At 41.2% G+C, this 72,089-nt stretch overlaps 2 long non-coding RNA genes across 2 annotated transcripts; one reads left to right on the top strand and one right to left on the bottom strand.

Annotated features, from left to right (window-relative positions):
• Positions 1-12,153: 12,153 nt before the first annotated feature.
• Positions 12,154-12,462, bottom strand: LOC136308516 (uncharacterized). Its single transcript, XR_010726119.1, has 2 exons — positions 12,349-12,462; positions 12,154-12,285 (listed from the first exon to the last, which is right to left on the bottom strand). It is a non-coding gene; the product is annotated as an uncharacterized lncRNA (long non-coding RNA).
• A 2,609-nt stretch (positions 12,463-15,071) lies between these two features.
• Positions 15,072-59,887, top strand: LOC136308515 (uncharacterized). Its single transcript, XR_010726118.1, has 6 exons — positions 15,072-15,191; positions 18,694-18,858; positions 20,494-20,708; positions 45,544-45,665; positions 48,528-48,656; positions 59,370-59,887. It is a non-coding gene; the product is annotated as an uncharacterized lncRNA (long non-coding RNA).
• The last annotated feature ends 12,202 nt before the right edge of the window (positions 59,888-72,089 follow it).

The following is a 72,089-nucleotide window of genomic DNA, read 5'->3' as shown; positions in this document are numbered from 1 at the left end:
TCATGTCTATGACCCCAGCTCAAGCTGGTGAGCCCGCATTCAAGCCAGTGACATCCGGATTTCAAATCTGGGTCCTCAGTGTTCCAGGCTGACGCTCTATCCACTGCTCCACCACCTGGTCGGGCTGGTCTAGTTACCTTTAACGCCAGGGAGGAACTGCTCCACTTGGCTTTCAGCACTGAAGAAACTGTGAAGGGCCAGTCAGTCCCCATCTTAGATGTTCTTTGTCAGCTTGAAATGCTCCTCATCAGCTGCTCACTGTGACCCAGGGTCCGAAGTCATTACCCAGAATCATGTTCCATCTTCATAAACAAACAAACAAACAAAAAAACCTTAAAATCTTTCTTGAGGAGTCAACAACCTGGGCTCAGGAACCTGGGTCTCAATAAAAATGAGGTCCCCAAAGGAACCCTGCCTGTGTGGCATTTAGCCTCCCATCATCATTTGAGTGTTGTATTTTATTCTTGCTAAAAACTTGGATGGTTCCCTATTTGCACGTTGAAAGGCAGAAATAAACATGATCTCCCTGTCTGGATCGTGCAGAGAGGTATTCATAGCAGTAACTCCCTTTGTTGTGCTCAGCTAATTGCTAATTATGCAGTGATGGATGCAAATTGCACAGTTGGCATTTCAGGCTCACAGGCTTCCTATTCATTCCTTCCACTTAAAGGAGAAAGGCCGAAATATTAAGAGATTACCAACCATATATTTATCCACGAAAATAACACCTAAATGGATCAAATAAGCCTGTGGAAGAGCAGAAGAGGATTTAGGGCGGAGGACGCTGGAGGTGGGTTCTGTCCAGACTCTGCTCTGCCCTGATTTTACAGCAGAGGGTTATTAGGAAAGTGTTCTGTGTATCTCAGTTAACATGTAAGGAAGAATGGATGGTCTTACTTTCAGGGGAAGCAATGTCTCTGATCTCAGACTGTTGCAGGAGAAGAGTAAGAAGTCGTGATAGTAAAGCCATGCCTTTGAAAGGCATGTTGGAATTTTAAGCCTTTCTTACATACTACCTCCTTGCATAGCCTAATAACCCAATTATTGAATGTGTCACGTTGTTAACTGCATTTGGTAAAGGATGAAATGAAAAATCCAGGAAAAACTAGTGATAGTTCAATTTATGACTTTCCTCCTTTTTCTCTATTTGTATCCTTGATGCCGAGAAAGTAAAAATTAGCTCCGATTAAGAAAGCGAAATATCTGCTCTGCTATGTATCTTTCTGGAATAACAAATAACAAATAGAGCCAGCTGCTACACAGCCCTGCTCAGTGTTCAGCCTGTCAAAACGGTGCTTCATTTCACAGTGAGATACCACTTCAGACCTACTAGGATGGCTATAATAAAAGACGTGCAAGATAACACATGTTGATGAGGATGTGGAGAAACTGTAGCCCTCATACACTACTGGTAGGAATGTAAAATGGCACAGTTGGGTGGTTCTTCATAAAGCTAACCACAGAATTGCCACATGGCCCAGCACTTTCACTTCTGAACACATGTCCGAAACCACTGAAAGCAGCCACTCAAACAGACTGTTTGTACATCAATGTTTATAGAAACATTACTCCAATGGCCAAAATGTCGAAACAACCCATGTGTCCATCGACAGATGAATGGAAAACCCAAACATGATATATACATAAAATAGAATATCATTCAGCCTTAAAAAGGAAGAAAAGTCTGAAACACACTACAGTGTAGATGATCCTTGAGGACATTATGCTAAATGAAACAAGGCGATCACAAAAGCAGAGATAGAGTATGATTCTGCTTATAAGATACGTGGTCAAATCCATAGACTGAAAGTAGGAGTTGCCAGGGGTTAGGGAAAGAGAAAATGAACAGTCCCTGTTTAAGGGGTACAGAGTTTTAGTTGTGCAAAATATAAACAGTTCTGTGGATGAATGATGGTGGTGGTAGCACAATGAAATGAATGTCAGGTCACAGAGCTGACACTTCAGACTGTTTAAGATAGCCAAAACCAAACAAACAAACAAACAAATAAAAACCCTCATTATTTAAATTTCACCTGAACTCTACTTTTCCCTGAATCCCATGGTAACTCTATTTTTCCCTTTGTTTGAGAGAGACCCACAGTTTCTCTGAGGTGCTATCTGCCTCATAGCAATGAGCTAACAAACTGGACTTTGTTGGACTACAATTTTGTCCCTGGTGAACTTTGGTTGATTGGACTAAGAAAGTGTTCACTATTGTCTAACTAACCAGATCTTATTGTAATGGAATCTGAGGACTACTGGCAATGTAGTGACCTTGGGGAGATATTGCAAATTGATTCACTAAGTCAAGAGATAAACTTAAGCCAGTCCCCAGTTGAAGACTGGTTTGCTCTCCCCTCTCTCAGGGCCCTAAGTTTTCATAAAGCCATGGCTCCAGCGGGAGGTAAGCAACATTTGTGTTCCACATCCTTTCAAAAACAGAGAACGGCCCCCAGCCCACCCCCAACCTTAGGCTCTTCATCCATGTCTCCAGGGTCATCTAGGGGGAAGCACTGTTTATCCTGGTCATTTAAAAGTGGTGACTCTACAGGTACCACTGCTGGCTCCTGACCTACATCCCAGCTGAGCTCCAGCCTCTGTCTTGTTCACCATTCTGAGGTCCTGTTCTGCTTCCGGTCCACGGAGATACTTAGCTTGTTTTTTATTTTTTCACTGATTCTGCCATTTGATTATCTACCATTGCTGTTGGTTTTGCTCAGGGATTGAGGGTGAAGGACAGGTATGCAGCAAAGCATGAAGACACCATACCATCTTGACCAAAAGTTCTTGTTTAAAAACTTTAGTGGCACTGGCTCAAAATATATTATAGAGCATCTCAGCCATATGAATGTGTAAATCTATCTAACAATGTCTGATTTTCTTCAATGAAGACCACTTTGATTTAAAAATATATATATCAACTCTCAAATTCTTTCCATTTTTTTTTTTTTGGCTGTCTCTGCTTTGCTAGTTTCCCAACCATTTATATAATTATATATAGCGTGGCTACTAAGTAAACCAACACTTCACCACTACAAGTGAGTAAGTATGTATAGATCTTGTGAAATAACCTAGTCTTGAAAGTGTTGAGATGATCAGATTAAGTAATAGTAATTTTGGCCAGAAAAACAATAAATAGTGTTAATTTTTGGATTTTAGCCTGTATGGACTGTCAACTAAAGTACAATCAATAACATGATTAAAAATTGCACATGATGTCTGAACAACTCTTCCCAGGCCAAGCTTTAATTCCAGCCTACTTTGATCAGCTCAGAAGCTGACAGAAAACAAACAAACAAACAAGCAAACTCAATTGTTTTTAACACAGCCCATCTAGGCAAAACTGTGAAGTCAATAAGGTTACTTGTGTTTTTCCTTTTTCTTTCTGGTGACTCACACAATTCTTGTTTCTTGCTCCAGGAATCTCTCCCATGTCCATTCTTGTAGAGCCTTGGGAAAAAACCAAGGCAAAGTATAGGGCAGGGGTACTCAATCTTTTTATACCTACCGCCCACTTTTGTATCTCTGTTAGTAGTAAAATTTTCTAACCGCCCACCAGTTCCACAGTAATGGTGATTTATAAAGTAGGGAAGTAACTTTACTTTATAAAAGTTATAAAGCAGAGTTATAGCAAGTTAAAGCATATAATAATAATTACTTACTTTATGTTGGATTTTCGCTAAGTTTGGCAGAATAAATCTTTATAAAACAACTTACTATAGTTAAATCTATCTTTTTATTTATACTTTGGTTGCTCTGCTACCGCCCACCATGAAAGCTGGAACGCCCACTAGTGGGCGGTAGGGACCAGGTCGACTACCACTGGTATAGGGAAAGGGCACTCCACTGGGAACTAAAAACATTGAGTTTAGTTCCAGTTCAGCTAACGGTTAGATTTGTGACTTTGGATAACATCTCTGGGTCTCAATTTACTGATCTACAAACTTGGAGAAAAAGGAAGAGTTGCGTGAATGAGATCTCTTTTGTCTCCTGATTTCAACAGTTTTGGATGCATCATTCCTACTGGTCTATTAATTAAGGAAGTCATTCCCCCCCCCTCTGAGATTTAATAGGAAAATCTTGGAAATCAAAAGTGTTAAATTCTTAAATTTTTAATGATGACAATTTCAGGAACTGTGGCATGTTGATGGAGAAATATTTTTTTTCCATAGAAATCTTCTAAGAGACTTTAAATCACAAAATATGGTTGAATTACTTACTTGTAAATTTGAAGTGGAGAAAAACAGGGAAATGTGATTTTTAATTTGTTAGCTTAATTACTTTCACCAATTTGAAATTTTGACTGTGTATCAAGCACCACTGGGAGGGTCTTGTGATATCCCTTCTCTTTCAATAAAGCACATTCCGTGTAACATCTCATTTTCCCTCCATTCTACTCTGTTGTTTATGACTTTCATGCTATGCATTGCTTGTGGTTAAATTTGTGTTGCTAAATAATACTGTTGTAAATTAGGTACTGCTATTTTCTGGTCTTGTCTAGATCTCATCAGTGGAGTTCTATTAACTCTGAGATATTTTGTCACAGATAAATTGCTTTGTTCAATTTGCATTTCAGTAATTTTCTGATTTCAACATGGGCTTGGTAATGGGCATAATAATTCTGGAAGAGTAGATTGAAAGCAGAGACTCTTCTCCAAGGCTTGCCTCTTTAGCAACATTTCCAAATTGTCACTGTTTTCCAGTGTGCAGTATCTTCTTACATCTGAGTAAATAAAAGTTAATTATCTTTATACAGCAGTGTTGGAAATGTTATCAGCTATTTTCTTCCCTTTGTATATGCTGCTGTCAATTGGAATTCAAATTGGCTTGGTAAAGAGTTTTGCCCCAGGGGTTCATTTTAATAGAAGCATTTCTGATTTGTCATAATTTACAGGAGTATACAAACTATTAAAATCGCGATTTCAAAGGCCGACTCTGGGAAGAAATGCATCAATTCGTTGGTTATGGGGCTTGATTTCTGCTTGTGGCCTCTCAAGTCTTCATTCTTCCAGTAAGCCTTTTCTGACATTTTTCTTTGTGTTTGTACTATTTTTCTCACCTTTTCAAAAACTGTGAGCATTTTGAAAGAGAGACTTAGTTTGTTTACTTATAGGACTTAACCCAGCGCTGGACAATTAGTAGGTATTTAGAAGTTTAAATAGACTTACTTATCTAAATTCTGAAATATAGTACTCCTTGTCTTAAAGAAACACAGACATAGAACTTAGAAGTGGTTTACTGATTGGTTGCTTTGTCTTCAAAATGTCAAACAAATGGTCCAAATGGTATTTTTTTCTTGGTTGAATTTATGTATGTGTATGTACGAGGTGAGGAACAATCAACTATCCTGACAGGTTGTTTTTGCCTCCTGAAAACAGCTTTTAAACAAACAAAAACCTGGAACCATTAACTGACATGAAATTGCTTTAACTCCATATACCGCATAAAACGTGATATGTGTGTGTAAATATATATATTCACATACACAAAATACAGTGTGTCCGTAAAGTCATGGTGCACTTTTGACCAGTCATAGGAAAGCAATAAGACAATAGAAATGTGAAATCTGCACCAAATAAAAGGAAAACTCTCCCAGTTTCATACCTATTCAGTGCAGTTCGATGTGGGCTCACGCACAGATTTCTTAGAGCTCTTTAGGTAGCTATCCCATATACTGTCTCTACAGACTCGTCACTGACTGATGGCCTACCAGAACGGGGTTTCTCCACCAAACTGCCGGTTTCCTTCAACTGCTTATCCCACCGAGTAATGTGACTCCTATGTGGTGGCACTTTGTTATAAATGTGCCGAGGCCCTGGCCGGTTGGCTCAGTGGTAGAGCGTCGGCCTGGCGTGCAGAAGTCCAGGGTTCGATTCCCGGCCAGGGCACACAGGAGAAGCGCCCATCTGCTTCTCCACCCCCTTCCCCCTCTCCTTCCTCTCTGTCTCTCTCTTCCCCTCCCGCAGCGAGGCTCCATTGGAGCAAAGATGGCCCAGGTGCTGGGGATGGCTCTGTGGCCTCCGCCCCAGGCGCTAGAGTGGCTCTGGTCACGACAGAGTGACACCCCGGATGGGCAGAGCATCGCCCCCTGGTGGGCGTGCTGGGTGGATCCCAGTTGGGCGCAAGCGGGAGTCTGTCTGATTGCCTCCCCGTTTCCAGCTTCAGAAAAATACAAAAAAAAAAACCCCCCCAAAAAAAACGTGCCGATATTCACGTTGCACTTTGGTCATGGATTCAAATTTAGCGAGCCACAGAACACACTGAACTTTCCTCTGTGCCGTCCACATCTCGACTGGCATTGCCGTGGGCTGCTCTGCTGTATACACGGTGTTATGTCATCATCTGAGCATGTGCACATGCTGCCACATCATCCTACAGAAACTGGCAGGGTTTTCCTTTTATTTGGTGCAGATTTCACATTTCTATTGCCTTTTGTTGCTTTCCTGTGACCAGTCAAAAGTGCGCCATGACTTTACAGACACACTGTATTGAAATTATACAGGAAAAAGGAACCTGATCATTGCCTTTTTACGTGGTTCTCTCTTTTGAAAAAAAAAAATTTGGACTATATTTGGAGATAGGGTCTATTAAGAGGTACTTAAATTTACATGAGGTCAAATGAATAGACCAATAAGACTGCTGCCTTTATAAGAAAAAGAAGAAACACCATAGACAGGTGAGCACAGAGGAAAAGACGTGTGGAGACACAGTGAGGAAGGTGGCCATACGCAAGCCAAGCGGAGAGGTTTCAGATGAAACCAACCTTGCTAGTACCTTGATCTTTTGGACGTCCAGCCCACAAAACTGTGAGAAAATAAAGTTCTGTTGTTTAAGCCACCTGTCTGTGATATTTTGTTATAGCAGCCATAGTAAACTAATACATCTGGGGAAAGTCCCAGCTTTAATTAACTCCTTTGTTTTTCTAACTCCCCATATGTAGCTGTGCAGTTGAATTTTGCTGCGACAACATAAACCACTCAAACATACTGACAGGTCTCACATTAAACTCAAAACTAATGATGTGAAGTGAGTCCTTGGTATCTCAGGCCATCATTCTACATGTCTGTAGTCCATTTGCTCCCCCATCTCAGCCACATCAATCGTGTACCTTCCCCTCTGTCCTCAGACCACGAGCATCTTCTCCCTGACCCTTGCCTTCAATAAATGATGTCGCTTCCTATCTTGCTGAGAGAATAGACATAATCAGAAAAGACCTAGATGCCTGACCAGGCGGTGGCGCAGTGAATAGAGCGTCGGACTGGGATGCCGAGGACCCAGGTTCGAGACCCCGAGCTCACCAGCTTGAGTGCGAGCTCATCTGGCTTGAGCAAAAGCTCACCAGCTTGAGCCCAAGGTCGCTGGCTTGAGCAAGGGGTTACTCGGTCTGCTGAAGGCCCGCAGTCAAGGCACGTATGAGAAAGCAGTCAACGAACAACTAAGGTGTCGCAATGCACAACGAAAAACTAATGATTGATGCTTCTCATCTCTCTCTGTTCCTGTCTATCCCTCTCTCTGACTCTCTCTGTTTCTGTAAAAAAAAAAAAAAAAAAAAGGAAAAGAAAAGACCTAGACATAATCAGTAAAGACCGTTCTCTCCTCACTTAGCCTACTTATAATTGTTATTTACCTTGTTTATTTTTGTCTCTTCCTGCTAAATACAAGTTACATGGGAGCAAGATTTTATCTATTTATTCATTGTACCATCTCTGATGTTTGCAACATAATAGCCACTCAACAAATATTTTTTGAATAATCAACAAATGAATATGACAGTGGACCAAATTTCTTATTATACACAAGACTGCCTCCAAGTTAACAGGGAAAGAATATTATAAATGGACAAAAAGTATGAATTGAAAGTTCATAGACAAAAGAAATATAAAAAGTGTGTTCAGCATTGTTTGTAATTGAAGAAAGACAACTCAAAGCAATGAGACTATAAATTTCATTTATCAGATTGACAAAAATTTTACATCTTGTTAAAACTCAGTGTTGGTGAGGATGCAAGAAAACAGACATTTTTACATACTATTGGTAGAAGTGTGAATTGGCATTCTGTGTTGACACTATCCATCAAAATCTACAACAAACATATTTTATGTAAGTGTGCCAACATATATGTGTAACAGGATGTTTATTCACAGTTTTGTTTTAATAGAAAATATGCGATTTAAATTTTTATGAATGTAAAAAATTGATACATTTATAAAAGGGAATACTCTGCAGCCATTAAAATGAAAGCAATAGATTTTCATTTGGTGCTATGAAAAGATGTTCATTGTTGCCAACATTCAAGCAATGAACAAAATGGTATAGTGTGTGTGTTTCCATTAAACATTTCTGAAAGGTTATATAAGAAGCAGTCAATAATTCCCCTGGGCAAGCCTGTTAGGAAGCACTGTATTCAGGGATAGCCAGGTTGTGTTATAATTACAGTGAGAGATTGATGGGAATGCTCAGAGAAGAAGTCAAGCATATAAGAGATTTGCTTGAGTGACAGCACAGTGGAACAGTGTTACGAATTAAGGATAGAAGATGTAGGGTCAGAAAGGGAAGGTATGGGCCAAATGTGAGTGAGCGTCCAGACAAGAAGGGAAATCTGGGCTTTGTGAGGTGATAGAAAAACAAGAATAAAGGTCAAGATAAAGATCAGTGTCAATGATCTCAAAGAGGTTAATGGTGGGTGGTGAGCTATGTGGGTGAGGGTAGTGGGGCTAGAGTTGGTGGAAGAGGGGGCTTTGCCATGAGCCTAAAGGATTGTAGGGCAGTTTTTAACTCCTGCCAATAGAGGTGTGGAGGCCAGGTGAGGGGTGGTCATATATGTTGCAAATGCTTTCTTACTTAAATTGTTTTCTTTTTTTTTTGTATTTTTCTGAAGCTGGAAACGGGGAGGCAGTCAGACAGACTCCCGCATGCGCCCGACCGGGATCCACCCGGCATGCCCACCAGGGGGTGATGCTCTGCCCATCCGGGGCGTCGCTCTGTCGTGACCAGAGCCATTCTAGAGCCTGGGGCAGAGGCCAAGGAGCCATCCCCAGCGCCCGGGCCATCTTTGCTCCAATGGAGCCTCGGCTGTGGGAGGGGAAGAGAGAGACAGAGAGGAAGGAGAGGGGGAGGGATGGAGAAGCAGATGGGCGCCTCTCCTGTGTGCCCTGGCTGGGAATCGAACCCGGGACTTTCGCACGCCAGGCCAACACTCTACTACTGAACCAACCGGCCAGGGCCTTAAATTGTTTTCTTTATTAATATATATTTATATTATATATTAATATACACTTATAATAAAACTTTTTACTTGTTATATTGTCAAATTTATCCATCTTTTTACTTAAGACTTTTTGGTATATTTATGCTTAAGGAATTTCTTCCTTATTCCAAAATCATAACAACTATATTTTTTAGAAGAACATTTAAAAATGTTTTCTTTTAATATTTTTATTTTTTATTTGGAATATTTTGGATCAATGTTATGTAAGAATCTGGATTTTTATTTTTTTTTATATAACCAGTTTAAGGTTCCAACATCATTCATCAAATGGTTACCATTTTTCTATGTTTTGAAATATCCTAAATTGCATTTTAAATATTTATTTATCATGTATTTACATCCTCTCTCTGTTCCTAATCAAGTCTTGGACTAAAATTTTCAGTGCTCTTAGCATTTTTTGTCTTGGTTTATAATAAAAATTTGAAAACGAAGGTCTTCTACCTTTAAAATCCAGACGTATCCTTAGACATTAAGCATCTCAGTGAGTTTGGTTGCTCCTGCTGCTGTGACATTCGTGCTAATCCTGCCATTTGTGTCTGAGGAACAAAGTTGGTAAAGTAACTACTGAATAAAACACTTATCACACAATATTCTCTTGTCCAATGACTTGGTTTTGACTAATATACTTTCTCCAGAAGAACAGTAGCATGCAGAGCGTTGGGAAAATGAAAATATGATATTCACAGTTTATTTATAGAGTGGCAACTCCAGTAACTGTTTAGATTTCAAAGTCTCATTGAAGGTCTGTTTAGAGTAAGGCAGAAGACCATCCAGCTCAGATAACATCATGGTGCTGTGAACCTTGTAGCAGCTCCCTTTGTCTTTTGTTGGTTCCTTATAATTTAGAATTTTCTCACTTCTCAAATTCTGAAGCACTGCCTTAAACTTATAAGACTTTTGATTTTGAAAAAAGAGAATAAACAACAAAACGGCATCGCCTGAGAGAAATGAGTAACAGGCCCGCGTCATGGACACTAGCAATCCCTCTGTCAGACCAGAGCCCTACTTTCTCCCCACACTCTTGTTCATCCCGTCTGTTCTGGAGAGTTCAATGATCTTCATGCCTCCAGCTCTGTCTTCCAATTCATGGTCCAGATGGGCTCCCCGGTTCTCTTTCCAATATGCAAATGAGAACACATGGCTCCCGGTGCTCAGGAAGTACTCCTGATTCTCTGCTGCTTAAAGAAGGAAGCCCAACCTCTGGAGCTTGGCTCGCCGAGTCTTCATCCTCTGGCTGACGCACAGCTCCAGCTGGATCTCCTGCCATCCCCTCTAAACACCCCACAATGGACCTACATATTGTGTCATCCCTAGTTTTGTTTAGAGAGTTCCCCAGGCCTGCAATACAACACCTCACATCTCTTCTCCCCCAAACCAGGATGATATCACAGATCTCGTAAGGCTCAGCTCAAACATCAACCCCTCCAAGGAACCTTCCCTCTTCCCTCAGGCAGAATCCATCACTTCCTCATTATTATCCTTATAAAAGTTATTTTATACCATTATTAATCCGTGCTCACTGGTAGTTAGATGGGTGATTACAACACTGGCCCTCCCACTGAATTGGGGCCACTCCATCTGTAGAAACTTATTTAAGCATGTGGCGCTGGCATAGTTGCTCTGTGTTGAGCACAAGCATTATCTTTTTTTATCTTCCAAACAATCCTGTTAGGCAGGCAGTTTTATTACCTTTACTTTCGGATAAGAACATTGAGCCTTAAAGAGATTAAGTAACTAACTTGCAGGCAGATTGCTTATTCACTCTGAGTATGCTGTGACTGGAACTCAGTCCTTTTATGTGATCCCAGAGCCCCTGAATGAAGGAAAGAAGCAGCCCTCGTGCTGTGTGTGACTTGCCTTCTCTTGAAGAAGCATCTCCTCGTGTGGGGTCCATATGGCGCTGAGAGCTTCTTGCAGTCTGTGTGACCTTGGGCTAGCTACCAAATATTGCTGGGTCTCTGGACTTAACATCTGTAAGACTACAATAATGAACTTAACTACCTCCCAGGGCTTTCCATAGGATTAAGTGAAATTCTGTATGCAAAACACATAAAAGGTGGCAGAATAAATTAGTAATAGATAACTTTTCTTCCCTTTTCCCTCACTGCTTTTCCCACAAAGACAACAGACTGGCTTATCTGGCTTCCCTGACCAGAGAGAAAACCAAACGAGGGCTAGAGAGATAGAGATAAGTACCCAGAGGATGACAGGTTTAGACGGAATTATCTATAGATAGAACCATGCCACTTCCGTGAGGATCTTAAATGAATAATGATTTAAATGTACTATACCATTGCCTTTCTCTCCTGTATTTATTTGGGGGAAGAAATGGCCTCACAGAGCATTACAGAGAGGGGGAAGCCATGGGGAATTATCTCTTGTCCTAACAGGACTATCATTTCTTTCTTTTTCTTTCTTTTTTTTTTAAGGACTATCATTTCTTGTCATAAGATCTCCGAGTTTGGACACTGGCTTTCTGTCAGGCAGATAAAATATATTATGCTCTCTTTGTTAAAGATGGAGCTGCTCACATGGAAGCCTGTAGCCCAGGTGATAATATTAATTGCCCTTCTTACTTGGGATGTGTGTGATTATATTAATGTGTGTTGGGGGCGGGCTGTGGGCAGGCAGGATTCTCGTATCCTGGGGCCTGGTTTTAGGACTAAGCCTTTCCCACCCTTTTTGATGTGGAGTGGTGCACTGTCATGAGGAATCCCATATGCCTCAGATAAGTGACTTTGTATCAGAAACTTCCTTGTTTGTATATGGGATTAAAGGTTTTGAATCTACACTATAAAATGATGGGCAGACCAGGAGCTTGCTCTCTCTCTGGTTCCTGGGATTAGTGTTACATCCTAGCGAGATAGGCCACAGCAGACGCAAAGTAAATTTTATAAGTTTTATTGCAGACCTGCACAGGGACTGCAGGCAACCCATGCAAGGGAACACTGCAGCCCCCTAAACCTGTGCAGGGACTGCAGGTAACCCACACAGGGGAACACTGCAGCCCCCTAAACCTGCGCAGGGACTGCAGGCAACCCACGCCTCCGAAGAGACTGGAGCACTGCAGCCCCCCAAACCTGCGCAGGGACTGCAGGCCCCCAAACCTGCACAGGGACTGCAGCTCCGAGCTTCTAAAATGGCTCCTTTTTATAGGGTGGCTGTCTAGGATGAGCAAGCATCATACAGAAGCTGATGTGGCTGTTAGTCATTGGCTAGGGAGGTCGTGCGCAGTTACGGGGGGGGGGGGTATTGCTCAGTGGAGAATTTCAAACATAAACTTCTGATAAGGGTCTCTGACTCAATGCAGGATGTTGCTGAACTCTTTGTTCTCAGCGTCACAGGGACCTTGTACACTCTTGACAGCCCCAGCATGTTAGTACTCCCTGAATCTAACATTCCCCCATCTCTTTTGGGCATAAATCAAATCCTTGATTCTTCATCAGTGGGGAGAATGGTATAAGGCTGGGGCTCATGAGAATTTTCTACTTTAGCTGTAGCTATAAGCTAATTAGGTCAGGGGTCCTCCCTAGTATGTGCTGGCACGCTGATAGTGCGCCCTTAGTACTACAAGCTTTACAGACTAATTTCTTTCTGCCTTGCATTTTTCTTCTCTGTACTAACTTCTTACAACTTGCACAAACCTTCTGCAACTTACATAAACCTTCAACTTTTATGCACTTTCTTATCCAGGAATAACTGGCCTTCATAACAACTTGCTTTTCCTTTCCTTTCTAAAAGTACCTACACTTTATACCTTCTATTATCAAAACTATACAATTCCTTTCTAATTTATCAGAATTCTTAATTCCTAAAAACCTTAACCTTCAGCAAAGACTAAGTTAGTACTAAGTAATCCTCTTTTAAAGATTGCTTTTTGGAGGTGTCCTTTTCATAAGTAGCCTATTGGACACATGACCAATATTCACAGATTATTCTATAGTGGTAGCTATGAGCACATACATAACTTTCATTTACCTTAGTTTCCCTCCCTCCCCAAAGTCTCCATGCGTGGACCAGTTAACTTCTGGTTTGTGGCTGAAGCAGGGCATGCTGTCCTTCTCAGGGTCAGCTTACAAGGGTTGGCGAGGTCAGTCTTCGCTGTCCACAAAGGTGTCTCTGCTGGGACTGCAAGCTTCAGCCGGCTGCGGTGGACCCAGGCGGGTATGCCTTCTACCTTGGCAGTAGTGGGGGTGCTCAGGATCATGGTGTGTGGACCCGTCTATGTGGGAGTCAGTCCTTGGGTGGTGTACTGCTAGAAGTGCCTCTTGGACAGTCTTTGAACAGTTTGCTGAGTAACCTATAAAACCTGTAAGTACTTAGGGAAAGGGTGTTACATTTCTACACATTGCAGTTAGAGTTTAAGTCCTAGTGACTACTGCTTCTAGCTGGAATTAGCAGCAGGTCCCAGCCTATAATAGGCATGGGGCATTGAGATAGGAGGATCAAAGGAGATACTAAACATAAAGCAATAAAACCAGACTGTCAATACCCACAGTAGAGATCTTTGAGGGATAAATAAAACTTAAATATTCAAGCAAGGCATAGTAGATAGCCCTTGTGTTATTAGCTTATCTGCTACTTGGAAGAAATACCTTAGGCTCCTGAACGATGTCCTTAGGCCTTCAGTGGCAATTCCCAGCACGCTGGGCAAGGTCAGGTCACAGGTAGCTGGAGCAGGACTAGAAGAGACTGAACCCTCCCTCCATGGAGCAAGGGGGCAGCTTACCTTCTTATGTCCCTCTTTCCACAGCACAGGTGTGTCAACCGGTGGGGCCTGGAAGCCTGGCAGGCTTCAGTTCAATGACCTTTCTTTCCACTCTGCAGCAGGGCCTTGATGAAAGCTATGAAGCCCCTTAGGGCGCTGGAGCCAAAAGTTGGTATTTCCTGACTTCTTTTGGGCCTTATTTGCCTTTTCTGTTACTTCCTTGGTCATTATAGACCTTAAAAGCCATGCTCAGAAGATCTCACTGAGGGGCTTGACAAACAGTCTCAAGACTCCAAATGTTTCAAATCAGCCAAATTCTGTTTCCAAATGGCAACTGCCGGAGGCTGGCCAGCTACCAACGTCTGCTGCAGCCCACTCTGTGAGGAGGGGTCTTACATGGCCAATCTCACTGGGGGCCTCCATCTGTTACATCCTAGCGAGATAGGCCACAGCAGACGCAAAGTAAATTTTATAAGTTTTATTGCAGACCTGCACAGGGACTGCAGGCAACCCATGCAAGGGAACACTGCAGCCCCCTAAACCTGTGCAGGGACTGCAGGTAACCCACACAGGAGAACACTGCAGCCCCCTAAGCCTGCGCAGGGACTGCAGGCAACCCATGCAAGGGAACACTGCAGCCCCCTAAACCTGTGCAGGGACTGCAGGTAACCCACACAGGGGAACACTGCAGCCCCCTAAACCTGCGCAGGGACTGCAGGCAACCCACGCCTCCGAAGAGACTGGAGCACTGCAGCCCCCCAAACCTGCGCAGGGACTGCAGGCCCCCAAACCTGCACAGGGACTGCAGCTCCGAGCTTCTAAAATGGCTCCTTTTTATAGGGTGGCTGTCTAGGATGAGCAAGCATCATACAGAAGCTGATGTGGCTGTTAGTCATTGGCTAGGGAGGTCGTGCGCAGTTACGGGGGGGGGGGTATTACTCAGTGGAGAATTTCAAACATAAACTTCTGATAAGGGTCTCTGACTCAATGCAGGATGTTGCTGAACTCTTTGTTCTCAGCGTCACAGGGACCTTGTACACTCTTGGCAGCCCCAGCATGTTAGTACTCCCTGAATCTAACAATTAGCATTAGAGAGGAGAGCAGAGAAAGGCCACTAGAGGAGGCCAGGAGAAGCAGCCAAGATGTGGAGTGCTGAGTGAGAAGCCAGTTTGTGCAGAGTTTGTGCAGGGAGAAGGAAGGAGATGGGGAACGTAGGTGAGTAAGTCTGGTGAGCTAGAAACCTTTGATTCTAGGAAACTCGGAGAAGTCAGTAGCTTTGTGAGCACTGAATTTGAGTGGGTTTTGGAGCCCACTGAGTGTATTTACTTGCCCACAGGGTGCAAGTTAAGATTAAAGATGATGGCCCACCAGTTCTTGGCTCCATTGTTTCATTACCATCTGTTTGAATCTAATGCAAACCTGCATGGGCCAGGCTGATAGTGGTCGTGGATACTGGCTTTACACTTTCAAATTCAGGAGAAAAACAACCCCTTAGAGATTCTTTTGATGTGCTCTCTGGCACGGTTAACACCATTATCAAATGACTTCAAAGTTCTCTGCTCCAGTGATAAGAGTGCAGCTCTCATGGCTGGTGAGAAGTTGGAGAAGGAAAATTGTTCTTACACTTTTGGGATGTGGTTTTATACAACTTTTTGTCTGTTTACTTAATTTAACTTTTGGATAGTAAGTATGTATTTAACACTTTATGACGTGCAGAATTAGAACGTTAGAATGAGAGGCAGAGGTGAACAGGTAAAATATGGCAACTAATTTGAATTGGTGGTGGTTTGAAACAGGTAAACACGGGGTGTCAGGAGAATTCAAGAAGAGAAGCCTAGCCCACTTGGGAGTCAGCAAGTAGGTTGGTAGTGGTCAGGACCTGCCGTGGAAGGTTCCCTCGGTCAGAATCTTGGAAGATGGGTAAGAAGGAAGAAATGGTCTTTTTTATCCTAAGTCTCAAACCAGCTATGGGAAATTAAAATGAATCTTCACTGAGTATTATATCCTGCTATGAGTTACACAGACAGTGTTTGGTTTAATCTGCATACTAACCTTGTGAGATATGTACAATATTTTAGAAATGAGGAAATATAAAGCTTTTGAACAACCTAAGGTTCCACTGCTAGTCAACAGAGAGGTTGGGATTGAAATCCAAGTCAGACTCTAAAATATTTGGTCTTTTCATTGTGCCAAGCTAATTTTACAGTTCTCAGTAATATCTGCATTCACCATAGACAATTAGATTGATAATAGTGACATCATAGGATTTTAAAACTGGATTGATTCGATTCCCAGCCAGGGCACATAGGAGAAGCGCCCATTTGCTTCTCCACCGCTCCGCCGCGCCTTCCTCTCTGTCTCTCTCTTCCCCTCCCACAGCCAAGGCTCCATTGGAGCAAAGATGGCCCGGGCGCTGGGGATGGCTCCTTGGCCTCTGCCCCAGGCGCTAGAGTGGCTCTGGTCGCAACATGGCGACGCCCAGAATGGGCAGAGCACTGCCCCCTGGTGGGCAGAGCGTCGCCCCATGGTGGGCGTGCCGGGTGGATCCCGGTCGGGCGCATGCGGGAGTCTGTCTGACTGTCTCTCCCTGTTTCCAGCTTCAGAAAAAACAAAAACAAAAACAAAAAAAACTGGATTGAGATACAATTTCTGTATATATGTATGCTTTTTAGAGGATGAGAAAGGAATATTTTTTTGTGTGGGTAAAGGTTACAGCAATATAAATGGCATTTATGAGAATATGTTTATTTTGGCAAAAGCATGTAAGAATTAGTTCTTTTAAAGTAATGCAGAGCACATGTCATTATCAGAATTGACTTTGTGTTATTCCAGTTCTGTACTCGATGCTAATAATCTGAAACCAGGTAAGCCTATTATTGTGAATGTGCCTTTAAAATTTCAAGTAAAATATAAAAAAATGGATTAAGATCTTGTAAGGTCAGGGGCCGCCATCCGCCATCGTGGCCCTTCACATGCAGGTTTTCATTAGATGGTAAAGAAACAGTGGAGCCAAAAAGTGCTGAGGCAGTCATTTATTCTAGCCTTACACTGGCGGGTGAGTAAACACACACAGGGCTCCAAAACCCTGACACACTCTCTGGTTTTTCCTGGAATCAAAGGCCCCCAGCAGTCTCAGTGACCTCTGGTTCCCCGTCTGCACGCCTTCTCCCTTCTCCTCTCTGCACAGACCGGCTTCTCCTTCAGCACCCTGCCATCTTGGCTTCCTTCTCCTTCCTGACTCTGCAAAAAAATGGCTTCCTTCCTTTTTTAACTTCTTTGGTGCCAAAAACCTCTCCTCCAGCAACATTAACATAACAGTGGCCCTTCCTAAGCAGGAAGGTAATTAGCAATTTCACAGACCAGTGCCATTTTTAACAATAAAAGTGAACAAACTCAAAAATCATATTTTACAAACCCATTTGCTTAACAGATCTATATGAACATCTTTTTTCCCCCTATCAAATTGCTCACACATCATAATATCCTTGTGAATCCCCCTCTTACCTGTTGATAAGACAGGTTTCATCTTCATTTTACAGATGACTCAAAATCTTAGCTGAGGGAAGTGGCAAAGTTATTATTCAAATGCAGGACTTTCAGAAGCAGAAGGAAATTTATGTGCCAGGCACTGTGCTTGGAATTTTCACATGTTTTTACATATAATTTCTATAATAACCCTAGAATGTAAGTGTCCTCCCCAACTTTTAGAAATGAGAAATTGAAGCTCAGAGACAGAATCTGATCAAGTTAAGGAGCTAAAAAGTGACTGAGTTGAAATTTGAACTTACTTGTCGAAGCCACATGCTTTCGCATTTCTGCAAGACACCTATATTTTTCAGCTGCCATCCAACATGGAGCATAGTGCCTGTCACATTGTGGGTACTCGTTGGTGTCCATTTTGGTGGAGTGACTAAGTAAGAAATAAAATGTGTGATAAATAGAATGTGTGTGAAATATATACTACCTGATAATCTCTTATTTGACAAAAAGAAGTAGGGAAAGTATTACTGAAAATATTTTTGGGTCTTCTCCTCAGGGTCCATAAGCATGGCATTGTATAAAGTGATTTCTGGGCCCCTAACTACCTTGTTTATGGAAGCACTCTGACTTTGGCTGTACCCCGAACATCCTTATACGAAACACTCTGGCCCTTTGTCGGACCCTGAAGGGCACGAGGGCTCTCCAGTTAATACTTGACTAGAGCCCAAATGCAAAATACTTTTCCTTATTTATAAAGGATGCTATTTTTATAAATTACCATCTGTTAATAAATAACATTGACTTTGAATTGGATTCTCAGTTATTCAGCAAATATTGATTAAGTAGCTGTTGTGCACTAGGAGGACATTATTGATTCTCCATTACTTGACAGAGAAAACCTGTTGTCTTGTGACATTCTGCAGACTCAGAACTCTAGTCCTGGGTTCTGGGATTGCCTTTACCACAAATTACTGTAGAATGTGGGCTAGTGAGCATCTTACTTTGGACATCTGTAAATTTAACATATTCACTGAATCTCAGTCTATGGCCTAACTGTGTCCTTTAAGGGGTATTTGGGAATGTGTGGGAGTGTATGGGGATCATCAAAATGATTGAAGGGTGCTACTGGCATTTAGTAGTCAGAAACCAGGATTGACAAATGCCATGCAAGGTGGGGGGTGAGTCCCTCAGCACAAGAAAACATATTCTGACCAAGACTGTAACCATTTCTCCACAGTGAAACAGCAGTTGAAATCCTTCTGAGTTCTAACGTTCTCTAAGATAGTGACTGAGAGGCAAATTGCAGTTCCATTAACTTTGGCAAAGTCAACAAGTGCTGATGTTAAATATAGATAAGCTACTGGTAAATTGCCTTCCAAGGAGCAGAAATTTTTTTTAAAAAGTGAGTATTAAATACTAGTGTTCTTTCCAATGCATGCTGGCAAAGAAATTACTGAAATACCATTCATTATTGTAGCACATTTTCTATTAATTATCTTAGATAATTTGTAAAGCAATAGCTTAAATGTCACATGGAACATTAATTCTGCTAATGAATTTAGTGACTGTACTTTTCCTTGCTTATCACTATAATCTTAGCGCAAGGCACTTTTGTTTCTATGAAAGGGCCCTAGACTTGGTGTACTTGCCTTTATATATACCACTGACTTTCTTTTATAACAGTAACAGAAGAACTATATGCTCCAGACTTACTGTTGTCTATTTTATTTTGCCATTAAAGCTAATTGTCAGTAAGCATAATGAAAATGACTCTCAAACATTTTAGTAATTTGAAACACCATAAGCCCCTTGGTAGCATGAGGCTGGCTGGCATCATCATCCTAGGCCAGCTCTGCAGCTGTTCAGAATGCACCCCCTCTGGCACAAACCCATTTGTAGTTCTCTCTGCCTTGTGAGATTATAGGGTTCCAAAGCTTTTTGCAAACAAGAGAATCTATTTTTAAAATACAGGCATACATTGCCTGACCTGTGGTGGCACAGTGGATAAAACGTTGACCTGGAACGCTGAGGTTGCAGGTTTAAAACCCCGGGCTTACCAGTTCAAGGCATGTATGAGAAGCAACTATGTATGAGTTGAAGCTTCCCAGTACCCCTCACTCTGAATTTCTGTCTCTCTCTCTCTCTTTCTCTCTCTCTCTCCCCCCTCTGTAAAATCAATAAATAAAAATCTTTAAAAAATATATGGGCATATGCACAAATGTTCTTATTGACCAAATCAAAGTTTTGAACTCTTTCTTCCGTTCTACTGGATTCAAGAATATAGATAAAGCAACCTGCTCATCCTCTGCTTGGGACTGGGGGCTAAGAGTGTGAGTGGCAGTTTCTTCTCCCCCATCTTTTAAGGCTATTTGATCTCATTTCCTCTGGACAGGAGAACCCATTAACATCACCACATAACTTTTGATTCATGCATGGCTGACCCATTACCACAACCAAGCCTAGGTTTTGTTTGGCATGAGTCCAGCTTCAGGTGAATGACAAGCTTATTCCCCAATTTCTTTAATTTCTTCCTTTCTTTCAGAAAGAGTTGCCAAGTTTACTAGCTCTGGTGAATAAAATCTTGAGACCTAAGGGGAACTCTTTTGTTAAGATTTCTAAGAAAGTTTCTTTTTATCTGAAACAAACAAACAAACAGAAGGAAGGGACAGATGATGTTTTGCCATTTTCCCTTGACAGTGACATTATTCCTGGAGATGCAGCAGTCATCTTGTGACCAGGAACCTGGTTGCTTGGTGGTATCTCTCAGAGCTTGTCTAGACCTGCCTGCCCAACTCAGGACTTCTTGAATGGAAAACAAACAAACCTCCACAAACCTTAATTTGCCTACGTCATTGTAGTAGAATTTTCTGTTATTTACAGTCAAATACAAACCTTACTAATATATCATGTTTTATTCTCAACTGAAGACATAACTCTGGGGTCTTGGAAATTGGGCTATGAGAATATTACTGGCAGCAGTGACTTTAACATTAATGTTTCAAAGCTACTGTATGTGAAACATTCCTTTCTTTTCCAGCTGCTGGAGATTTGAGTACGTCAAACATGTTTGGATAAAGTGGGTGCTGCCACTGCCCCAAATGTGCCTCAAAAACCAAAGTGTCATATGACAAGAATGTAAAAACATCAGACCGGACATCTTTAAGGGTATCACTTTCCATATGAATTGCTAGAACTGGGAGAAAAGAAGACAAATGTTTGCTGAATTGAATTGAATTGACTTGAATTGAACAGGTGGGAATACATTTGTGAGTTGAATTGTATACATGTCATATTAGTCAAGTGACTGGAGAGGGTTATAATGGCAATGAACCTACATCAACACTTCTGATCAGTGTCCTTATAAGAAGAGACAACAGAGAATTCTCTCTCTCTGCTTCTGTTACTTATACTTTTGGTGCCATATTGAGGAAATCATTGCCAGCACCAATAATTTCAACCTTATGTTTCCTTTTAGGAATTTTATAGTTTTAGGTCTTATAAGCCTTTAACCCATTTTGAGTTGATTTTTGGTTGATATCAGGTAAGTGTTCAATTACACTCCTTTGCATGTGCATAGTCAGTTTCCCCAAAGCCATTTGTTGAAGAAACTATCTTTTCCTCATCATATGTGTACCTTGGTCAAAGATAATTTAATCATATATGTCTGGATTTATCTCTGGGCTTTCTATTCTATTCCATTGGTTTATGTCTATCTGTATGTTAGTACCACATTGTTTTGATTGCTATAGCTTTGTAATATGTTTAAAAGTCAGGAAGTATAGGGTTTCCAGCTTTGTCTTTTCTTTTAAAGATTGTTTGGGCTATTTGAGTTTTTTTATGATTCCATGATTTTAGGACTTAAAGAATTTCTGCAGATATCTTTCCATTTATGGGTGTCTTATTTAATGTTTTTCAGTATTCAGTGTATGTCTATCACCTCTTTGGTTAAGTTAAGCCTTAGTATTTTATTCTTTTTGATGCTATTGTAAATGAGATTTTTTTCTTAATTTACTTTTTGAATTGTTTATTGTTAGCACGTAGAAACGCAACTGATTTTGTACCCTGTAACTTTGCTGACTTTATAGTTCTACCAGCTTTTTGTGGAATCTTTAAGGTTTTCTATGTATAAGGTTATGTCATCTGCAGAAGTACTTTTACTTATTCCTTTTTGATTTAGGTGACTTTTACATCTTTTTCTTGCCTAATTGCTCTTGGAGAACTTATAGCAGTATATTGAATAAAAGTAGTTGAAAGCAGGCATCCATGCCTTGTTTATGATCTTAAGAAAAACCTTTAGTTCCTTTTCTCTCTTTCTTTCTCTCTCCCTTTTTTAACCATTGAATATAATATTAGTTTTGGAGTTTATACATGTGGCCTTTATTATATTGAAGCAATATTTTTTATTCCTGCTTTGTTAAGTGTTTTTATTATGAAAGGGTGTTGAATTTTTCCAAATATCTTCATTGCATTTATTTAGTTGATTATGTAATTTTATTTTGTTTTGTTAATATGGTATCTCTTTGGGTTGGCAAGAAAGTGTTTTAGGTTGTTACACATGGAGAGCGTTTTAATTGTTTTTGAAAGACTTCTGTCAGTGTTATGGTTTTTTCCTTTTGACATTTGATATCAGTCACATTTAGGTTAGTTTAAAAGCAAGTTGTGTGTAATTTGGTTTGTAGCTGTTAGTTTAGGATCAATTTTTAACATGGAGTGCAGAAACAAACATTTTTGGCATATTTTACCTTTTTATTACTGTAAAGGAAAGAAAGCTGCTGAAACTCACAAAAAGATATGTGAAGTTTATGATGTTGATTGCATAACAGAACACACATGTCAGAATTGGTTTAAAAAATCCTGTTCTGGAGATTTTTCACTCAAAGATGACCAATGTTCTGGTTGACCTACTGAAGCTGATGATGAATGACCAAATCAAAGCCATAATTGAAGAGAATTGTCATATAACTGTTCAAGAGATTGCAGAGAGGTTAACTCAGTGGTTCTCAAAGTATGTGCCAGGGCACACTGGTGCGCCCGAGAAGATTTCCAGGTGTGCCCTATGGTATTCCAGAGAAATATGTGCCTGTTGGGAACCAAAAACCAATAAGAATTTTTGGAGTTTAGATTTTTGGGGGATAGAAGTGTGGGGAATTGGCGGTAAGCTGACAGTTTGCCTAACCCCCCACCTCACTTTCCTGATTAGGTTGCAAAAGGCTGTTAAGCTGTGGTGCTGGATTGTTTACACTACCCCCCATGTTCCCCGGAAAGACTGGAGGCAAGTTTCTTCTATCCTTTGTTTGGTGTAAAGTTAAGATGATATGTATGGTGGGGGTTTTCTGCACTCAACACAAGTAAGAGTAAAAAGAGAGGAATTCTTCAATGTATTGACGAGGAAATGAGAGTTTGCCTTTCAAATATATGCCCAAACATTGAAGAAATCACCAGGACACATCAAGCTTATGTTTCTCATAAACACAAGAATGAAAAAACTTAACACATTTGTGCCAGGAACTGCCAAATTTACTAAATCTTACTAATAATGTATCTATCTATCTATATCTATATCTATCTATATCTATATCTATATCTATATAACTTTTTTGTTGTTTTTTATTTTTAAATACTTTTTATGAATTCTGAAGAGCATAACTCAAAAAAAATGTAACATAAAAATGTTTTTTAATGTCAGAATAAATTCTGTTGTATTTATTTCATTTAATTACCATAAAAGCACTCTTGGACTTTGTATATATTTTCTTTAATATTTGACTTAATTATTATAACATATTTCTCAGAAATTTGTATGTGATGTGCCTACAATTTGTAGGACTTTAAATGCGCCCCAAATTCAAAAAGTTTGAGAACCACTGGGTTAAATGTACTGCATACAACAATTGAAAATCACTTAAAATGTCTTGGACTCACTGAGAAGCTCGATATTTGGGTTCTGCAAGAATTGAAAGAGATTCACTTAACATAATGAATCAATATTTGCAATATGCACCACAAGCGCAATGAAACCGACCCCTTTTTGAAAAAAATCATCACTGATGATGAAAAATGGGTCATCTACAGTAACATCATTCAAAAACGATCGTGGTTCAAGCGTAATGAACCAGCACAAACCACATCTAAAGCTGAGTTGCATCAAAAAAAGGTCCTGCTGTCAAGTTGGTGGGACTACAAAGGTATTGTGTATTTTGAGCTGCTTCCAAGAAACCAGACAATCAATTCAGATGTTTACTATCAACAACTAATGAAACTGGTTGAAACAATCAAAGAAAAATGGCCAGAATTGGCAAATCGCCAAGGAATTGTGTTCCACCATGATAATGCAAAGCCTCACATATCTCTAGTAACTCGTGGGAAATTATTAGAGCTTGGTTGGGAAGTGATGTCACATCCCCCATACAACCTTGACTAGGCACCATCTGATTACCTTTTATTTCAAAGTTTGCAAAACTCTTTGAATGGTAAAACTTTCACAAATGATGATGACCTTAAATTGCACTTGATCCAGTTTTATGCTAATAAGGACAAAAATTTCTGTGAGCGCGGATGAAACTGCAAGAAAGATGGCAAAAGGTCATTGAACAAAATGGAAAATATATAATTGATTAAAGTTTAGTCTTTGTATTAAAAAAATGAGTTTTATTTCATACTACATTGACTGGCATACGTTGAACCATCCTTGGATCCTACAGATAAAGCTCACTGGTCATGGTATAATCCATAAATTATGCTCTATATTAGATTTGCTAGTATTTTGTTGAGGAGATTTTGCATCTAATTCATCAGAGATATTGGCTCGTAATTTCCTTTTCTTATAGTGTGTTTGCTGGGTTTGGTATCAGAGTAATGCAGGCCTCATAAAATGAGTTTGGAAGTGTTTCTTCTTCAATTTTTTGGACAGTTTGAGAAGGATTGATATTAATTTTTCTTTAATGTTTGGAAGAATCTTCCAGTGACATTATCGAGGCCCTCATGTTTCTTTTTTTGGGAGGATTGTGATTACTGATTCCATCTTCTTACTCATTATGAATCTATTTCAAGCTTTCTACTTTTCATCACTCAGTATCAGTAGGTTGTATGTTCTAGGAATTTACCCATTTCTTTTATGTTATCCAACTTGTTGAAATGCAGGAGCCTCTTAAGTATTTTCTGGGTTTCTTAAAAGAGAATTGATCCATATGTAGCTGTTGAATGAGTGTCTCTGTGGGCAAAGGAGGGTTTGGCTTCCTGTTACACTATTTTGCTTACTCTGTGTATATTGTTAAATTTTAAAGTAACAACATTAAAAAGTTGATTCTAAAAAACGTTCTAGCAGCCACTCATAAAAAGAAACTAGATTAATTTTAACAGTATATTTTTTAACCCAGTATATCCAAAATGTTATTATTTCAACATGTAATCAATAGAAAATTATTAATAAGATATTTTACATTCTTTATTTTGTACTTTTTTGAAAGTCTAATTTATACTTTGATCACATCTCAATTTAGACTAACCGCAATTCAGGTGTTCAATAGTCTCAGTGGCTTGTAATAACTGTATTGGACAGCATAGAACAATACATAGAAATTACTTCTAACACATAAAAAAGAAGATAACCATAATAATAATAATTTGGGGCTATTCATAGAAGACAAAATCTAAATGACCATTGATGTATAGATGTTTTACTTCATGGATAGAGAAATACAAATTAGAACAATAAAATACTATTTTTAATTTATAAGCTTATTAAGGAGTTGAAGAAGGAAAAACTATTATGAAACATTTATATAGTATTTTTTGTGTAGCTGCCTTTTTTAAACAAAATGAAACATTCCTTTCCTTTTCTGACCTGACAATGAGTTAATTTGCATTTATATCTTTATTTTAAAGTAATAAGATGCTTATGTTAGTTTATTTCTTGTGCTCACAGACAAGCCTCTGATTTAATCATTTGATAAATCAAATTTCACTAGAACCTAGTTTTTGAAAACAAAAATATGGTTTAAATTTTTGTATATAAAGTGTTATTTTGGCATAGACTTTTATTATAATCCAAAGATTTGTGTACATTTCTGAGATATTCATATTTTATTATTCTGAAAAATTGATTTAAAATTCTCTTCAAATGAATTTTCTTCTTCAATGAATTTTCCACTAATTTTTAATTATAGCGAATGATCAATCTGTAAGCATTTACCTGCAGGAACCAATCTTGGAAGGATTTTTTTGTAAGAAATCCTTTTAAATGCTATTGTAATCTGGTGAAAAGTTCAGGTGTCTGTGTAGTAAGTATTTTTACACAGGGGTTCATCTACAATGGGCAAAACGTTTCAAGCCACCAGCTTTAAGATCTGTTCATACATTCACCTGCGGTGAGTCTTTGTCAAGCAGGGCCATTGATGAACAAGAATTTCTTTCTCTGGTTAAATAAAAGGATGAGGGAAATTGCCCCTAGAGTAAAGACAAAAAGAAAAAAGACAAAAGTAACGTCTTATCCCCTGTGTATTGTCGTCATTGGACAAGAGACCAGGACACAACAGCCAGGCCAAAGAATGGATGTCACTGAAACAAGAAACTGGGCCAGAAGGAATTGTGGAAATCCGATGCTTCTGAGTATAACTTAAAAGGGCTCCACCAGACACACACACCTTAAAATGATGTTCCTAATTGTTCTTTTTCTTTGACAAATCACAAAGAAAAAGAAGGTAAAAGCCCAGTGGGAAGAGTCCGCTGCTAAGCCTGTTAGAAGAAGAAAGAGCATGGATATATGTTAATTTTGCTTCATTATCTCACACTCTACAAACTGGCAATCAGGTAAACACCCTGCCCAGAGAATCCAGGGAGTTTTGATCAGCAACAGCAGTATGTCTGGTGTGGCCATATTATCTGAAAGTCTCTGTGAACAAGGGTAGGAGAAAGAAACAAAAGCCTATATGATTTCCATCGATTCTCCAAGGTTATAATAGCTCGCCAGTAGATTGGGGAAGATAACAAGCTCTGCTCTCCTCAACTGGAGACATTCAGCTTGCATAGCACCAGCACATGAAAGAGAAACTGAAATGCGTACTGTGATTATTTCTGGGGAAGAAAACAAGCTTTGAGCCGTACCCACATCAATACATCAATATCCGTAGCATAGGAAGCCTTTGCACAAGCTATTAAGCTATTGTTCTCTCTCTCTCAAACATGCGCGCGCGCACACACACACACACACACACACATGTGCACGCTTCAGCACCAAAAACACCCCAAGGACCCCAATCTCGATTGTTCCATGCACAGTGATCCTGACCTGCCACTCATGAAATGCAAATATTGGCTGTGAGAGAGAGCCAGGGAATGAGAATGCCATTTACAGCAAGAGGCAGAGTCCTTTTTTTCTGAGAACCTCGGGAGACTGAATGAGCAGTCAGTATTTTTCCCTTCTGTTTGTCTGTTTGTTTGTTTGTTTGTTTGTTTTCCAGATGGGACTGCTCAGACCACAGGTCTGGCTTAACCAGCTGGCTTTGGAGCTAATTTTGTGTTTGACTGAAAAGCATGCTAGGCATGCCAACATTTCTTCATTTTGTTTCAGACAGTACATACATGTTACCACCACCCCTCAGCTGAGACAATCACTTCATCCCCAAAGGTTAAAAGTCACTTCAGGCAGTTTCAGTAGCTCCTGCTCGACAATGCACCTTGGTGCTCTGTTCTTGCAATTTCCTCTCACCAGCAAACTCACTGGCCTGCGGAAGACAGATGGTGTTAGCCCCCGCCTCTGCCAGCTCTAGCTAAGACTATTCACTTGACTCCACTCATGAGTCAGTCTCAATGGTGGTAGAAGAGTCCCTTGCAGAGAGGGCAGCTCATTTGTGGGGTCCAGAATTAGAACTGCTGCTATAAACACTCACTGTCCTGAATCCGAGGTGTGACCCAGGGGCACCTGCGTACTTGTTGGGCTGAGGATGTTTCTTGATCACTGAGCTACACAACCATCAGAATCATTTATGTCACTTTTTATAATGCAGATGCCTGGATCTTATTCCAAGTTTATCGCGTAAAGACAGGCCTAAAAAAACCCTGTATTTTCATACAAAATAGTTTATAAGAAGAAGCATAATGCAATGATTAAACACATAAGCTCTATTTTTGTGATCTTGGGGAAAATCACTTAACCTTATTGTTAAATGGTGATATAAACTTAATACCTACTTTATAGAGAGGATTAAATGAGTAAACTCATTTAAAGTGCCTAAAACAGTGTCAGGCACATAATAAGACTTAATACATGCTGGTTATTACTGACATTGTGTAACAAACACCCCGATTATCATGTTTGAGATTGATAAGTCCAGTGTGTTCATCTTGGATTCTAAACCTACTTTTTGCTGATCCCTGCTGAGTCCTCCTGAGTCCGAGCTCTGTTGTTGTTCCTCCAACCTGTCTTCCTCAACATAGACCTTCTTGCCTGTCTTATAAGTCTCTCTAGTCCTTCTTTGGGGTGCCTGGAACAGGTACCGTATTGATTCCCCATGTATAAGATGCACTGTTTCTTGAAAAGTTTGAGGTCCAAAAACTGGGTGCGTCTTATACAGTGGTTGTAGAATTTTTACTTGCATTTCCCGCTTTTTTGCACTTGTTTCTGCGCTCATTGTTGAAGATGGTGATTCGCCATCAGACACAGATGAGGACAAGCTAATGGATGGGAGTTTTTATAGTGATGAGGAATTGTATGAATTTGATGATGAATAAAACTTGAGTTCAATAACTTTATGTAATACATTTTTTCCCCCAAATTTTAGACCTCCAAATTAAGGTGTGTCTTATACATGGGGAAATACGGTATTTTTTATCGAGTTACTGCTTGTCCTTCATTCAAAGTGGGTTGGCCTGCGGAAGAATCCTCGGTGTGACCCAGGGGCACCTGCGTACTTGTTGGTCTGAGGATGTTTCTTGACCACTGAGCTACACAGCCATCAGAATCATTTGGATGAGCCATCAGAATCATCCACTGGGAACAAGGATGTTGTAATTGGCTTATGGAATAGCCACTCTCCAAATAGGGAGAAAAGAATGATCTGTAATTGGCTTCAACTCTAAAACTGAAAGTCCTTAATCACTCTCAATACAATTTAGATAACTGTTCAAGCCTAGACAAAGCTACTAGGTTATTTTGGACACAGTACATTAGAAAAGGGGCCCTTTCCTTAGGGACTTGTCCTCTGGTGATCAACTGTGCCAGTCTTCTTGGACTGTCTTGGTTCTTGCATTGAAAGTCCCAGGTTTCAGGAAACCCCACAGTTCAGGGGCAAGCAGGATGGTCAGTCCCCCTGTGCCCTACAGTTACTGGGTTGAGTCTCCAGTAGACTAGGTATGTCCAATTGGATTCTTAGTTACAAAGCAGGGGCTTAACTGGAGCTTGGACTCAGCTGTACTAACCTTCAGAGGTACGAAGCTCAGACCTAGAGAGCTCCCCCTCCCCGTTGGGTTGCTTTAGGACACTCAGGTCTGAAAAGTGTCTTCGCACTTTCTATCTGCCAAGCCGATGTGGAACAGACACTTACTGACTGCCTCATATTTTCTGTACCTTAATAGGGAATCAGAGGATTTCCACAATATATGGTGCTTCCTATAAGGCACTCAGAACTCATATCTTCCTTCCCGGTCTGTCACGTTTCTTATGTGAACAATAACGAGAGCTATAAATAGCCATTCTTCCCTGGGTCTGAAGCTTTATATGCTAATTGCAGTTCAGCTGGAAACCAGCAGAAGAGCTTTCTTCCCTATTTTCCCCAAAGTAGAGATTTGGGAGGGAGAAGATGAGGATCTAGATTTTATGGGGCTGTAGGAATTGCAAATGTTGCCAAGTTAGTTAATCAACATCTAAAGACAGCATCAAGCACTTCTTGTGCCTGCCTGCAGTCAATGCCTCTAACCCCAGTAGGCGTGAGTAATAGTATGGAAATGAAGAAAATTACCTGAAGGAAACGGCCTGAAATGGGACTGTTAGAAGATGAGGGTAGGGCTTACTTAATTAAAGTTCAGCTTAATTATTGCTGTAACTTAGGGTAATGGCATGCCATGCAATAATATGGGAGTATGAGAGGTTTGGGCTTTGTCGGATAACAATTAATTTCAAATAGTTTGTGGGGGAAGGCATGATTAAATACAGGAACAGACTGATAAATGAATCATTAGGGAAGCACATTTTAAACTAATGGAAATGAGTCTAAAAAGAATGGGGAAATATCATTATAATTATCATTGTGTGGTCTTATTATGCAGAAGAGGGAACATGGTCTCTGGGTCAGAATAAGAGCCAAAAGGCTGAGAACGTCAGGGAACTCCTGACGTTCCCAGATACAGTGCAGGAAGTGGTAAGCTCGTGACAGCAGCAGGGCTGCTCATAAAAACCTGAGCCTCCTGCATCCTTGGGTTTGCATCATACTTGAAGCCACCACAAAGTCCCTGTGGCCTCCAGGAAGCCACGGAGTCTGCAAAATCCACGTAGTCCTGCCCTCTCCCCCGCATCGTTCCCGGCACGGGCGGTCTCTTCTTCACAAGTCCAGTTTCCTTTTCTTCATTTGTCAACTTGGAAGAAAATCTCTGCCATCTTACCGATCTCAGGATAAAACAATAAGATAACATGACGGCGTCTGTGAGAGAAGAGATTTATTTAGTCAAGAGAAAGCTGAGAATAAGAATATAAAATATGGTCTTTCATGTGAGGGAATTGTCCACAGTGAATGAGAAAAAGAAGGAATGGGAAAAGCTCTCAGTTTATGCAGAGCTTTATAGATATTGTACAATATACCGTATTTCCCCATGTATAAGATACTCCCATGTATAAGACACACCTTAATTTGGAGGTCCAAAATTTGAAAAACAAAATGTATTACATAAAGTTATTGAACTCAAGTTTTACTCATCATAAAATTCATACAACTCCTCATCAAGCATGAAAAAGCGGGAAATGTGAGTTAAAAAAATCTACAACCACTGTATGAGACGCACCCAGTTTTTAGACTCCAAATTTTTTGACAAAGCGTTCGTGTTACACATGGGGGAATACGGTAAATGTTATATACCTGTATGAATAAATCTATAACTTTAATTAAATTTTTATTTTTATTATATATAAAAATATATAAAACTTTAAGTAAGCCTTGCCCTCCTCTTGTAAGTTACCTAAAATCATGAGTTTGTAACGATACCTTCAATTCCATTCGAAGCCCAGAACATTCTTCCTTGCCTTTTTCCATTCTGCATTTCCATATCTCCTTCCGCAGTGAAAATCCAGGCTCTCCAAAATCTGATTGCTTATATTCTTTTTCTCAATCTTACAATACACATAAATAGTTAAAGAACTTCTATTTATACGTAACTAAAGAAAACAAAAACAGGAATATCTCTAACTTCAACCTTTGTTAGTTTCCCCCACCCCCCCAGACTGAGGACATACTTTGGTAAGTTACTAAAGAATTGAAAAATTAATATTGATGTTTTAAAGTCAGGTTTCCTGTCCTCTCCTTTCTGTAGAGAGTGAAAGTAAAGGGATGTGGGAGTTTCCTGGCTTGCAGAGACATACTGTGTAGGAAACCCCTTTTTACCAGGGGTTTACCTTTAAAAGGGCATTTTATAATTTAGGCTAGGCATACAGAGAGATTTTATAAATATGATTTTTATACTTGTGTGTGATTTGCACCAACTCAGGATAGACAACAGTATTGTATTGTAAAGAGATTTTGTGCTAGGGAGACTTAGTTTTCCCCTCCCTCCACCTCTGTGAGAAACGGGGTAAACACCTAGCCAGGTGTGGGGAGGGAAGGGAGATAAGGCAAGCCACTTTCCTTTCTCTTTCTTTCCTCTTTGACGGGCCATCCACATGCTTATTCCCAGGCGCCATGTGGGCTTCCCGCCCCACCCTGAAAGCGTATAGTTAATGCATACATCTCTAGACAAAGGAATAGTAGTAAGTAAACTGAAAAATTTGGAAATTTTTGATATATAGGAATATTTTTTGTAAATCCTATAGACGAATGTTATAAGCTTGCTAATGAATTGTGTCATCATTGCCCTTCCCCCTTTTCCCACCAACCTGTGTGTGATCAAAGGTATACAACCTGCCTAGGGGCTGTGCGTGGGGCACATGATTTGGGTCAGCTATGCCCTGTGTTAGCCATATGCGGCTGGCATATTAAATTTTCTCCTTTTAATAAAATTCCTTAAAAATTCATTTGGACTTGGTGTCTCTACATAAACCTGGCAAAATGGTACTTTACAACAATATAACCAAAGTAGTGTGTTCAAACGTGCCCTCATTAATTCATATTTTGTCCCTACAGTGTGGTTCTGTTCTTCATCTGTAATAGTTTGGGGATTATTTATTCTTATTTGCATGAAGTTTTAGATTTTCCCCCTACCTTGTTGATTTAACTTTTTAAAAATTGTTGACATGCCTTCAAAAGTCACACCTGTACTGAAGAATCTGCTTGTTCGTGTTTCGTTCCTCCTGTTAGCCTTTCTCCTCCTCAGCACAGTCTGCCGTTCTCTGGCTTCTCCTTGTTTCTTACATGAAAAGGCATGGTACTTCATAAACTCTCTTGCAGTTTGCTCTTTTCATTTAACAGTATATCCTGGAAATTACTTCATGTAAGGTTATATAGGTTGTCCCTATGTTTTCCCATTGTGTGCATGTTCTGTAGTATTCACCAATCTTCTATGCTTGGGCATTTACGTATTGCCAATAATTTGCCATTACAAACAACAACAAACCTTATGCTTGCATAGCTCTGTATTGTAAGCATATCTTTAGGTGGGTCTGCAGACCAAAAATGAGCTGTTTGTTTGGAGACTTTATAAGATCCTGGGCACAGGCAGTGCCACCCTGGGACCCAGCATGGATTATAAAGTACAGACCTGGGAAGAGGGGTGTCACATGTTTCCACGCTACAAATTAATGGTTCTAGGGATAAAGAGGTGACTCGAGGGAACTTCATGCCATTTGTCACCTTGAGATGCCAGAGAGAAGCTTTACAACTCCCAGAGACCGCCTCTAGACAGCAGAAGTCTCATGCGTTGCTGCAATACCAAATACAGTGGCGGTGGCGAAGGCCAGGCTATTGTGAAAGTGACCTGTGGGCGGCCAACATTTAATGAGTCCGAAGGAGAGGACTGTGAGCACAGACAACGTCCCCCCAGAGGACTCCAGACCTAGGGGCTGTGTTTAATGAGAACATAACCTAATCCATACTGTCTGATGGGCTTAGGAAAGCTCAGGTTATAAACAAATAATGACTTACGGTTTTGCATAGAAGACAGGAGTAAAACATAAAAAATCACATGCTCATTAGAATGATGATGTGATTAAGTGCTTTTGTAGGTATGTTAAAGCATTGACTAGGTAGCTCAGAGTAGGGACAGACTTCCCATTTCCTGTTTATTACCATGGAAACAATCATTTGAGTGGGCATTGAATATGGAGTGTTCATTTTGAAAGATTAAAGTCCAGGAGAGAAATGTGTTCGATCAGAGAGCAAACTTTTGGCTGTCCCCATGTGGATACTTCAAAGGGGCATTTACCTTGGCGATTTCACCACAGCCCAAGGTCTGGCCCTGAGTTTTTCAGGTTCAAAAACTGAGAAAATTGGATTTTTCAGCACACTGACGTAAGTAAGATCAGTCGATTGGGCCCTCAGTCATACTGACCAAGTTCACAAGACAGATGTATAAACCAAAATGCCACTTCATTAATTTACAATGACAAGTAAAATGGGCCATGAGATCGGACAGGCGTTCTGTTTCAGGCATCTTCTCTCCCTGTGGTGAAATCTGTGTGCGAAGTCAACTTATTATCAGAAGACAGCCAGGCAAGCCTTGGATCAGAGCGAGAAGAGGGAGCTGATTGGAATGTTAAACAAAGTCGGATGCTCCACCCTCCACCGAAGGATTTACCTAGAGAATCGCTGGATTCTGGGGACAGATCACCTGCTCCATGACAGACCTGGGCGTTCACAGCTCCTTCTTCGTCTTGAACGCTGCTTTGTCCCTCACTGACCATACCTGTGTGCTGACATGTTTCTTCTCCTGCTGTGTCTATTCCATTGACTCGGTTACAGCCCAGGGAGCCCTCTTTTTTGCCCTTGCCTTTGCCTTCACCCCTGCCTACCAAGTGAGGCTGAGAAATAGTCAGTTGTCCCAAAGCGGCCCTAACCTAGGCTTGGCAGTGCCTGTTGTGTTCTGCTGAGGTTAGGAAGCCTCATAGAATCGTGAGTGATACTGTGTAAACCAAACAATTCCTCCAGGCTTTGTCTGTCAAGCTTTAGGCAAGGTTCAGTGGGGTGGAGGAAGCTAATGATTTGTTAATGATGGGTGATCAATGCCTTTATCTCAGTACAGACTTCTCTGCAAATGGTTTACTGCCTCCAAGCCCAGAGCAAGCTGCCGTTGGGGACTGAGCTGATGGCAAAGGGCTGTGGCAGTCCCAGAGTTACAGGCACGCTCTGCCTTGGCATCCACACATGGTGCTTGAAATGCTCAGAGTGTTAGCTGGCACCTTTATGAAAGTAAAGGAATAGTCTAAAGGTAGCAGCTCTGGTTTGGTTTGTGGGGAAAGAGACATCATAGCATCCGTGGCTCTGAGTGCTGGCCTTCCATTGAATGTGTCTGACTCCCACCCCCATTCCTTCTGTGGGTGCCTCTCTTATAAACAGAATGATCTGTGTGAGCCTTCACTTGACTTAGATCAACAGATGACAGTTATTGAGAGCTTGTCATTTGCCAGACTCTGCTCTGAGCCCTTTAAATATAAATTTATTTAATCTTCACCATAATCTTGTGGAGTTTTCATGTTATAGATGAAGAAATGAGACTGAAAAGTTAAGCATCTTGCCCAAGGTCACTAGCTAGTAAGTGGCAGAACCAGAATCCAAACCTGTCAGATTCCTGAGCCTGTCCTGTTACCTGCAATGTTAAATGGAGCTAAAATGTTTCTTTAAATGTCTTCAATTCTCCCTAGAGAATTGTTTAAATTTCAGCTGATCATTTGAGCTCTCATGGCTGAGAAACGGTCAGTGAGTTTCTAAGTTTCTGAGTATCTGAGTTTCTAAGAATCTGCTTAAATATTGGATTAGTTTGAAAACAAATATTTGAGTCTAGCGGTTATACATCCTTACATGTTATTTATTTCTCTGGAACTAAGTGTGTGTGTGTGTGTGTGTGTGTGTGTGTGTGTGGTGTGTGACAGAGACAGATAGAGGGACAGATAGGGACAGACAGATAGGAAGGGAGAGAGATGAGAAGCATCAACTCTTCGTTGTGGCTCCTTAGTTGTTCATTGATTGCTTTCTCATATGTGCCTTGACTGTAGGGGCTATAGTAGAGCAATTGACCCTTTGCTCAAATCAGTGACCTTGGGTTCAAGCCAGTGACCTTGGACTTCAAGCCAGCAACCTTTGGGCTCAAGTCAACAGCCATGGGGTTATGTCTATGATCTCACACTCAAGCCAGCGACCCTGTGCTCAAGCCAGACCTGCGCTCAAGCTAGATGAGCCTGCACTCAGGCAGGTGGCCTTGGGGTTTTGAACCTGGGTCTTCTGCATCCCAGTCCAATGCTCTATGCACTGTGCCGCTGCTTGGTCAGGCTGGAACTGAGTTTGTTAAAAATGAGGGAGTTAGCTTACCAAATTTCTAAGTTCCCTTCCAACTCAGGCTTTCTGAGTTTACTACCATGACCACTATTACTACTTAGTGTTTTTAGAGATTTTTAACAATTTACATAAATTATTTTATTTTTCTATTAAATGAGCATTGGGTCAAGAAGTAATACTTGTTTACCTTTATGCTTCTAGAAATAGCCATTACAGTGTTGGACATAGTAGATACTGCTTACATATTTATTAACTTGGACGGATTTTCATAATCACCTTGCAAGATGGGCAGGCAACATTATCTTCATTACACAAATGAAAATACTGATGCTTAGAGAGTTTAATAAATGACCTAAAACCATAAAGTTCACTTCTGTGTCCTTGTTGTTTTCACCTATCCCTTCATGGTGGTGCAAATGTGCTAGTCCTCCTATAGTAGCAAATTCTGAAATAATAAACAACTGTGCAGAGTGCATTTCCTAGGCAGCTATCTGCCAGAAGAATAATGTGATTGTGCCTGATTTAATGTAACTTTTCTAGCTCATTTAAGAGAACAAATTGTTCTAAGGTGGATTCTGTAGAGCTATTGATCAACTGAATATTGTGAGTACATGTCATTTTCAAATTGAGTAATTGATAGTGAAAGATGAACATATAATTTCTTTTTGTTGACTGAATTAGAAATCCTCAGTGTTGAACAATGACTCATGCAAGATCACCCAGGAATTTGATGCAATGAAAATTGACTCATACTTCAACATTGTAGAATGTGACCACATTTTTGTTAAGGGGTAAAGCAGTTCAAATTTCTGCCAACCACAAATCTAATGGAGATGAAAACAGTTAATCAAGAATTGGATTTGTACTTTGATTAACTAGGGTTCTATATATGACCATAAATAACTTTCAGCACCAAACAATTTCTAAAGAGATATTCTTGTGCATGGGGAAAAAAGAGTGCTAATGATCAAGATCATTCTAAAGTTTTATTCCTTGAGGCTCTGTTCTCTGGGAGCTATTTTGATTTCAAGCTTCAGATTTTCCAAACTTCAAAAGGGATGTCGGTCTCCGAGAGGATGAGCCACAGGAAAATTGAGCTCCACAAATACATGAACTCTAATTATCAGTATGAAAATCTCCCTTGGAGATGTTTGGGTAGAGTCAGGACTAGGAAACATGGGACAAGAGGAAAGGGCTGAAGGAGATAAGAAAGTGAGAAAGTCACTTTGGCCAGAAAGCATACTGTGAAGCTTGAACTCCTGTGGCCCATTACAATGAAAAGACTCGAGGCTTATGTCTGGCTATTAGACTTGCTTTTCTTCCTCGTGAAATAGATAAGCTCCTCTATAGCTGCTGTTCTTTTGCAGAAGTGCTTTTGAGGGTGACATAAATATATAGACATATTTATAAAGGGAGTTTGTTTATTCCATTCACTCACTGATGTTGTTACATCTAGTAGATCTAAGGGTGGGAATATTATTTTTTCATCTCTAGCTCCTTTTTCTCCTCCTCATTCCTGCTATCTGCAAAGACGTTCACATTGCTTCTTGAATGAATCTCTAGTGGGAAGCCAACTAATTTTTTAAATTAAAAAATAGTCTTCTATGAATTATAGAAAGTTCACGTGACCAAGATCTGCTGAAGGGTAATATACTTAGGTATTTTATAGCTTTTATTGCTATTGCAAGTGGATTTTCCCTTCACATTGTATCTTTTAATTAGCTATTTTTAATGGGAAGGAGACTTATTGCATTGATTAGGTATTGCTACAAAAATGCTGCTTAACCAACTACCTTAAAACACAGTGGATTACAAGAACAACCACTTCCTCCTGGTCTGTGGATAAGAAGTGGGCTGTTCACATGGGCCAGACTCAGCCCAGGGACTCTGCTTTGATCTGAGGGCCCATCTGGCTGAGACATCTCCACACCTGGAGTGAAGGACAGAAGTGACTTGGAGTAGCTCTTTTCCTGGTCATGACAGAAGTACAAGCAGAAAAACTACATACTTTTTAAAGCCTGTTGTGGGTTAATTTGTGAGCCCCAAATGTTATGCTGAAGTCCTAATCTACACCCACCCTTTACTTGTGAATGTGATCTTATTTGAGAATAGGGTCTTTGCACATGTTATCAAGTAAGATGACATCATACCAGATTAGGGTGGGCCTAATCCAAGGACTAGAGTTCTCATAAAACAAGAGAAATCTGGACACAGACGCACAGGGAAAAGGCCACATGAGGCTGGAGGCAGAGCTCGGAGTTATGCCGATACAACCAAGGGACTCCAAGGATTGCCAGTTACCCCCAGAAACTCGGAGAAAAACACTAAACACATTCTCCCTTTGAGCTACAAGAAGGAATCAATGCTGCCCACACCTTGAATTTGGGCTTCTGGTCTCCAAAACAGTGAGAGAACAAGTTTCTGTTACTTTTAGCCACAAATTCATAGTAATTTGTTACAACAGCCCCAGGAACCTTATACAAGGCCCAAGCCTGTCACTTCAGCCCACATTTCATGAGCCAAAACAGGTCACATGGCCAACCACGGAGTCAAGGGGCAGAAAGAACAGGCTATATATCATTGTGAGGCCATCCAAGTGTGTGCATATAAGAATGGTGGGAAATTGGGGATAATAATTTAATCTACCACAAGTAAGACTTGGAATATCTAAGATAACTTTGTATTCTTTTTTTTTTTTCATTTTTCTGAAGCTGGAAACAGGGAAAGACAGTCAGACAGACTCCCGCATGCGCCCGACCGGGATCCACCCGGCATGCCCACCATGGGGCGACGCTCTGCCCACCAGGGGGCGATGCTCTGCCCATCCTGGGCGTCACCATGTTGCGACCAGAGCCACTCTAGCGCCTGAGGCAGAGGCCACAGAGCCATCCCCAGCGCCCGGGCCATCTTTGCTCCAATGGAGCCTTGGCTGTGGGAGGGGAAGAGAGAGACAGAGAGGAAAGCGCGGCGGAGGGGTGGAGAAGCAAATGGGCGCTTCTCCTGTGTGCCCTGGCCGGGAATCGAACCTGGGTCCTCCGCACGCTAGGCTGACGCTCTACCGCTGAGCCAACCGGCCAGGGCCATAACTTTGTATTCTGAAGCAGCTTTAGGCAGGGCAGTAGAATGTAATGGTTAAGGACATTTTTTTTTTTTTTTTAACAGAGGCAGAGATAGACAGGGACAGACAGACAGGAAAGGAGAGAGATGAGAAGCATCAATCATCAGTTTCTCGTTGCGCGTTGCGACTTCTTAGTTGTTCATTGATTGCTTTCTCACATGTGCCTTGACCGCTGGCCTTCAGCAGACCGAGTAACCCCCTGCTGGATCCAGCGACCTTGGGTCTAAGCTGGTGAGCTCTTTGCTCAAGCCAGATGAGCCCGCACTCGAGCTGGCGACCTCGGGGTCTCGAACCTGGGTCCTTCCGCATCCCAGTCCGAGGCTCTATCCACTGCGCCTCACCTGGTCAGGCCAGGTTAAGGACATTTTAAAGAAATGTTTAATATGCTAATAATTAAGGCCTTGAGTTAAGAAAGATTTGGGTGTGACACTTCCTTTTGTGTGATCTCAGGCAAATTACTTAACCACTAAGCATCAGTTCCTTTATTTGTAAAATGAAAACAATAATAGTGCCTGTCTCACAGGACACTCATTCATATTACATGAGTTGATGTGTATGAAATGCTTACTTCAGTTGTCGACACAAAGCACTGTTACCTGTTACATTTCTCATTGCTATAATAAAACTTATAGAGGACTTGGAAATACAGGTAGTATTTTTCTATTGAGACTTTTTTTTTTTTTTTTAATAAATTTTTATTAATGGTAATGGGATGACATTAATAAATCAGGGTACATATATTCAAAGAAAACATGTCTAGGTTATTTTGTCATCAAATTATGTTGCAAACCCCTCGCCCAAAGTCAGATTGTCCTCCGTCACCCTCTATCTAGTTCTCTGTGCCCCTCCCCCTCCCCCTAACTCTCCCTCCCTCCCTCCCATGTCCTCCCTCCCCCCCCACCCTTGGTAACCACCACACTCTTGTCCATGTCTCTTAGTCTCATTTTTATGTTCCACCAATGTATGGAATCATGTAGTTCTTGTTTTTTTCTGATTTGCTTATTTCACTCCTTATAATGTTATCAAGATCCCACCATTTTGCTGTAAATGATCTGATGTCATCATTTCTTATGGCTGAGTAGTATTCCATAGTGTATATGTGCCACATCTTCTTTATCCAGTCTTCTATTGAAGGGCTTTTTGGTTGTTTCCATGTCTTGGCCACTGTGAACAGTGCTGCAATGAACATGGGGCTACATGTGTCTTCACGTATCAATGTTTCTGAGGTTTTGGGGTATATACCCAGTAGAGGGATTGCTGGGTCATAAGGTAGTTCTATTTGCAGTTTTTTGAGGAACCACCATACTTTCCTCCATAATGGTTGTACTACGGTACAGTCCCACCAACAGTGAATGAGGGTTCCTTTTTCTCCACAGCCTCTCCAACATTTGCTATTACCCGTCTTGTTGATAATAGCTAATCTAACAGGGGTGAGGTGGTATCTCATTGTAGTTTTGATTTGCATTTCTCTAATAACTAATGAAGCTGAGCATCTTTTCATATATCTGTTGGCCATTTGTATCTCTTCCTGGGAGAAGTGTCTGTTCATGTCCTCTTCCCATTTTTTTATTGGATTGCTTGTTTGTTTGTTGTTGAGTTTTATGAGTTCTTTGTAAATTTTGGATATTAGGCCCTTATCTGAGCTGTCGTTTGAAAATATCAGTTCCCATATAGTTGGCTGTCTGTTTATTTTGATATCAGTTTCTCTTGCTGAGCAAAAACTTTTAATTCTGATGTAGTCCCATTCATTTATCTTTGCCTTCACTTCTCTTGCCATTGGAGTCAAGTTCATAAAATGTTCTTTAAAACCCAGGTCCATGATTTTAGTACCTATGTCTTCTTCTATGTACTTTATTGTTTCAGGTCTTATATTTAGGTCTTTGATCCATTTTGAATTAATTTTAGTACACGGGGACAGGCTGTAGTCGAGTTTCATTCTTTTGCATGTGGCTTTCCAGTTTTCCCAACACCATTTGTTGAAGAGGCTTTCTTTTCTCCATTGTGTGTTGTTGGCCCCTTTATCAAAGATTATTTGACCATATATATGTGGTTTTATTTCTGGGCTTTCTATCCTGTTCCATTGGTCTGAGTGTCTATTTTTCTGCCAATACCATGCTGTTTTAATTATCGTGGCCCTATAATATAGTTTAAAGTCAGGTATTGTAATGCCCCCAGCTTCATTCTTTTTCCTTAGGATTGTTTTGGCTATTCGGGGTTTTTTATAGTTCCATATAAATCTGATGATTTTTTGTTCCATTTCTTTAAAAAATCTCATAGGGATTTTGATGGGAATTGCATTAAATTTGTATATTGCTTTGGGTAATATGGCCATTTTGATTATATTTATTCTTCCTATCCAAGAACAAGGAATATTTTTCCATCTCATTGTATCTTTTTCAATTTCCCTTAACAATGCTTTGTAATTTTCATTATATAGGTCCTTTACGTTCTTTGTTATGTTTATTCCTAGGTATTTTATTTTTTTTGTTGCAATCGTGAAGGGGATTATTTTTTTGAGTTCGTTTTCTAATATTTCATTGTTGGCATATAGAAAGGCTATGGACTTTTGTATGTTAATTTTGTATCCTGCGACCTTACTGTATTGGTTTATTGTTTCTAATAATCTTTTTGTGGAGTCCTTCGGGTTTTTGATGTATAGGATCATATCATCAGCAAAAAGTGATAGCTTTACTTCTTCTTTTCCGATATGGATGCCTTTTATTTCTTTGTCTTGTCTGATTGCTCTGGCCAGAACTTCTAGCACCACGTTGAATAAGAGTGGAGAGAGTGGACAACCCTGTCTTGTTCCTGATTTAAGGTAGAAAGTCCTCAGTTTTATGCCGTTTAATAGGATGTTGGCTGATGGTTTATCATATATGGCCTTTATCATGTTGAGATATTTTCCTTCTATACCCATTTTGTTGAGAGTCTTAAACATAAAATTGTGTTGTATTTTATCAAAAGCCTTTTCTGCATCTATTGATAAGATCATGTGGTTTTTGTTCTTTGTTTTGTTGATATGGTGTATTACGTTAACCGTTTTGCGTATGTTGAACCATCCTTGAGATTCTGGGATGAATCCCACTTGATCATGATGTATTATTTTTTTAATATGTTGTTGTATTCGGTTTGCCAGTATTTTGTTTAGTATTTTAGCATCTGTATTCATTAGAGATATTGGTCTGTAGTTTTCTTTCTTTGTGCCATCCTTGCCAGGTTTTGGTATGAGGGTTATGTTGGCCTCATAAAATGTGTTTGGAAGTATTGCTTCTTCAATTTTTTGGAAGACTTTGAGTAGAATAGGAACCAAGTTTTCTTTGAATGTTTGATAGAATTCACTAGTATAACCGTCTGGGCCTGGACTTTTATTTTTGGGGAGATTTTTAATAGTTTTTTCTATTTCCTCCCTGCTGATTGGTCTGTTTAGGCTTTCTGCTTCTTCATGACTCAGTTTAGGAAGGTTGTATTGTTCTAGGAATTTATCCATTTCTTCTAGGTTGTTGTATTTGGTGGCATATAATTTTTCATAGTATTCTACAATAATTCTTTGTATTTCTATGATGTCTGTGGTGATCTCTCCTCTTTCATTTTGGATTTTATTTATTTGAGTCCTGTGTCTTTTTTCCTTGGTGAGTCTTGCCAAGGGTTTGTCAATTTTGTTGATCTTTTCAAAGAACCAGCTCCTTGTTTTATTGATTTTTTCTATAGTTTTTCTGTTCTCTATTTCATTTATTTCTGCTCTGATTTTTATTATCTCCTTTCTTCGGCTGGTTTTGGGTTGTCTTTGTTCTTCTTTTTCTAGTTCCTTAAGGTGTGAAGTTAAGTGGTTTACTTCGGCTCTCTCTTGTTTGTTCATATAGGCCTGAAGTGATATGAACTTTCCTCTTATTACTGCTTTTGCTGCATCCCAGAGATTCTGATATGTCGTATTTTCATTTTCATTTGTCTGTATATATCTTTTGATTTCTGCGCTTATTTCTTCTTTGACCCATTCATTTTTTAGAAGTATGTTGTTTAGTTTCCACATTTTTGTGGGTTTTTCCCCCTCTTTTTTGCAGTTGAATTCTAGTTTCAGGGCTTTATGATCAGAAAATATGCTTGGTACAATTTCAATTTTTCTAAATTTGCTGATATTGTCTTTGTGGCCCAACATATGGTCAATTCTTGAGAATGTTCCATGTACACTAGAGAAAAATGTATACTCTGTCGCTTTGGGATGAAGTGTCCTGTAGATGTCTATCATATCCAGGTGTTCTAGTATTTCGTTTAAGGCCACTATATCTTTATTGATTCTCTGTTTGGATGACCGATCTAGAGCCGTCAGCGGTGTATTGAGGTCTCCAAGTATGATTGTATTTTTGTTAGTTTTTGTTTTAAGGTCAATAAGTAGCTGTCTTATATATTTTGGTGCTCCTTGGTTTAGTGCATATATATTAAGGATTGTTATGTCTTCTTGATTCAACTTCCCCTTAATCATTATGAAATGACCATTTTTGTCTCTGAGTACTTTTTCTGTCTTGTAGTCAGCATTATTAGATATGAGTATTGCTACACCTGCTTTTTTTTGGGTGTTGTTTGCTTGGAGTATTGTTTTCCAGCCTTTCACTTTGAATTTGTTTTTATCCTTGTTGCTTAGATGTGTTTCTTGTAGGCAGCATATAGTTGGATTTTCTTTTTTAATCCATTCTGCTACTCTGTGTCTTTTTATTGGTAAGTTTAATCCATTTACATTTAGTGTAATTATTGACACTTGTGGGTTCCCTACTACCATTTTATAAATTGCTTTCTGTTAGTTTTGTATCTAGTTTGATTCTTCTCTTTTGTTTTTCTATCATTTGTTTTTGTTTGTTTGTGTTCCATACTTCTTTCCTCTGTTGCTACCTTTTTTAAGTCAAGTGTTTTTGTGGTGGTTTTTTTAAGGGTGGTTACCATTAAGTAATGAAAAGGGTACCTACCATATTCATTGTAGTACCCTATCTTATAAGTATTTCTGCACTTCATCATCCTTTGCTACTGTTAATTTCCATCCTCTCCCCCCTTTTTTTCCTTTGTTGTCACAGTTTAAGTTTGGTTTTATTGTGTTCTTGGTGGAGCTGTTACTTGTGGTGTTGTTTTCTTTTGTTCTTTGAATCTGGTTGGAAAACCCCCCTTAGTATTTCCTGGAGTGGGGGCTTTCTGTTGATAAATTCTCTCATCTTTTCTGTATTTGTGAATGTTTTTATATCTCCTTCATACTTGAAGGATAGCTTTGATGGGTATAGTATTCTTGGCTGAAAGTTCCTCTCTTTCAGGGCTTTAAATATTGGGGTCCACTCTCTTCTAGCTTGTAGAGTTTCTGCTGAGAAATCTGATGATAATCTAATAGGCCTTCCTTTATATGTTGTACTCTTCTTTTCCCTGGCTGCCTTGAGAATTTTTTCTTTGTCATTGTTTTGTGTCATCTTTATTATGATGTGCCTTGGAGTGGGTTTGTTGGGGTTAAGAAAACTTGGTGTTCTGTTTGCTTCTTGAATTTGAGGCTTTAGTTCCTTCCACAGGCTTGGGAAGTTCTCGTCTATTATTTGTTTGAGTATATTCTCCATTCCATTTTCTTTCTCTTCTCCTTCTGATATACCTATTATTCTTATGTTATTCTTTCTGATGGAGTCAGACAATTCCTGTAGGGCTTTCTCGTTTTTTATTATTTTTGAGTCTCTTTCTTCTTCTCTCTGTTGTGCCTCAAGTTGTTTGTCTTCTATTTCACTAATCCTATCTTCAATCTGGGCTGTTCTGTTAGCTAAGCTTGTTACCTCGTTTTTCAGCTCGTGAATTGAGTTTTTCATTTCTGTTTGATTTGTTTTTATAGTTTCAATTTCCTTGGTAATATATTCTTTGTGTTCATTGAGTTGTTTTCTGATCTCCCTATATTGCCTTTCTGTGTTTTCTTGTATATCTCTGAGTATTTTTAAGATTTCTAGTTTAAATTCTCTGTCATTTAGCTCCAAGGCTTCCAATATGTTAAGTCTTTTCTCCATAGATTTTTCCACATCTATTTGTGTTACCTCTCTTTCTTTTGTATCCATAATATTCGATTTCCTCTTTCTTATCGGCATCTGAGGGTGGTCTTATTGATAGCACGTGGGCGCACTCCCTGGCGGCTTGAATGAGCGTCGCTGTGGTAGCTTCCTCCACACCCTCGTCTCTCAGATTCAAGTGATAACAGTCCTTTTGCTTTCAGTTTGTGTGGAACTCCGGAATGCTCCGAGGATAAATTTTTCTGTTTCTAGTTGATAAATTTGTTGTGATTTAGGGGAGAGCTGTCGGACGCGCTTCTCACGGCGCCATTTCCGTGACGTCACTCTCTATTGAGACTTTAAAGGTGAGAAGATTAGCTATGCAAAAGCTGGGAGATTTTAAGTTTGGATTTATGAAGCCTTGTTTAATGATCCTTTGGTAGGTGTGGGTTGCATCTCCTGGTGAAAGGGAAGTCCTGCTTGCCAGGAAAGCAGCCAGGTAGTTTAAGGAGACTTTAGACTGAATATAACAGAGAACGAGATCAAGCTCCCAAATGCAGAGGAAGGAGGATTTGTCAGGAAATCCATGTGGGAAAACACTGCAGGATGGGAGAAGGCAAGGCAGAAGCAGTATTTGGAGCATCAGACACATATATGTCAACAAGCAGAGCCTTGGAATGAAGTGGCCATAACATAAAAATATAATCTCGGGAGTTGATTGCCTCAATCTACAAGATGAAACTCAGAATTCTAGTATGGAGATGGGACAAAGGTGCTTTTTTGTTTTGTTTGTTTTTTTTTTTTTTCCAAAAGGAGCCAGTGAGAAAGAGATGTGGTGTGTCCTTATAGATCGAGGAATGTTTAACTGTTGGGAGCCACAGGCTCGTGGAGGACTTGTGGAGAAAGGTCCAAGAGCAGACTCAAGAAGGTTTATTATCACTGGAGCTTTCGTCACATCACATGATTAGATTAAAAAGGAAAAGGGTACTGGGTCACTTGTAGCAAGAGCCAGATACACCGTAATACAGTTACTAGTGGGAATGTGTGGAGGAATGGGGCTGACCTTGAGCTACCAGGACACGGAGGCTCCTCATTAGTCTGAAAGCAGCAGAGAAGGTTTTGACCTTCCTTACAAGGAGCTGAAACAAAATGAGAACTGTTAGTATAATTAAAACTTTAGTTTTACAGACAATGAGAAATTCGTTGGGGGGGAGTACGTAGTATTAATAAACAAGAGCTAAAAGCACTGAGCACTTACAGTGGACACTTATCTTAAATCATTACATACTTGATCACACTTAATTCCTTCAGTGACCTTATGAGGTTGGTACCTTTAAATCTTCATTTTACAGGTGAGAAAATTGGGGCAAAAGAAGTTAAGCCAATTGCTGTGTGTCACACAGGAAGCACAGGACTAACTTTAGAGCGCATGCTCTTCACCATGGCGCCATCCAGCTCCCACTGCTTAGGGAGGGTAAGTCACCACTGTCTTTATGAGGAAGGGAAAGTTTTGGGAGAAAGTGATCCCAAGGGTCTAGTAGATGTGTTCGAAGCCAACCACTTGGTGCTAAAGAGCCAGAAAATCTGGGTTCAGGTGGCCCAAAAAGGGGGATTAGGAAATGGGCCAAAACAGGCAGAAGCAATGAATGTTTTTACCAATTTGCAAGCAAAGTAACACCTTTGTTTAGCAATGAGAATTGTCCTCTTGTTATGTGTACTTATTTTTTCATTATCTGAAAATATCATGCAGTTTGGAATCTTTAAATCTTTGAACAGGCTGTTTGACTTCTTGGAAGATCATTTCATCTCTCCCCTCCCTGGCCAACTTCTGTTTCCCTGCAAAGCTCAGCTGCAAGGGCATCCCCTCCTCTACAGCCTCTCTCATCTCCCTGGAGAGCTGTGAGCTCTTTGGAGGAGAGACCATGTCTTCCTAACCTTGTCTGGGCACTCTAATGCTAACATAGACCAGGCACAAGGTAGGTATAAATGCATATTGAATGGATATGCACATCAATATAAATCCACATGTTAGTCACCATAAAATGGTCAAAGTGAAATAAGCAGCACACTGGGCTATTTGTCTAGTATTTTGGAAGCAAGTTATTGCTTATTCTAATTGAAAAGCAGAAGTTAAAGATGCATGCAACCCATTTTCTTTTGAAGGAAAATTTGTCTTGCTCTTTTATGCAAGTGGGTAATATATGCTCATAAAACAATTCGTTCTGAGAATGGCAAATGTTTCAGGGAAATTTCAATGGAATAAATTCTTTGTAATTTCATTACCTAACCCTCTGTAAAAATGACTGAAAAGACAAAAGATATAGATGAAGGGAATGACTCCAAATATTATAGAGGGAAACAGAATAGCTGAGCAGGAATTTTTCACTAAGGAAGATTTATGCAAATCTCAAGAGCGCCTTAAAAGTTAATCTTTTAAAAAATCCCTTTAGTCTGAGCAGATTATGCTTATAAAAATCTTTTTTTGAGTAAATCCATGGAAAAAATTTATTACATAATTTCAAGGAAAATAGCATATATTTGTAATAGTAATTTAAGATTTATTGCTTTAGGAAAACTCCTGTCAAAAAAGTGTTTATCATTGACATATCCTGCTTACGTATTTTTTAGGTTATTTATGAATGTCCTTATTTTAGCTAAAATATGTAACTACAATGAATCATTTAAATGTATTTTTCAAGCAAAACACTGTATCGGGAAAGAAAACTGTTCTCTTTGGAGGATGAACCAATTAAACGTTGGATTGTCAGAGTTCATAGACTAAAAAATGATGAGCCCCAAACATATTTTGCTCAGGTAGAGGTAGAATAAAAGCAATGACAATAAATAAATTCTCATTAATTATTGATTTGTACCCTTGCTCTAAGCCACCAACATTTAGAAACCACACATGGCCTCCTCAGGAGTGCGGCAGCTCTGTGCTGCTGTCTCTCCTCTCTGTGAGGTTGTTTTACTTAGACCTCCGAGACTAAAACAGACTAGATCAACAAGTTTCAGCCCTGAAAGGAGTTTTCAAGTATTACAAGAGCTACCACTTATTGAGTGCTGACCACATTCCGGTCACTGTGGAAAGCCCTTCACATGCATTCTCTCACTTAATTCTCACAGCAGTCTTATGAGGTATGCACCATTAGCTCCAGCCTACAGATAAGGAAACCGAAGCATAGAGAAGTAAGTAAATGCTGCAAGTCTTAGAGCTGGAATCAAGATGCAAGTCAGACTTGGGGTCCCCTTGAACGTGAACACTGCACTGTTATCTTCTACTATGCATTTATTATACAAAATCTCCCAGGTGATCTAGCCCATGTTTGAGTACTTTCATAATATTGTGAGCCCTATCAGATTACAGGTTGTTTTTTTGTTTGTCTGTTTGTGATTTTTTTGGTTTGTTTTTTTTTTAATGAGAGAGACAGAGAGAGGGGAAGATAGGGACAGACAGACAGGAAGGGAGAGAGATGAGAAGTATCAATTCTTTGTTGTGGCGCCTTAGTTGTTTCATTGATTGCTTTCTCATATGTGCCTTGAACCAGGGGCTACCGCTGAGCCAGAGACCCCTTGCTCAAGCCAGCGACCTTGGGCTTCAAGCCAGTGATCTTTAGGCTCAAGCTAGTAACCATGGGGTCATGTCTATGATCCCATGCTTAAGTCAGTGACCCTGTGCTCAAGCTTGTGAGCCCGCATTCAAGTCGGCGAGCTTGGGCTTTCAAACCTGGGTCCTCTGTGTCCTAGGCTGATGCTCTAACCACTGCACTATTGCATGGTCAGGCAGGTAGTTTGTATTTTTTCTTACAATTACACACAGCTCTATGCACACGGCCTTGACAGCTATTCATGTTTGCTCAATGAACAAATTCCCTTATGTGCATATCAAAATTTCAAGTGTAGAGGACTTGAAATAATCCATATAATTATATAATTCTTCTGCTCCATTAAAAAAACCCTACAACTTTTAACATATTGAAAAACATAGTCTAAATGGATTGAATGAATTCACCAACATCCCAAAACAAATAGCTGGTGGCTTACACCAGGTCACCTGTCTCCCAGGTCATTGCTTGATTCCAAAAGATGTCTGCCTACTCTTTCCCTGTTTTTTTTTTTTCTATCTGTCTCTACCTCTCTCCATGCCTTTCATCTTCTTCGTGTCTCTCTCCTGTAAACCAAGGCACAGATACCATTCCATTTTACACGGCTTTATCCGTCTTTGTATCCCAGAACCTAGCAGGCTCTGAAAATAATGATTATATGGATGACAAATAAATCACTAATGAAAACATATAGTTTTTGGTGGAGACACCATTATTTTCTCTCTTTTTAGATCCAAGACCACTCTCTGCATTATAGATGTGCTATAAGCCACATTTCTTTTTTTTGTGAAACAATGGGAAAGCTACAGAAGACTCACCTGATGTAATTCAGTGACCTTCTCAAGTCTGCAGTTGTGTACGTGAGTATGTGTTTAATTACTAAGAAATTGAATCTGTTTTAGCTCATTTCTTTCTTGCCTCCCTGATTAGTATAGATGAGTGTACTGTTCAGGACTCTGCTCTTGCATTCGTCTTCTAGAGAATTTCTAAAGCAGTCGGGAGCAATGCACAGATGGAGGGAGAATATGTACAATTTCCCCTTTCCTGAAAGCAGCCGCGGTCCTACATATGGGGCTCTTTGTGTTTTGTGACATAATGAGAAGAATTTCCCCTCTACAAATTACAAGGCAGCCATTCCGTAAAATTGCAGGCCATGTTCAATAGCAGGTGCAGAATTGCTGATGGAATTCCAGCTCTAAGGGGCACATTGCAGGGTTTTCATGCTGATAAATGTGCTTTTTTTGCTCTCCAGGAAAATTTCAAGGATTAAATTTGGGAGGCACCAGAAAGCTAGCACCTTGTGCCCCCGTGTAAATGGGCTAAATTGTGGGCTGTCTTGGCACGGTCCTCTCCTTGGTTTGGCAATGAGGTGGTTAAAGCACCTCTAATGATTCCTGCTAAGTATTTCCTAAAAGTATGATTGCAGAAAGCATTCGACATCTGCTGTGAAGTAGCAATGCCAACATTAGCTATAGGAATAAAAAAAGCATCTCAACACTGAACAAATTTAAGAAAGCCTTAGAACCACCGTGCCCTGCAAGGGTTGCAGGGGAGAGAGGTTTCAGTTTCGTATCTGTTGGTCTCTTCCCACCCTACCTGCCTACAAGGACTTCCACGTTGGCACGCTGCACACATGCACATAAATCAAGGCTGTTTCAGGACGTCTCACTCTTTAATGTGAAGAGCTTCCAAAGATGAGAAGTATGGAGTCTACTCTTAGTTCCTAATTGTTTCATATTGTACCAAAAAAAGGGTGGGGGAGATAACCACCCCTCCATGCATTATCTTTCTCCAGTCAACATCCCGGGATGAGGCAGTGGAGGAGGAGTCCAGAGTTGCACAGTACTTACCAATTTATAAAATGTTTTCCGCTTTATGATTTCACTCTCTCCACAACCCTGTGAGGCATGGATCACGTGAAGTCTGCCTATTTCATGGAAGAGGGAAGAGAAGAGCCGGGCATTGAATAATTGTGCTGGCGCCTCTGGAATCATGATGACAGAGGGCTCTTGAACCCAGGCTTCCTGACTCAGAGATCCTCTAAGCATGTTCTCCAAAAGCAGTGTCTTCTTAACAAGTTTTCCTTCTTTCTTTGTCAATGATATGTCAGCATGATGATGTTTAGGACTATAATGAAAAGGCAAGAATCATGGAAGAGCAGAAGACTTTGTTCAAAGGACAGTGGGTCCTCTGCTAGGTGTGCCTTCCACACCCAGCAGCCCAGGGCCTTCTTCTTCTGCCCCATCACCCACCCCAGCCCTTCGCCATTGCTTTGTGTTGTTGCTTTTGTTTCATGGACCCTGTGTTTTTCTCTTTGTTGAGTTTCTTTTTAATTCTGTCAAAGCACAGGCTTCAGGAGTTTGAGCAAAGTGCTTGGTAAATGAAATTTCTGAGTTCTGTGTAGCTGACAATGTTTACATTATAACCTCACTTAATCCGTAGTTGTCCACTCAAATTTGGTGCATAAGGGTGGAGTTGTCAAATTGTAGACTCTTTTGTAGGGAATACATAGATTTCATTTTTTTCCCATTGCTAGACTCTCAATTTTTATTGTGCAGACATCCTCTGGGGCCACTCAGGTTCTACAGAGAAGAACTTTCCCTCTCCCCCTGGGGGAGGGGCTATAACCCTGACTGCCCCCTCTGGGAGCAGGGCTGAGGCGGAGGACGGAGCCCCTCTCAGTTCACCGTGTCAGCCCTTAACGACCCCGCTTACCACACTATGCTTCCCCTGCCCTCACTGTGTCTGTACCCCCCGTCTCTGGTTTAATTTCCCTAGAAAAGAAAACACAATCCTTTTTCTCATGAGAGAGTGAACACAGGAGTGGTGGCCTGCCCCCTCAGAGTGGGACAGGTCTTGTTGGTTCTACAGCTCAGCATGGACCCTTTCACAAAACTCACCCATTTTCTACCTTACACTCTCACCAGCTGCAGTCCTTGACAACCTTCCTCTTCTAAGTGAACTCTATCTTCCATGGGTCACTCTGTTTAGGCTGCCATAAAAAAAGACCATAGACTGGGTGGCTTAAACAGCAGAAATTTATTTTCCATAGTCCTGAAGTCTGGAAGTCCAAGCTGAGAATGCCATGAGCACAGTCAGGTTCCGGGGAGGACCCTCTTCCTGGCTTGCAGTGATGGCTGTCTTCCTGTGTGCTCACATGACCTCTTCCTTTGTGCATCACATACTGAGGAAAAGAGAGATCTCTGGTCTCTCTTCTTCTTCTTATAAGGACACTAATCCGGTCAGATCAAGGCCCCACCATTTATGCTCATTTAACCTTAATTATCTCCCAGAGGTCCGATCTTCCGGTGCCTTCACATTGGCACTTACGCTTCAACATATGAATTTGGGGGGGATCCAATCCAGTCCATAGCACCCTTCTGCTTCCTGCCTTCCCTCAGTTCATAGAAATCTTTTAGCTTCTGTTTTCCTCCTCCCCACTCCATTCTCTTGGGCCATGGCTTAATGCCTTTTATCAAGTTTTCTACCATTTTCATTTTTTTCCTTGGAGTTTCAGAAGGGACAAAAAAAACCATGTTTGGTTATTTCTCCACATATAACTGTAAGTCCAAGTAAAGAATACCAACCTGTAAAATAAAAACTGTAACACAAAAATTCGAAACAAAAGAAAGTCAACCTGTAAACACTCCAGATGTGTGCGTGCATGTGTGTGTGTGTGTGCGCGCGCGCGTATGTATGTTAGGCGGGTGTGCGGACCTACCAATATCGCCCCAAATGAGCATGGCATTCTACGGCTTGTCTTGCAGACAATGAATCTTTATAGGGAAGCACTGTCCCTTCCTGCGGCCCCGCCCACTCCGCAGCATTTGTAGCCAGTGCTGCTGGCATGGACCCACCGGCAAGGAAAGCAGATGGCTTTCAAACACTGATTAATCGCTGCTCTCCCTTTGCTTAGGTTTCCAGCTGTGGTTCACTTTCTCTTCCTGGCGTGCAGTTATTTCTGCTGGTTTCTTTTCTACCTGGCAAAATGTAAGAAGCACTCTTGTCCTTTACTGAATCTCTTCTGGTCAATAGCTCCACAGTGCTGGTGGCCAGCATTGCTTTTTCAGCTTATCTCGAAGCCATCCTTAGGCTGTAATCATCTGTTATGGCATTAAGAAAATCCATCCTAAAAAAAAAAAAAAAAAAAAAAGAAGGAAAAGAAAATTTATCCTCATCTAGCTCTTTGACCTCAGGCTGCACAGTGTGGTCAATAGAAAGTAGAAAATCAAAGGCAGGGAAATCTCCATGAGTCGGAGAGATCTTTCTGTACGTCTTCTGGAGCTGGACCCAATAGAAGTCACCTCTGGGGTTTTAGCTCCCTGCTTAGCCTTATTTCAAAGTCACCTAGCACATCTAAAAACAAAAGGGAGTTGTCAATGCAAAGCTTTGGAGTCTGGCAAGTGGTTGGTCAAATTTATTAGCACTGTAGTTCTAAAATAGTACATCTACATCTTGCTGCACGGTTTGGGGGGTGTATCCACCTCTTTTCTCTAAGCAATGGTTAGAAATCAGAGGTGTACCTCAGGATCACCTTGGCAACTGTCCTAAGCTGTAGGTCCAGACCACACCCTGAGCGTTTGTTAGCACCAAAGCATTCACATTCTGGAATAGTTCTACAGGTGACTTGGGTCAGGAGGCATTGCTCTAAAGAAATAGCTCTAAGATGGAAGAGGCATTACAGTAGAATAATTATTAAAACATAACGACTCTGGATACCTGGGCTGATTCTGGACTCAGCTATCTTGTTTTTCTCATTTGTAAGGAGACGATTAATTTATTGTCCATATTAGGATACGTTTGAGAGGAAAAGAGGGAGCTATTAATAACTGTGTTAGGGTAAGAGGCATAAACTGAAACGGTCTGGACAAACCTGTCGCACTCTTCATTAGTCAACTGAGAGACTGGAGCAGACATCTCCGGGGTCCCTTTCCGATTTATGATTCTATGTAATTCATGCCACAGGGACGAGTGTAAACCACTCTCGCATCTCAAACTCGTGCGAAGCAGAGGTGTTTCGGCATCCGCACACTCAGGGAAGCTGAAATGGCAAATGTACACAGCTCTGAGCTTGAGACGACACCCAGGCTGAGTGGCCAGGCAGAGAAAGCAAACGGGAGGGAGTGACCCGCCTAGAGCAGAGGCGCCGGAAGGCAAGGATCCGGAGGGAGGTTCCCAGCCAGGCTCTGTCAGAGGCCCCTGGTGTCGCCAGCAGAACGCCAAGAAGAGAAATGAATAACATTTGAAGACACTTTTAAATAATATTAATATAGTCTGAGACATTTAGACACATTTCTGTATTATCTTCAAATATGTTTCACAAAAAAAAAAACTGGTGTGGCTATTTCTCTGGTGCCCCTCTGCCATGTGGCGTCATCGGAGATGAGAGGGATTAGGTCCGTAAATGTCCTGATTGGGCCCTGGCTGGTTGGCTCACTGGTAGAGCGTTGGCCTGGCGTGCGGGAGTCCCAGGTTCGATTCCCGGCCAGGGCACACAGGAGAAGCGCCCATCTGCTTCTCCACCCTTTCCCCTCTCCTTCCTCTCTGTCTCTTTCTTCCCCTCCCGCAGTCAAGGCTCCACTGGAGCAGAGTTTGCCCAGGCGCTGAGGATGGCTCTGTGGCCCCTGCCTCAGGCGCTAGAATGGCTCTGATTGTGGCAGAGTGATGCCCCAGAGGGGCAGAGCATTGCCCCCTGGTGGGCGTGCCGGGTGGATCCCGGTCAGGCGCATGTGGGAGTCTGACTGCCTTCCCGTTTCCAACTTCAGACAAATACAAAAAAAAAAAAAAAAAGTTCTGATTGAGTGTATGTTAGTGTATAAATTATACCATACACAATTACCAATGTTCTAAAAATCCAAGGGTAATAAAATCCCCCAACCCCCCAGACCGTGATCATTCTGCATTCATAATTTAGAGAGCACTTCAGGGCTCTCCACTGGCTAAATCATGTCACACCACAGCTGTGCAAGGTCAGCCTGAAAGAGTCCATGGTGTCAACAGGTTTTCATGAACACAGGAGAGTTAAGCTCAGTGGAGTTTGGTTCTTACAGCCCTTTTTTCTTTCTATTGTACTTTCTATGTCTGTGTTTGTCAAGTGCATACTTAGAGGGAGATATTGGACACAGCGCGAGGAAGGGAGAAGATGACATGACCATCACAAAGCCACCATCTTATCATTTCAGGGGCACGGACTGAACTCCCTGGTTTGTGAGTTTTACATATCAGGGGAACTGGCCGAGATATGGAGAGAGAGGCACATACAGGTAAAGGGAAGACAAAGAGAAGGAAGGGAGGTGGAAGGAGAGAGAGAAAGGAAGGGAGGGGAAAGAGAGAATAGACAGAGATAAAGGAGGAAAGAGAAAGGGGAGGGAGGGAAGGACTCAAATATCTAAACAGAGAAACAAAGAGGAAGGTGGAGATCCATAGTAGAGAGGGTTCGAGGAGGTGGTTGGTGTACGTGAACAAAGTCAGATATGCAGACGTCTGCGCGCACATACAGATCTGTCTGTCTCTGGTTGTTGGGAGGAGGTAATCCTAGGTTAGAGTTTTTAGTCAAAACCTAGAAAAGTCTTGTCTCAGAATGTAAGAAATGGAATGACTCTCATAGTTGCTGAAGCTATTTTGATGAGCACAATCCAGTTTGTTTCACACAGATTTAGGCTCGCGCTGTTTGAAAGGAAATTGCGCTCTGTGGCTACCCTTCAGGGGTGTAATCAGGGTGACTGGCATTGACAGAAAGCTTCTCACCGTCGCTCTAGGAGGAAGCCAGCGGATTGTGAACAGCTCTGTGTCCGTGGCTGTGGCTGTGTTGTCTGTTGGTCAGAATCTGTGCCCTGCATGCATTTGGGATGTGAACATGCTTAGCCCAGGATTAGAATTCTCCTGACTGCAAGATGTTTTTCCTCTGTACTGATGCTTCCCTGTGGCAGAGAACAGCAGCATAGCAAGGAGTAATTGCTATTGTCTGGCTAGGAGTCATTTTCAGAGAGGCATGGAGAGGTATCTGCCCCTGAGAAAGTGGAGGAGGGGAAGCAAGACAAGAGGTCATCATTTGGCTCGTCAGCGGACATGGGCTTCGTGGCCAGGACGGCCAGCGTGAGGCTGGTGCCTCCAGGAAGAGCTTTGAAAACACCACCTGCTTTCACTTGAAAAGTGCTATGCATACTTCTCATCCCTGCACTTCAAGAAAGATATAATGACAGGAGAGGGCCCAGGGGTGGCCAGGGAGCTGAACAAGGGGTTGGAGGACTGGGCCGATGGGGAATATTGGCATCTTCAGTCCAGAGTGCTGACGCTAAGAAGGGATGGAATAGTTCTTTGAAACAAAGGAAGGAAAAGGATGAAGAACAGAGCACATTCACAGATTCTCAGATAGCAAGCCCTTGAAGGTTTAGAGAGGTTATTTTAGGAGAAAAGAATTAAAGGATCAATTTTTATAGTGAACAGCAAACTGAGGAAACTTGTAGATAGTTGCGAAACACCACTAATCACCACCCCACAGACTCTTATTGGCTTTGGGCATGAACTCTCCTGATTAAACCCAAGCAGGCGGTTGATAATTTGTCTCCCTGTCAGTGCTGAGTCTGTCGCCTGGTGTCTTCCCAAGGATATAGAGAATTCGCCCAACAGAGTTTGGACACCTGGTGAAAAATGTAACACAGCCAAGTGGCAAGTGTGGAGCAAGCAAAGGAAAAGACAGCGTTCTGGAAGTGAGCTCAATAAATGCCATGCAGACGGAGCCAGCAGAGACCATGACAGAATCCGGGGCTGCTGGCACAAGGAAACATCCTTCGGTAACCCATGATTCACCAGAGAGGGCAGGAAAATTCCCCGCTAGGGTATCTCAACCTTGAGATTGAGCATATTTAATATTATCATTGTAATTAATGTTCCTGAAAACAAAAGCTCAGATGTATTCAAATCCTTTTGATTGGTGAAGCCATTTCAGATATAGAGTGAGAAAGCATTTCAAGGAGCACAAACAGAAATGTGACAAACCCCCCATCTGGTGTGGACTCATCTGTCTCCCATTGCTCCCAGCACCACTGCATCCTGACACTTGTCATGCTTCATAGCAGAGGTCTATTTATTTGTCTGGCTTTGCCACTAGATTGTGAGCTCTGTGATGCCACAGAAGAGTTCTATGTCCCTCTCCAGCACATCTGCTGGGCGCATCCTCAGTGTCTGAGAGATGAATAGACCAGCATCAACCAGCCTCTAGATGAGATACGTGGCTGTCAGTGTGTCCTTTGCATGTTTGACCTGCCCTTCCTGCAGCGTTCACTGCCCTCCCTGGAGGTCCCCCACTCCCCTGTCCTCAGGTACAGAAACATCCCCGAGGAGGCTTTGACAAATCCTTAGGGAACATGGAAGCTCCCCCATTTCACAGAGGAAGAAACTGAAGTGTACACAAGGAAAATCATGGTAAGCCCAAGTCCAGCAGCAAATCTGTGGTGCGTCGCCAATCAGAACTCAGGCTATCGCTGCATCGTCACGCTTGTTGCTAGGCAGCGCCGCCTCAGATGTTCCAAGTTTGCTGAAATTCTTAAATAGACCATGCTAATTGGTTTGCTCATTAACTTTTTTTTCCCACTTATTAAGTTTTTAGAGAGAAAGAGAAGGTGAGAAAGAAAGAGAAACATTCGTTTGTTGTTCCACTTATTCATGGTTGATTCTTGTATGTGCTCTGACTGGGAATTGAAACAACAACCTTGGCATATTGGAATGATGCTCTAACCCAGTGGTCCCCAACCTTTTTTGGGCCATGGACCAGTTTAATGTCAGAAAATATTTTCACAGACCGGCCTTTAGGGTGGAACGAATAAATGTATCACGTGACCTAGACAAGCGTCAAGAGTGAGTCTTAGACGGATATAATAGAGGGAATCTAATAATTTTTAAAAAATAAAACATCGTTTAGACTTAAATATAAATAAAACGGAAATAATGTAAGTTACTTATTCTTTCTCTGCGGACCAGTACAAAATGGCCCATCGACCGGTACCGGTCCGCGGCCCGGGGGTTGGGGACCACTGCTCTAACCAACTGAGCTATCTGGCCAGGGCTGCTCATTTTAGATTTGAGGAAGAGGGAAATTAGAGCTGGAATAGAATCTTATTGGAGATAAGCTTTCATTTCCCCACTAGGTTTGAGACTAGAGGTGGAGGGCGAGGTGGAGGGTTTTCAGGGGGCAGAGGCAGGGAGGTAAGAGCAGAGTGAGCCTGCCAGGACTGGCCATTGTCTTCCTTGCTTATGAAGTTCAGTTGTATCCAACACAGTTCTTAACCCAGCATTTAATGTCCTTCCTGATCTGTTCCTCACCGGCTTTTCTGGCCATATTTTCTCTAAATAATAGTGACAATAGCACATTGTGTTTGTGCAGCGATTTAGAATTTTCAAATATAGTACCTTTCACATTTACTATGTAATCAGATCCTTCCAAAGACTGTATGAGGGATTGTCAAGGAAGGAAAACTCAGGGTCGCAGCAGCTGCTGACCTTGCCCATGGCCCGTACAGGTCCCGCTGGCTTCGTGTGAGGTCACTGCAGACGCTGCCCCTGCCAGTGCTTGCCTAGGACTCGACACTCTGTAGGGAACTGTGTCCACTCATGTTGTGTCACCACCTCCACTCAGAATCCGCCCCTTTCTGCACAGACAGCTCGGTGAATCCTTCTCCCTTGATTCCATGTTCAAGTCCTACTTTTTTTTTTTTTTTTTACAGAGACAGAGAGAGAGTCAGAGAGAGGGATAGAAAGGGACAGACAGACAGGAACGAAGAGAGACGAGAAGCATCAATCATCAGTTTTTCATTGCGACACCTTAGTTGTTCATTGATTGCTTTCTCATATGTGTCTTGACCGTGGGGCTACAGCAGCCTGAACAACCCCTTGCTCGAGCCAGCGACCCTGAGTCCAAGCCGGTGAGCTCTTGCTCAAACCAGATGAGCCCGCGCTCAAGCTGGAGACCCCGGGTTCTCAAACCCGGGTCCTCCGTATTCCAGTCCGACGCCCTATCCACTGTGCCACCGCCTGGTCAGGCGGTCCTACTTTCTTCACAAAATCTTCCCCAGGGACTCTGGCCTTTGGCTTTCAGTCCTGGCAATGCCAGATCACTCAGGCGACCCTTAAGATGGCTTGTCTTGGAGTACTAGCTAATGTTTATGGGTTCATGTCTGTTTGTCTTTCTCGAGGACGTGGATACAACATACATTGGTTCACCCACAGAGCCTCACTTGGGGCTGACCCATTGGCAGAACTGGATGGTGGCTAATATCTTTGCCAGAGATGTGACAAGAACATGAGCCCAGCTACCAGGTCTTACATGTGAGGACTTGAGCAGACCGTGCTGCCTGCCTTTTAGAAAACCCACAACTGAGACGAGTACCTCAAATTTTATTAATATTTTCCACTAAAAGCACTATTTTTCACTAATATTTGGAGGGTAATTGCTTTCTAGAAACACAGCCTAGAGGAGGCCAGGAGGGATTATGGCACAGGGGAAGCAATTTCATAAGACCTCCCAGTGAGCTGTCACTGCAGGAGACCAGTGAGGACATTAAACTAGAGCTCATGTGAAGGCTATTTGAAGAGTCATCCAGTCTTTAGAGAATAACCATGCTTGTGGCAATCAACATTGGCTTGCCAAAGATAAAAACAGTTAAAAAAAACCCGAATCCATCAAAAAGCTCTAAATCAAACAAAGATTGAGATACTTTATAGATGTTGAAACACGTCAAAGGAAGAGTCATATAGTTTATTTCATTTGGGGAAGAGTGTGCTTATAAATCATATAGAGGACTTCATTAATTTTTCATATTTTATTACTGTCAATCCATTGAAGTACTAACTCCTTCATTGAGTCACTCAACAAGGATTCTTCTGCATTTTCTGTGTCACTCACTGCTCAAAAATTTGAGATAAAACTTTAGAGGACACTATCCTTGTGCACAAGCATCTTCTGCTCAAATAGGTTGTTCTTATGTGTTCAGAAGAAGAGGTTATTTCTGTTTTACAAAAGAAGAAACAAAATTTCAAAGAAACTTGGTGAATTTCCTTAATCACATCTCAAATATACAATAAAGCCTTTAAAATATTGATGTGAGAATCCTCTCATTTTTCTCTCAAACCCTGATTATAGTCCCCCCAAGTCTATAATTTATCAGGTGACCAAGTAGTTCTGAACTGGACACCTCTGTTCTCTCTCCCTGAATCACAGTACTATAGATCTTGAAGCCCAGAAGAAATTGGGAGCTTGAATTCAGGTCTGTACAACTGTAGAAGTAAAACTAATATGGTCCAATTCTATTGACTCCCATAGTGTTGTGGGGTGGGACGAAGACAACAAGACTTTGCCTGAGAACTAGTGAGCCCCATATCTATGTGAACAAGTTACTTCCTATAAAGAAAAAGAACACTTCCCTAGTTCCAATAGAGCTCACCTTCAGATCAGGAATATTCCTGAAGAACCTGGTAGAAACACAACTTTGGAGTATAGAGCTGCTCACGTTAAGGTTGCATGAAACAAAATTTATCTCTCCCTTGTGCTTAATTGGTGCATTTGTTTCTCCCCACAGCATCCTGATCTTAAAAAAAAAAAGTTATTATTGGCATAAAGGAACAAAAGAATATCAAGAATATCTCTTCCAACTTGGTATTATGTGAACGACCCAGAAAAGAGATAAAGAAAGCAGTTCTGGCCCATTGTCTCAGGGGTGCGGTACTCACATACAGAAGGAGATCGAGCTATTTTTTAAGAAGGACAATGTTGATTTGAAAGTGAGCTTGGTCGGTTTTGTTTCCTGCGCATGGACTCGAAGGAGCACACACATAGCTCCCTCGATTTGGCTGATTCCAGCTGTATTTTCATACTTAGGGGTGGAAGACGAGGAAACCAATGGAGGAGAAGAGAGCGACTGTATTCCCAGACCATGACTTATACAGAACTCGATGGTGTGAGAGTTTCCAAAGCCCAGCACCTGATTGATTTTTCCCTTCCATGTCTTCAAGGATTCACATATAAACGTTTTGGAAGATTGCTAATGTCATGCCGATGAATCTCTTCAAATGCACTTCTTTGGGGAAATAAATAGCTATCGTCTCTTTTCGCCTTGATATTCCCATCTTTTCTGATAGCATTTTGTGACATAAATGGGCAACATTTTTTTTTCTTTAACATCCTTTAGGCAGACACCCCAACGTGTGCGCCATACACACACATGTTCTGGTTTAGATATATATTTTTTGCCCTCCTCTAGTCTACTTTTAAAAGAGTTTATTACTTAAAGATGGACTTTTAATTTTTCACAACCTTATCAGCGCATTATGTCTCCTCAAATACATTCTCTTTAGAAAATGACAAGACAGCAAGTTCAAAGGCGTTTTTTTAAACCTTAGTACCATACTGGGCATACCACAGGCAATCAAATTAGTAGCTAATTGAGGCACTCGTTCTGGGGAAAACTCTCTCTACATCATGTGCAATAGAGTGACTTATTCCTAAAGGAGAAGAGATGGCACCATAATTTGCGGGGAGGAGAAGTGTTAAGTACGAGTGATCTCTGTCAACAGATCACAGGCCTTACAGATTAATTGTTCAGATCATGAGCTTTGGAATTAAGTAGAAGGCAATTCTGATCCTAACTCTGGCATTTACCAATATTGTAACCTTGAGTGAGTTGCTTAAACTTTCTAAATCTCCATGCCTTCATCTGTAAAATGGGAACAATGTTACTACTTACTTCATAGAGCTGCTGTGAAAATGAAATAAGTGTGTAAAGTGTTTAGCAGTGTTCCTGGCATCTGGAAAACACTCAGTAATTAAGCTCTTGTTGTTTTAATTATTGGAGTATTCTGGTGGGGCAGAAAGAACATTAACTTGGAGACCAGAAACCTGAGCACTTACATTGAAAGTATCAATCAGAAGGTGGCCGTTCCTGTCACCTAGTTCATGTTTGAGCTCTCATTCTCCAATGCTATTTAAATGATAGTAGAGTTGCAAATCCTCTCTTCCCACTAAAATTCAGGAAGTTAAAAGTCAAAGTTTGATGAAGAGTGTTTCTGTTTTACTCACGGAGTAGGCTACCTTTATGGGCGCCTCTTAAAATGCTTGAGGCTAAGTTGGAGAAAAGCTAATTGGAACATTTTCCGAGCAGAGATGTTCAGCAAGCTTCACCAGAAGAGATTGGATCATCTTTTTCTTTTCAAAAGCTTTTTGTAAGGAACTGTGGACAAGCCACAAAACAACTAGATCCATCACCTTGGCAGGACGGCTTTCCAAGGGCCCTCAAGCACTAACCGTAACCCTAAATGGCCATCTCTACTTATCTGGGACAATTTCAGAGAAAGAAAGGAGAAGCAAAACCACTTTTCATAGAGTTTCAGCTTCTTATTAGAACTCTCAAACAACTTTAGAGAAAAGGGTCATATAACATTTCAACTGTTTCAACAATAATTCCCTCCCACGGCCTGTCAGCATGTCCTTCATTCTTATCTAGCACGTTCACACTGAGGACAACTCTTTCCGGCTTCCTTCTCCTACTTGATATGATAGTATATGTATGTTTTCACCAACTGACACAGCTCACAGACTCGTCATCTGTAATATTCCTCAACTGTGGGTTTTCTATCTTTGTATCATAAAACTAGAATTATAGAATGATATCACTGGAGAGATCTCAGAGCTATATTAAATATAATAAGAGCCAATTTTTATCAGACCTTTATTTACTATGTGGCAGGTACTGTGCTGAGGGCTTTCTATACTTTATTTAATCGTCCCAATAATCCAATGTGGTAGGTTCTCAGTAATCTCTCTGTTTTACAGATGAGGAAACTGAGGCCAAAGATTGAGATGACTTGTTCAAAGTCACACAGCTAATAGGGCTAATACCCAAGCACAGGCTGCACTGAGTCTACACCATGCTTAATTACTATGCTGTGAGGTAGGGAATTTTCAGATGAAGATCCTGGACCCCCAAAGAACAATGTGTTTGCTCAGAGCCATCTAGCTGGTGGCAATCAGGGCTGGAACCCAGTTCTCTGGACTCCCAGGCTCTAGAACCATCCATTGTACATTTCACTCTACCTCCGACACTGAGAACGAGAGCTCTGGACTCCCAGGCCCCAGAACCGTCCACTGTACATTTCACTCTACCTCCGACACTGAGAACCAGAGCTCTGGACTCCTGGGCCCCAGAACCGTCTATTGTACATTTCACTCTACCTCCGACACTGAGAACCAGAGCTCTGGACTCCTGGGCCCCAGAACCGTCTATTGTACATTTCACTCTACCTCCGACACTGAGAACCAGAGCTCTGGACTCCCAGGCTCTAGAACCGTCCACTGTACATTTCACTCTACCTCCGACACTGAGAACCAGAGCTCTGGACTCCTGGGCCCCAGAACCGTCTATTGTACATTTCACTCTACCTCCGACACTGAGAACCAGAGCTCTGGACTCCCAGGCTCTAGAACCGTCCATTGTACATTTCACTCTACCTCCCACACTGAGAACGAGAGCTCTGGACTCCCAGGCCCCAGAACCGTCCATTGTACATTTCACTCTACCTCCGACACTGAGAACGAGAGCTCTGGACTCCCAGGCTCTAGAACCGCTCATTGTACATTTCACTCTACCTCCCACACTGAGAACGAGAGCTCTGGACTCCCAGGCCCCAGAACCGTCCATTGTACATTTCACTCTACCTCCCACACTGAGAACCAGAGCTCTGGACTCCCAGGCCCCAGAACCGTCCATTGTACATTTCACTCTACCTCCGACACTGAGAACGAGAGCTCTGGACTCCCAGGCTCTAGAACCGTCCATTGTACATTTCACTCTACCTCCGACACTGAGAACCAGAGCTCTGGACTCCCAGGCTCTAGAACCGTCCATTGTACATTTCACTCTACCTCCAACACTGAGAACCAGAGCTCTGGCACCATTCTGGAACTCTCCTGTTGATCTTGTGTTTACAAAATTCACAATGAGTATTTTTGTAATTGAAAATTAAATTTTTATGTAAACTACTTTAAGAAATGATGGGTTCTGTTTTTCCATTCCTCCTCTTCTCGTCTCATTCTCTCGGGGCACTGTGAATTTTCAGAATTTTTAGAATCAGAAAATTCACTTTGAATAAGGCAACTCTCCTTAAACACATTCGCCAACAATTCTTGTGGATTCCTCAGCTAACAGCTTTGAGGCAGCAGATCTGTGGGACTAGGGAACAGACCGCTCCAGTTGCTCTGTTGTTAGTCCTTTGTTTCTTTAGAAAGCAGAACAAAACACACATGTCTTTTTCAGAATGGAATCTAAATGAAGAAAATGATAAGAAATGTACCCAGAATCAAGTTAAGTTTTATTTGGCTCATTTTCAACCTGTTCTTTCTAATCTAGATATATCCCTGGTAAATCCTTAAACAAATGGTCATGATATTTATTAAACACACCTGTCAAATAGCTCATAAGTTCTGATCGGATCAGAATAGCTCTGTTTGGATCCCAAGAGGGGAGTAATGGATGGAATCTGCTCCCTGTGAGTGTCCCTGTTTGTCTACCTTCTGGATGAACTCATAACAGAGAGACTCTGGAAGGACTCTTAGTTATCCCTATAGTCTAATTTATTGCTTCAGGAACCTGATATGTGCTATACCTTGGATAATGTTAATTTTATTCTTTTGTGAACTGAGCTTGGTGTTTTCGAAAAGCTATAAGATGTAATTTATTTCTCCCCATTTGCCTTCTAAATATTAACTCTATTGAAAAATGATTAAATAGATTATGTAAATCATGGTCATTTCATCCACTTTAAAGGTTAATCCTGCCATCATGTAGCCAGATAACTAATTTGAATTCATTCCCGAACACTAATTCTCAGGGAAGTTAAAGTGTAATGGGTTGAGTACCCTATTATGGATGTCACTCCGTGCTCACCTGTGATAAAATTTGGAAGAAACAAATCTCAAAGCTTTGAGAACAGAAGTTCCTTAGAGCTATTGAAAGGCCCAGTGCATGCTGGGATCAGAGCTACCACCTTTTCCAGAATTTTAAAAGCTAGTTTTACTGATTAGTCTCTTCTTCCTTGAGTTTTCTTAAGTGTCACCTCCCTTGTTAGGAAGTCAGAGCTGGTTTGGTTTCAAAGTTTCTAGGATAGTCCTGCTGTTTCAAACAGGAAACCGCACTCACTTTCTGAAAATTCCAGGCCAGGAGAGACCCATGAGCCGTGTTCACAGCCTCATCTGCCCATTGCCGTCCCCTATGCTTGGACAGGGGCCTTTGAGAGCAAGGAGCCCCCAGACTTCTCCTGCACGGTATAATTGTCTCTGTATAATATCATGGCGTCTGCTGGTGCCATTTCCTGTCTTTTCTGTCCTGCTGGCACCTCCTCCCACTCTTATCAAACACGTAGCACTGAATCACATCTCTGTCCTGTTGGGCTCATGGCTTTTTGTCTCTTCTCTGGCCTTATTTCTCCCATTCTCTCTTGCACCCTTTCATTATCTCTAATCATCCGGAGCATTCAGAAGCATCCCTCAAACCTTCCGCCTTCTCCCAGAGCTGATGTTTGCTGTCCACAGCATCCCTGCCTGGTGAGTGTCTCAGGTGGGGCGATGGACAGGCCAGACCCTGCCTGCCAGCCGCTGGGCGTCCCCCCAGGGCTCCGTTTCCTACAGGCCTAGTTGGAGCCCTCTGGTTTGGTCCCAGGAACTGCTGCAGCAATACAATTTGGGCCTCTGGGAACACCACTTGAAGCTTACCTTTGCTTCTCTGTTAGTTGTAATCCGCACGAGGCCTCCCAGCAAATAACGCTGACTTTCCCCCATCGTCCTTTCCAACCTCCTAAAGCAGCAGTAACAGCAGAGAGATCTTTGAGTAGAATATTCTAAACCTCACTCTGATTCCTTTCTTTGTCTTAAGAGATCATTCCTTTCCTCCTGGATTTTTTGGTCTGCAGACTCATTCTGGTGTCTCCAATCTCTTCAAGATTTCACTGCTTCTTGCAGATAAGAGAGCTGAGTACAAAGAGCACCGAGATAACGCTGTGTTCCAGGGAGCTCGGGGTGGAGAGGGCTGCTCCCTGAGATCTGCTCTTACGCCTGAGATCCAGCCACAGTCTTGTGCAGGTCCACACATGAACTGTTCAATGAGAACTCAACTCTCTCTTCTTCCTAGCCCCACTTCTTCTTTTTATCTAACTTCTCAATATCATTTAGTCATAGGTTTGAGTAATTTAGTTAATTGAATGCTTAAAGAACAGTATCTCTTCCTGGTTAGCTAATTTATTTTGAAGAAAATTGAACATTTAGAAATGAGGTTTGTGTCCCTGTCTGCATATGAACTCCTACCTGTGCATAGGAGGTGTGGCTTCTGGCCAGCCAGCTCCCTGCTGTAACTTTCTCATTCCAGGTAACACAGTTCAGAAAGGCATAGGCCTCTCAGTTCACTATACTTAACTTTGTTTATTGTGCTACAACTTTCAAAATACTTTGTAAAATTTCCAATTTAAGCCCCACAATGGACAACCCTATGAGGTAGGCAGGGAAGGATAATAATAATTCTCGTATTATCCATCCAACAAATATCGAGTGTATACTATGGATGTGCCTAGTACTATTCTAGCCACCAAGGGACAAAGAGGATGAAATTTGGTCCCTGCTCTCATCATATTGGGGGACCATCGTTCAGACGAATGGGTTGGCTTGCTCAAAGCCATGTGGCTCTTATGACTTTTCTCATTGCTTTTTCGACGATAGGTGCTGAGAGCGTGAGTCTTTCATTAGAAGAAGCTCAGGGCTGGCCTGACGAGATGCAGGCCGTGTCAGGAGGATGGTCAAGGACGCAGTGAATTCTGCGAGGATGCACAGGCCCATGGTGGCCTTGTACACTGTGTTAGTTTTCTGTGGCTGTGGTAACAAATCACCACAGACTTGGAGTTTTAAAACAACAGGAATTTGTTTTCTCACAGTTCCGGAGGCCAGAGGTCTGAAGTCAGTGTCACTGGACAAATGAAAGTTTCAGCAGGCTCTAGGGAAGCATCCATCTCTGCTTTTCTTCTTCTAGTTCCTCATGGCTGCTGGCATTCCTTAGCTTGTGGCCACATCACTCACTCCAGTCTGCAGGGCTGACATCTTTGAATCACTCCCTGCTCCGTATTCATAGCACTTTCACCTGTGTGTGAGCACATACCTGCATGTGTGTGTGTGTGTGTGCGTGTGTGTGTGTGTGTGTGTGTAAAACTTCCCTCTGTCTCTCTTTTAGGAAGACATTTATGATGGCATTTAGGGCCCAACTGGATAATCCAGGATATCTCCTCCACCTCAAGATCTTTAATTATATCTGCAAAGATCCTTTTTTCCAAAAGAGATAACATTCATAGGCTCCAGGGACAGTTGAGGGCCATTACTCAGCTTACTACATGCCTGCAAACCAAAGTACACTTCGAGAAGAGGCCATTAATGTCATCTTTTAATCTCCAGGGAAGCCCCACTCAGTGGCCAGACACTGACGTGAGGAGAGAGCTTGGAAAATCCAGTCCGAGGGAGGCCAGAGGAGGAAGGGCGTTACAAGGTGGCTTGTGCAAGCTAATAGCCATGGAAGGAACTGCCTTTTTCCTTTTCAGTCTCGAGTTCTTTTTGCCAAGCTTCCCATTGAGGTCAGGAATGGGTGTTCCACATGTACAGCGCTCTGTCCCTGTACCCTCTGCTTCCACCGGCTTCTCTCCAAAGGCCTGTTGTGACCAGTTCCACTCCTCAACTATTGTTGCTGGAAGAGGGACCATCAGAGATGGGCAGTAGGTTCCAGGCTGGTCAGGGGACTGGGAGGGACAGGCTAGAAGCTGTGCCTCTGGCAGTAGGAGGATCCTTGGCCTGTCCCAGTGAGAACACTGCCAACCATTGCTTCCCCCTCCTCCTGCAAGCAGAAATTCAACAGAAGTTCCCACAGGATTTTGTCTCAGCATTGCAATGAGGGGCTAGAGCGGAGGCATGGCCACCTCTCCTGGGAACCAGGCTCCAAAGTCAGGGCTCCGTGAGTGTGGAGATGGAGGAGCCTGCAAGTGCAGATCCGGAACTGCTGAGGGCTCTTGGTTCTGTTAAAGGAGATTTGTTTTCCCCCAGTGATGGTTTAGATGGAAATTCTGGAAGTTTCATTTTACACAGCATAAAACCCAAGTACTAGCGGGCTTGCCTAAAAGGACAAACACGTCTGAAAGAAACCTTGTCTTCCCTAAACCAGCTTCTCCGGCCCAGATGTCTGCTAGCATCCTAGCCACACTCCGCGAGCCTGGAGTTCTCAGCCAGTCTCCACTCTTCCTGCTGCCTCAGGGGTTGGTGAATCCCAGGGACCTTATCTCTGAGGCCGTCTCAGTCGGTCCTGCCCTTTCCGTCTTCACTGCCCTGTTCTGGCCCTCATGGACTCCTCCTGGCTTTCACTGTGAAAACACCACAGGCTTGCTTCAGAAGGGAGCAAGCGTCAAGGAATGGAGTTCTAGAAGCTGGAAAAGAAAAGGAAACAAATTCTCTAGAGCCACCTTGATTGTGGCTCAGTGAAGCAGATTTTCACTGACCTTCATGAGAATGCATGTCTGTTGTTTTAAGTCACAGAATTTGTGGTAATTTGTTACAAAAACCTTAGGAAACAGATTATTTCTAACTCTTTGAACTTGTGAATATGTTATAACCTCCTATCTCTTGACAGGAACCCATGACTCCAATTTCCCCTGGCTTTGGTCTGTCCCAAGCCACTCTTCTGTCCCAGGGCCTTTGAACAACTCCCTATTTCTGGAAGACAAATTCTAAATTCCATAGCTCAAAGACCCTCCGGACACTAATTCTAACCCACCTTTTGAGCCTTAAAATAGACTATCCTATGACCACACCCACCCTCAATACTTCCTACATTCGTTATTTGGTGTACAAAGTTTTCTGTGTATGAAATGCTTCCTCATGCCATCTATGATGAGGGTGCTGTAAGCTCTGGTTCAAATGAGATCTCTCTCAAAAAAAACCCAAAAAAACCAAACCTTTTTCAGCCAACCCTCAACAAGATACGGTCTTTGCCTTCTTTGAATAACACTTTGTGTCTCTCTTGTGGAAAAGATCAATTCTACCTTACATATAAATGATATATATATATATATTAAATGCCTTGCACTTAAATAATTTGCTGAATTAGTTGCTCATTAAATATTTGTTGAGTTAAATTGAAATATAAACTGTGCTATAGAATAAGGTCTACTTCCTGATTGTGTCATAATTTGGTACCCATGATGAGATAGAAACACCATCGAGTTTAACAATGAAAGATGGCCTTGGGAAAGGAAGGCAGAGTAAACAAATGAGCCTTATTATGCTTCCAGTTTTTCACATCATATCCCTGTGTTGTGCCTTTAGAGATTCAAGAATAAGCAGGATGGTGATTCATGAGAAAAGAACTTGAGAATATTTTCTGAACCCAGCTCAATGATTCCCCACTCTGATTCCATCACTGAAACTGCTAATGGCATCCTAGGCTGCAGAGTGCAGGCCCAGCACAAAGAGGGAATTGTCTCATGGTCCTTTCAGATGCGCCTTCTGCGGGAGGTCTGATCAATGTGATCATTGAATCCTAGACCTGGTGCGGGGCCAGAATAACCTGCAAAGCTGTTACAAACACAGATTTTAAAATCCCACCTCCAAGAGATTCTGAATCAACAGATTAGAAAAAAGCCTAGGGACCAAATTCTTTTTTTTTTTTTTTTTTGCCATGGCTGCAGGACGAGAAAGAGAGGATGGAGAAGTAGATGATTGCTTCTCCTGTGAGCCTTGACTGGGAATTGAACCCAGGACTTCCACACATCAGGCCAATGCTATGCCACTGAGCCAACCAGTCAGAGCTCTTTTTCCCTCTCTTATGCCAGACAATTACCAGAACCTAAAACTTCTTGTATCATATATATCCAGCATAAATACATATACCAAATACAAACACACATATAATTTTGTTTATTTATTTTTAATATTTTATTATAAAGACTAATAGTTTAACTAGTCTTTGCTTTTATTTTCTTACCTCTGTAATCTATATTCTTAAATCACTACTTTTATCCTTCCGTTGGTCAAAGAGTTCTAGCATCACCCAGATTCCTATTCAATTAAAATTTTATATTTCTCCTCCACCCCCCAAATCTCTCCCTTATGGACTAGAAGAATAACTGAAGGCATAATAGTCAAGTTGGAAGAGATCTGTGGCTTTCTCTGGTTTGATGTCCGGAAGTGTGATACCACCCACTTTATTCTTCTTTTTCAAGATTGCTGAGGTTATTCGTGTTCTTTTTTGGTTCCATATGAATTTTTGAAATATTTGTTCTATATCTTTAAAGTATGTCCTTGGTATTTTAATAGGATTGCATTGAATTTATAAATTGCTTTGGGTAACATAGACATTTTAATGATGTTTATTCTTCCTAGCCATGAACACGGTATATGCTTCTACTTGTTTGTATCTTTCTTGATTTCTTTTATCAATGTTTTAATTTTCTGAGTACAAGTCTTTAACCTCCTTGATTAAATTTACTCCTAGGTATTTTATTTTTTTTGTTGCAATGATGAAGGGGATTGTTTTCTTAATTTCTCTTTCAGACAGATCATTGTTGGTGTATAAAAATGCCTCTGATTTCTAAGTATTAATTTTATATCCTGACACCTTGCTGAATTCATTTATCAGGTCCAGTAGTTTTTTTGACTGTGACTTTAGGTTTTCTATGTATCATATCATCAACAAATAATGACGGTTTTACTTCTTTTCCAATTTGGATACCTTTTATTTCTTCTTCTTGTCTGACTGCTGTGGGTAGGACTTCCAGGACTATCCTGAATAAGAGTGGTGAAAGGGGGCACCCCTGCCTTGTTCCTGATCTTAAGGGGATTGCTTTTAACTTTTGCCCATTGAGTATGATGTTGGCTGTGGGCCTGTCGTAGATGGCTTTTATCATGTTGAGGTATGTTCCGTGTAGTCTCATTTTGCTGAGAGTTTTGATCATAAATGGGTGCTGGATTTTATCAAATGCTTTTTCTGCATCTATTGATATTATCATATGGTTTTTGTCCTTCCTTTCGTTTATCTGATGAATCACATTGATTGATTTGCAAATATTGTTCCAGCCTTGCCTCCCCAAAATAAATCCTGCTTGATCATGATCTATGATTTTTTTCATGTATTGCTGGATCCGATTTGCTAATATTTTGTTGAGAATTTTAGCATCTAAATTCATCAAGGATATTGGCCTATAATTTTCTTTCTTTGTGTTGTCCTTGCCTGGCTTTGGGATCAGAATTATGCTCGCCTCATAAAAGGAACTTGAAAGTTTTCCCTCCCCATGAAGTTTTTGAAATAGCTTGAGAAGGATAGGTGTTAGTTCTTCTTTGAATGTTTGGTAGAATTTGCCTGTGAAGCCATCTGGCTCAGGGCTTTCGTTTGTTGGGAGTTTGTTGATAACTGTTTCGATCTCATTTGTTGTAATCTGTTTATTTAGGTTTTCTGATTCTTCCAGATTGATTTTTGAAAGCTATTTTTCAAGGAATTTGTCCATTTCACTTAGGTTGTCTAATTTTTTGGCATACAGTTCTTCATAGTATATATTTTCTTACAATCCTTTGTATTTCTGCTGTGTCTGTTGTTACTTCTCCACCTTCATTTCTAATTTTATCTACTTGAGTCCTTTTTCTTTTTTTCTTGGTGAGTCTGGCTAAGAGTTCATCGATCTTGTTTACTTTTTCAAAGAACCAGCTCTTGGTTTCATTGATCCTCTGTATTGTTTTTTTAGTCTCTATGTCATTTATTTCTACTCTGATCTTTATTATTTCCTTCCTTCTACTTCCTCTAGGCTGTACTTGCTGTTTTTTTTTCTAGTTTTTTTAGTTGCAGGGTTAAATTGTTTATTTGAGCTTTTCCCAGCTTCTTAAGGTATGCCTGTAATGCTATGAACTTCCCTCTCAGGACTGCTTTTGCTGTGTCCCACAGATTTTGAGTTTTTGTTTGCTCATTTTCATTTGTTTCAAGGAAATTTTTTTTTTTTTGTATTTTTCTGAAGCTGGAAATGGGGAGAGACAGTCAGACAGATTCCCGCATGCGCCTGACCGGGATCCACCCGGCATGCCCACCAGGGGGTGACGCTCTGCCCACCAGGGGGCGATGCTCTGTCCCTCCGGGGCGTCGCTCTGTTGTGACCAGAGCCACTCTAGCGCCTGGGGCAGAGGCCAAGGAGCCATCGCCAGCGCCCGGGGCCATCTTTGCTCCAATGGAGCCTTGGCTGTGGGAGGGGAAGAGAGAGACAGAGAGGAAGGAGAGGGGGAGGGGTGGAGAAGCAGATGGGCGCTTCTCCTGTGTGCCCTGGCCAGGAATCGAACCCGGGACTTCTGCATGCCAGGCCGATGCTCTACCACTAAGCCAATCGGCCAGGGCCCCTTAACATTTCTTGCAGCATTGGTTTGGTTGTGATGAATTCCTTGAGGTTTTTTTTTTGTCTGGTAAGCTTTTTATTTTTCTTCAATTTTAAATGATAGTCTTGCAGGATAAAAAAGTCTTGTTTGTAGGTTCTTGTTCTGCATTACTTTGAATATTTCTTGCCAATTCCTTCTGGCCTCAAGTGTTTCTGTTGAGAAGTCAAATGTCATCCTTATGGGTGTTCCTTTGTAGGTGGTTGACTGTTTTTCTCTTACAACTTTTAATATTCTTTCTTTATCTCTTGGCTTTGGTATTTTGATTGTGATATGTCTTGGTGTGGGTTTCTTTAAGTTCTTTTTAAATGGGATTCTCTCTGCTTCTTGAATTTGTATGACTCTTTCCTGCATCAATTTAGGGAAATTTTCATCTATAATTTCTTCAAAAAGCTTCTCTAGTTTTTGTTCTTTCTCTTCTGCTTCAGGAACCCCTATATTGCAGATATTGTTTCTCTTCATGTTGTCACAGAGCTCTCTCAGGTTTTCCTTGGACTTTTTGATCCTCTTTTCTTTTTGCTTTTCTGCTTTTATGTTTTCACTTATCTTGTCCTCTAAGTCACTGATTTGATCCTCTGCTTCATCCAGCCTGCTTTTAATTCCTTCTAGTGTAGTCTTCATTTTGATATTGTGTTTGTCATTTCTGTCTGGTTCTTCTTTATGATTCCCATGTCGTTTTTGATGCTTACAAGTTCTTTATTGAGGTGTTCATTAAGTCCATCCATTGTAGCTTTGAGATCCTTAAGCATCCTAACAATCATTATTTTATACTCCGCATCTGGTAATTTGATTACTTCCGATTCGTCCAGGACTTTTTCTG

This window comes from Saccopteryx bilineata, chromosome 6 (genome assembly GCF_036850765.1).
Source record: "Saccopteryx bilineata isolate mSacBil1 chromosome 6, mSacBil1_pri_phased_curated, whole genome shotgun sequence".
NCBI classification, from domain to species: domain Eukaryota; kingdom Metazoa; phylum Chordata; class Mammalia; order Chiroptera; family Emballonuridae; genus Saccopteryx; species Saccopteryx bilineata.
This window is presented reverse-complemented; position numbering and strand designations above follow the sequence as displayed.